General features: G+C 43.6%; 4 protein-coding genes across 4 annotated transcripts in view; 3 read left to right on the top strand and 1 right to left on the bottom strand.

Moving 5' to 3' along the window:
* cica (capicua transcriptional repressor a) overlaps positions 1–10,947 on the top strand; it is a 36,913-nt gene extending 25,966 nt beyond the window's left edge. Inside the window, 9 exon segments of the mRNA XM_083646579.1 lie at positions 636–793; positions 1,859–2,105; positions 3,866–4,136; positions 4,708–4,922; positions 5,862–5,992; positions 7,020–7,171; positions 7,477–7,611; positions 8,167–8,292; positions 8,832–10,947. Coding sequence (XP_083502705.1) covers positions 636–793; positions 1,859–2,105; positions 3,866–4,136; positions 4,708–4,922; positions 5,862–5,992; positions 7,020–7,171; positions 7,477–7,611; positions 8,167–8,292; positions 8,832–9,094 — 1,698 coding nt within the window. The 3' untranslated portion in view covers positions 9,095–10,947.
* Positions 10,948–13,334: 2,387 nt separating this feature from the next.
* Positions 13,335–28,696, top strand: kifc1 (kinesin family member C1). The gene is made up of 18 exons (XM_083646583.1): positions 13,335–13,394; positions 13,621–13,646; positions 14,025–14,114; positions 15,647–15,692; positions 15,912–15,971; positions 17,199–17,285; positions 17,967–18,165; positions 18,342–18,507; positions 19,516–19,683; positions 21,363–21,476; positions 21,997–22,083; positions 22,786–22,983; positions 23,543–23,707; positions 24,606–24,744; positions 25,103–25,242; positions 25,961–26,034; positions 27,478–27,553; positions 28,236–28,696. Exons 2-18 carry the CDS (start codon positions 13,635–13,637, stop codon positions 28,278–28,280), a joined length of 1,866 nt encoding a protein of 621 aa, XP_083502709.1. The 5' UTR covers positions 13,335–13,394; positions 13,621–13,634; the 3' UTR covers positions 28,281–28,696.
* A 4,703-nt stretch (positions 28,697–33,399) lies between these two features.
* On the top strand, positions 33,400–37,844 carry zbtb22b (zinc finger and BTB domain containing 22b; the record flags this gene model as incomplete). Its single annotated transcript, XM_083646041.1, has 5 exons — positions 33,400–33,603; positions 34,292–34,604; positions 35,500–35,966; positions 36,359–36,643; positions 36,792–37,844. The coding sequence occupies 5 exons, from the start codon at positions 33,400–33,402 to the stop codon at positions 37,836–37,838; spliced, it is 2,316 nt and encodes a 771-aa protein (XP_083502167.1). The 3' UTR covers positions 37,839–37,844.
* Positions 37,845–46,322: 8,478 nt separating this feature from the next.
* daxx (death-domain associated protein) lies at positions 46,323–70,030 on the bottom strand. Its single transcript, XM_083646580.1, has 12 exons — positions 69,752–70,030; positions 67,381–67,483; positions 64,414–64,650; positions 63,528–63,995; positions 59,616–59,747; positions 58,701–58,817; positions 57,490–57,721; positions 55,201–55,370; positions 54,603–54,768; positions 52,005–52,539; positions 49,047–49,185; positions 46,323–47,482 (listed from the first exon to the last, which is right to left on the bottom strand). The coding sequence occupies exons 3-12, from the start codon at positions 64,630–64,632 to the stop codon at positions 47,423–47,425; spliced, it is 2,238 nt and encodes a 745-aa protein (XP_083502706.1). The 5' UTR covers positions 64,633–64,650; positions 67,381–67,483; positions 69,752–70,030; the 3' UTR covers positions 46,323–47,422.
* Between the last annotated feature and the right edge of the window lie 2,059 nt (positions 70,031–72,089).

The raw sequence follows: 72,089 nt of genomic DNA, 5'->3' as shown, positions 1-72,089 counted from the left end.
CAGTCCGCCCCTGGTATAGCCCCATTTCACTGCAACCGTTTTGAGGTGGTAAAGCAGGTGTAACCAATAACATTAATGATGGTTCCGTTCCGTTTAGGTGTTCAAGCCCCAGGGGCCTCATTAATGTTACCGGTCATACCTGCATTACTTCTTGCTTTACCACCTCAAAATAGTTGCTGTGAAAATGGTCGATGGAACCAGCCTTGAGTGCGTGATGTCACAATTCAATCTACCTGTGCCAGTTCACAGTACTTTGACACTATTACACAAACACACACACACACACACACACGCACGCACACACACACACACACACACACACACACACACACGCACGCACGCACGCACGCACGCACGCACGCACGCACGCACGCACGCACACACACACACACACACACACACACACATACACACATCAAACCCTTCAGTTACTTCTGCTCTCACTCACAATGTCAAAGTACTGTATAAGCAATACAATGTATAGATTTTGAGATATGAATGTTTGTTTGGCACGTGTGCGTGTGTGTGTATTGTGTGTGTGCGTGTGTGTGTATTATGTGTGTGTATGTGTGGTGTGTGTGCGTGTGCGTGCGTGCGTGCGTGTGTTTGTGCGTGCGTGTGTGCGCTTTCCACAGATCATCCAGATCGCCCCCATGCCTGTCGTCCAGACCAGCGTCCACCCTAGCGTGGCAGCAGTGCATCCTGGGAGCCCCTTTCCTGTTTCCATGGCAACGGTGATGGCTCCCGGTGCCGCGCCGCCACAGCCGCTTCTGCTGACCTCACCTCCCACCAGGTCACTAATACAGGCCTGTCACCTCAAACACAGGAACACACTGTATCCCACCAGGTCACTAAGGCCATGTTCACACTACAGGCAAATCCCATTTGCTGCTAAAGTCATTAATCATCATTATCTTGATTGGTTTCCCAAATCTAATTTGGGAGAGTGTCCGCACTGCCACAAATCTGATTTGGGCAAGTGTTCAAGTCGGATCTGTGTGTCCAGACCTCCGTATGTGGTTTGGGACAAGTGACACAAATCAGACTTGGAGCGTCCAGACTCATAAAACCAACCTGGATCTGGATCAGATTTGGCCTCCTAGTCCGAACATGGCCTAATACAGGCCTGTCACCCCAAACACAGGAACACACTGTGTATACCCAGCTCATTCTAGAGTTGAATTTAGTGACTCAATTAAACTCTACAGCTGTCCCCGAATACCATTTTTGGGCTTCGAAGCTTCAGTGACAAGTACTCGAATAGATTTGAAGCTTCAACAGTGGCGCGGGGCACGTAGTGACAATGAGAGGCGAGGAGAAAAATAGGACTTCAAGGATTTTCCTTTTTATTGAAATGAAAATGGATTAAAAAATGTGCAATAAGCACATCAAATAAATTACAGCCATAGCCCATAAAAAGGAATTTGCTCACAGTAGGCCCTGGTGGCTGCATGGTCAAACAGTTGCAGTTTCAGTGCTGGTAAGTAATGTTAGATGAGAGCTGTGAGGCACAATGTCCTTGTCTGAGAGAGTAAGTCATAATAATTAATGTTGATGCATGATGAATAATGTTGGATTACTATTTCAAAATACATTTCAGAAGAAAAAGGAAGCATTTGAATACTGATTTGGAAATCGATCACCAATGGCATCGATTGAAGCTTCGAAGCATTTGGGTCAGCCCTATTAAACTCTACACAAAATGTTTCCAGCTGTACTGAAGGTCTCACTTTTTGGGGGGGACATATTACATTGTGTGACATTTGTACAGCTGGTAACTTCTGGGGTCGTTAACTGTTTTTTCAAATAATATTTTGCTATTTTCACCTTTGACCCTTGCAACTCTTTTCTCCTTCAGGATCACCTATGTTCAGTCCAGCCCGGGGGTTACCACAGCAACGGCCCAACAGGCGCCGCCCCCTCCGGGCCCTGCCTATCTCTCGTCGCCTCTGGCCACCCTGGGCTTCACGGCCATCACCCCGGCCGGCCAAACCCTGCTCCAGCCAATCATTGCCGCTGGTCAACCACCACTGCTGGCTCCAGCCCCGCCCCTGAGCTGTCAATCACAGACACCTACACAGGCCCCGGCAACCAACGGTCGTCAGGTAAAGGGTAGTCTCAACAACAGACCCATGAGAGGTCTTATGCTGATACACTATGTTACTGCATGCTGCAGATCTCTCTCTGGGTCTGGGACGCTTCTAGCTCCAAACTGTAGTCGGAATCCTGGCCAGTGATTGGTGGGTTCGGAATCCTGAGCCCACCAATCAGTAACGACTTTAGCGATCAGGGCGCCCACCCAACCTGACTCTGTTGACTTTTGAAAATGAACCACTCTCTCATTGGTGCTACGAACTGTCAGTCATTCAATTGTTCCCCCCTCAAAACAGCAGCGAGGGCTTTGAACTGGCACAGACTCATGTAGTATGCGGAGCGCAGCGATTCAATGTAATATTTGAGTCTGGGGAGAGACTAGGTAAACAGTAACCAAGGCCTGCACAACACATACAAAAAACTGCATTGTGTAGTATCAGGAATATGAAAGATGGGGGGGGGGGGGCGGGGTTATGATGATATATTAGTGCTAAATAGTGTAAAATTCAATTTCTAAAATGGATAGCTCCTTGATCATGATTGGCTGAGCCGCGTTCAAAACCGTTATCAATATACGAGGGATCAGCCAAGCAGCATTTTGGTAAACAAACCGCGTCACTGGGTGGCAACGGCAATGGAACCCTATGGAGCCCAATTGGCGCGAGGCTTGAGTGGCTGACTCTAGCTGGCTGACTCTGTTTACATTTTAAAAACTGCGACAGTTCACACAACTTTAACACGACATGCATATATTATACATCAAACTCTTGAGCTATTCCGCATTTCTGGGTGGCAAGTGACGTCACGCTGATTTTCTGATTTTCTGAAGCCTTGCCAGGCAGGTAGGCTATATATGTAGTAAGCGTTTTATAAAAGCAATAAGCCCCTTCAGGCTGGGATTTACAGTGATTTGACAACAGCTAAGGGTTTCACGTCGAGGCTACGATTCACAAACACCTCTTAAAAACAAGAAACCACGGCCTCTTGGGGCTTATTGCTTAATTACAATACGTTTTCACCAACAGCCCCCGACCCCAAACCCCAAGCCCTGTCCAGAGCAGACAGGCAGAGAGCTCTGTCTGCCTGTCTGCTCTGGACAGGCAGAGAGCTCTGTCTGCCTGTCCAGAGCAGACAGGCAGAGAGCTCTGTCCAGAGCAGACAGGCAGGAAGAAAAGGCTGTGAGCACATCACATCAAGAAATCTTCTAGTATTGTTGCCGGTGCAACAAAATGTTGTTTCTTGGAGAGGAATGCTTGTAAAGTCTCAATAATATGAAGGAAAGAAATTCTTGCTCAGTGAGGACGGCAACACCCAAAGGCAGACTGCAACATTGTGTCCAAACCTGGCACTTTTGACCCATAAAGAAATGTTTTGCTATTTTAAGAGAAGGAATGTTTCAGTCTGTCTTTGCGAGTTGCTGTCATTAATCATTACCGCATTCATATTGAGATATTAGCATCTGTTAACAAACCAGACCTTTACAGAGAAGATAGACTGCCTTTACTGGTCTCTACACTGTATTTTACATTGTGTGTCCACCGGGGTGGAAATCAGCTGGATTGCTTTATGGCACAAAACAGGCACCTTTTCCACTTTGAACGTAATACACAATTTTATTCTAGTTCCACTATTCTAACTGCGTAGTTTCAACTTGATGTTAGTTTGCTGTGTGACACAAAATTACTGAAAATTGACATGACTATTTGCGTCGTCCAAGTCATCCTCTAACCCGACGTCTGTCTGAGGTTTTCTCTGTTGTCTTTTACATCAGGTGCTAACTGCCATCTACCCTGCGCCAACCGTTGCCCTGGCAACAGGCGTGGCCTCCGTGACCACCGTGCCACCTGGCGCGGCGGAAAAGGGCGCGCCGAACCCCTCGTCTCCGCTGGCGATGGGGGCGCAGGGCTCGCCCCAGCCCAGCCTGGCTGTGGAGGTGAAGAGGGAAAGCCAGCTGGACCCTCAGAGCGAGGCTGGAGGACAGGCCACGCCCAGTGGGGACACCGACACCTCGCTGGCTTCCTCTAGAAGCCATGTCGCCACAGGTGATGTCATTTCCTGATAAGCAACAAACAGGCCTACAAAACCATCCTGATCACTTGAACTCACATTCTGTCTCGTTCTACCGATCAGTCTGGCCTCCAGCCCCGCCCCCAGGCATTTTCAGGAATTACAAAGTCCACGGGCCAATCAGGGACCTCCCTCGTAGTTGACAATGTAACCGGCCAATCAGGGACGGCAAAACAATAATGCTGTCTCCCAAAGCAATGGTAAACGTTAGCAGAGTAAACTGGAGTGCAGTTATTGCAGAAATAGACTCAATAACAACAATTAAACAAGAACAAGGTTTTTCTTGGCGGAAAAGACGTTTTCACCGTTCTTCCCGGGTGGATTTGGACTGGATTTGGCGACACTGATTGGCTGAAGGAGTTGTCTGTCAAGGCAAGTAGTCCCGCCCACTGAAATCGACGAGAGCGGCTGGAAGTCCAGACCGATACGTAGAGCGAAACAGGATGTGAGGTCAAGTTATCAGGATGGTTTTTAACCAGGCGAACACATAAGTTCATTAATAACCAACATGAACAGAGTCTGCAAGATCTTGTTCTGTGTCGGCAGTCAAAGAAGAGCCGGGCGGGTTTCACATCAAAGAGGAAGACCTGAGTGACGGATACAGCAGAGAGACGTGGGCGGAGATGGACAGAGGGCTGAAGAGGGAGAGCAGAGAGACGTGGGCGGAGATGGACAGAGGGCTGAAGAGAGAGAGCAGTGAGACGAAGAGATGCAGAGAGACCGACAGAGAGGAGCTCGGCACGAGTGACAGCAGCAGAGAGGTGAGACGGACTGATATCTACCTTCATTCATTCCTCTCATCTGTACTTTTGTAACTTATCATGATTATAAGGCCAAATGCAGATCCTTCATCAAGAGATTCAAAAGAGTTTCACGTCAGAGTTTTGGTCTCTGAGAAATTTGCACCAGCCTCCTGTTGGCATTTTGTTTTATTAAAAAAAAAAAAAAAAAATTAAATGGAGCATTTTATGCTTTTTCTTATTGAAAGACATACAGTGTGAGAGAGACATGACTGTATGGGAGGGAGAGAGGGGAGGGGAAGACATGCAGCAAACCACCACGGGCCATATGAGGACTCAGTCTCATATGGTACACGCCCTACTCAGTGAGCCACACCCCCTGTTGGCATTTTTTATTTATTTTTTATTTTTAACAAGGATTTTACATTTATTCATTCATGGAATATTTTACTTACTTTATTTTATTTAACACACCAAGAATCCCCATTGATAATCAATTTCTCTTTTTACAAGGGAGTAATAGGGAATACCATGTACAATATCTGGAATATCGTGGAAATTTGAGAGGTGTGTAAACCAGACAGAGAAAGTCACGGAATTTGATCACTTCTCTGGGGAATTCAGGAATTTTACAAATGCGTCACTTTACAAGAATATACCAGGATTTGTTTTCCAACTTCTGACAGTTTTTCTCAAGCCCAACAATAGGAGGAAATAGTTGTTTACTCCTTTAGAAAGTTTCTGAGCTGGGAGAAGGGGAGGGGAAAACAGGACAGAATCACATTCTTAGGTCATGGAAGCGTCCCAACTTTCGTTTTGGAAAGTCGAGGCAAAAGTCATGGAATTTTACATCAGGGCCACATTGGGAACTCTGTTTTATCAATCAATCTTTCTCTCAAACCCCATATCTGCCTGTTCTCTCTGTCTCTCTTTCCCGCTCTCTCTCTCTCCCCTCTCCAGGCTGGACCCCGTTCCCCTCCTCCCCCACCTTCTCTTCCTCCTCCCCCCGCCGAGAGAGACCCCGCCTCTTCCTCAAAGAAGAACAAGTTCCGCCCCCCGCCCCTCAAAAAGACACCCGACTCTATGGACAAGTAAGTGGGAACGATAACGGAGCCGTGGGCAGCAAGCGAGATTATATGAAATTAGTGAATTATGAATAACTGATCACTTAGTTAGAGTAAATGAGGGATTGAAATTGAATATAAGAGAGGCGCATGATTTCGGTCCATTCGACCTCTTTGAATGCGAGACGAACTTCACACAAGTCCAAAGTCATTCTTGGTGATCACAGGGAAGTTATGGCTGTAGTAAAACTCAATGCCAAGGCGTAATGAAGTAGCTGTGGCAGCTCTCGCTGACTCCGCGCCCTAATAAGACACTGTTTCCACTACTGCAGCACTTCTCAAGCCCAGAAAACCCATAGAGACACTGCATGAAATAGGCCACGCCCATCACAGGGGGAAAGCGCTCCATTCACTTCCGTACACCAGCGTCATTTTCCTTGAATTAAACATAGCTAAAAGCTGTTGTGTGGTGGGGCTGCGCAGACAACAAATGTTAAAAAAATCGCCAATTAAAGTTTTTTTGTACTCCCGAGCAAAACAAGGAAGCTATTGAGAATTGGTGAGAAGAAAAATGTGGATCTACCTGTCAAGGAAGTAAGTTGGAGTGTTCATCTTCCGTATATATGATCTTTGTGTGCAACACGCGACCATGCACGCGACATAGGAGAACACCAGGATTGGGGGGGGGCGGAGTTTTTGTTTCCCCCAGTTTTGGGCGTGGTTTCTGAATGATGATGCGCTCCGCAGTGTCTCTATAGGACAGTAGCTTGTCTCCTGTATCTGTGATGTGAATGAAGCAGCTGGGGGACGAGATGCACCCCACCGCATGCTTCATCTTGTTACACATAGCAGCATCGAGCTCCACCTTCACACCGTGGCCAAGCTTCCAAGTGCTTGGCATCACGGTGGAAACTCTTTCCGTTTTAATTGAGTGGAGTGAGAGGTCTCCTCGTTGTTTTTTCACTCTTTATTCAGACGGTAGGAAAGTAGCAGCAGGCCACACAGGTCTGTTAACGGCTGGATGTGTGACGGGGGGTGTCTCCTCCTCCTGCAGGGTTCTGTCGGGGGCGTACTTCGAGGAGCGCTTTGCCGAGCTTCCCGAGTTTAAACCGGAGGAGGTGCTTCCCTCGCCGACCCTGCAGAGTCTGGCCACCTCGCCCAGAGCCATCCTGGGAAGCTACCGCAAGAAGCGACGCAACTCCACCGGTGAGAGATAGAGGCGGAAATGTTTGTCCGTGCAATTATTTGAATTGATAGTAATGAACGTAGAGCTGGTGAACTCTGTTTGTGTCGCACGTTTCATATACAAGGATCTTATAACAAGCAACATACAACAAGGGAACCTGTTCTAATGGAGAGCGCAGAATCTAAATTATTTGGATATCTGGTTTGTAATTAAATGTCTTACTTGGCCGTCGTCTCTCCCACTCTTCCCATTGTGTTATTATTGTGCTTCTTTCCCCATGTCTCCCCCTTCTCCCTCCTCTTCCTCTCTTCGCTCCCCCCGGCAGAGCTGGAGCCGACAGCAGAGGAGCCCAGCTCCCCGAGGAGGAAGACTCGCCGTCTGTCCAGCTGCAGCTCAGAGCCCAACACCCCCAAGAGCGCCGCCAAGTGTGAGGGAGACATCTTCACCTTCGACAGAGCAGGTACTGAACTGCTCCGCTGCTGCAGCTGTCGGTCCGTGTGTGTGTGTGTGTGTGTGTGTGTGTGTGACATCCATCCTTACTCCCCAATTGTACTTGTAAATCAAACAAATTTACAATCAAAACCATCACTAGACACTCTCTACCATAAACGGACAATCACAAGAGCACAAAAAATAGTTTCTGACCCATCTCACCCAGCAAATCACCTGTTCCAACTGTTGCCCTCTGGACGGCGCTACAGATCCATTTCCACCAAAACAACCCGATTCAAAAACAGTTTTTTCCCCACTGCCATCAGGTTTCTGAACTCCACTCACCTCTGAAATCTCACTGTATACCTCTCCAGCAATGTATATGTTGAATGTTCTGTATTTATGTTGCCATATGTCTGTCTATGTACTGTAATGTCTTATGCTGACACAATATTCATGTGCTTAACAATTGCTGTACCGAAAGCAAATTCTGCCGACTTTGTTGTGCAGTCCTTAATAAATGAATCTGAATCTGAAATTCATTAACAATGCTGTGATGCCTCCCCTCTCCCCCCCTCCCCAGGTACGGAGGCAGAGGATGTTCTAGGAGAGCTGGACCGGGTTCCTTACTCTTCTCTGCGCAGAACCCTGGATCAGCGCCGGGCTCTGGTCATGCAGCTCTTTCACGAACACGGCTTCTTCCCCTCAGGTAAAAGCCCCGCCCCCACCAGAAAGCTGCCGCTCTCTCATTGGCCTCTTGGATGCTATCACTTGCTCTGATTGGTCATTGGTGGTTGGCCGAGTGTGTGAAATCTAGCACTCTGGACTTCACTGTCTTCTCATCTATGCCACATCACAAATGTATATCAAAGGATAATGTAGAGACCTATTACAGTCGCTGTTCTTCAACTACAAAAAAGTAATGTACATTATTACCAGTCAAAGGTTTGCACACAGACATTATTTCTTTATTTTACTTTTCTTTATTTTATTTTTCTATTTTCCACATTTTAGAATAAAGACATCAAAACTATGAAATAACACAAATTGAATTATGCAGTTAGCAAAACAAATCCAATACTGTATCTTTCTTTTCAGATTCTTTAAAGTAGCCGCTATATTTAAATAATATATTATGGTCAATCTCACCTTTTTAAAAAGTGACACCATGTACCATATATATAATAATGTCATCTAGATGAAATAACAACTCCTCCACCCCCCCTCACTCTCTACCCCCCTATCCAGCCCAGGCCACCGCAGCCTTCCAGGCACGCTACTCTGACACCTTCCCCACCAAGCTGTGCCTGCAGCTGAAGATCCGCGAAGTCCGCCAGAAGATCATGCAGACGGCGACGCCCGGAACCTTCGAGCTCGGGGGGGCGATCGAGGTCGGCCCCACCCCGCCCCACGGCTCCTCATCCAATCAGCAGGCCCGGGAGGACGGAGGGGCGGAGCTACAGGGAGAGAAAGGCCAGAGCCCCGAGGAGCCGAGAAGCGAAGGATCGTAGGCCTGAGAGGATGGAGAGGACCGGAAAAGTGAGGAGGAGAAGAAGAAAGGAGGAGAAGAAGAGAGCGAGGAGTGTGTCATCCCCACAGCACGTTCTTGTATGTGTTGAACCAGGACTACGGATGGCTTCAGATCTACTGGCGCCGTTCTCCACCAGACCTGGGCAAAAATACATTTGAATATGGTCCCAAATATTTGAACTAGTCGAGGTGCGCTTGATTTGTCTCATCAGACTTTTAAAAAGCCTCAAAGGTGGACAAATCACTTGCAAGACATGATGAGTCAAGTGCCCCTTGTGTGCAACTCCACCCCCCCCCCCCCCCCCAAGTATCCAGAATAATTTCAGCCAATAGTTTGCCCAGGTCTGCTCTCAGCACATTTGTACAGTAGTTTCTAGTTTGACACACAGACTCTGTGGTACACATTCTCTATCTCTCTGTCACGCACACACACACACACACACACACACACGCACACACGCATGCACGCACGCACACACACACACGTAGATACATACGTACATAATAATACATACACATACGCAGAAACATGCACACACATTCAAGAAAAACCCTGGTGCATACAGTATGTAATCTCCAGCATGCACGTGATCCCACACAGACACATTCTACACACACGACACGCACACACACACACACACACACACACACACACGTAGATACATACGTACATAATAATACATACACATACGCAGAAACATGCACACACATTCAAGAAAAACCCTGGTGCATATGTAATCTCCAGCATGCACGTGATCCCACACAGACACATTCTACACACACACACGACACGCACGCGCACACACACACGCACACACACACACACACATGCACAGATCCTTACCAAATCAGACTGTTACTCTTGGTTGGCAGTCCCCAAGAGCTGCCACCAAGGACCATGACACACAAAAGGCACTTTGTCACTTGTGCAGATGCAGTTAGCTGTTGCCAGCCAGCCCTCAGATGCCATGACTCCTCCCCCTCCACTCCTCAGCACAGTGGGCGGGACACAAATACAACCCCAATGACCTCCACTCATATTCCACAGCCCCGCGATGCTGCAAGACAGACAGCACACACATGCACACACGCACGCACGCACGCACACGCACACACACACACACACACACCCAACCCTGGTCTGACCAAGCCATTGGCCTGCACAGTTTTTAGCGATTGTAGTCAGAAGAAGAAGAAGACAAACTCAAAGCATGAATACTATTCGCTCCCGAAAAAGAAAAGGGAGGCGGGAGTTGGGACTCAGTGTGACCAATCTTTGCACCTTCAGTTATTGCCATTTTGACAGACTGAGTCCTCATTGGCTGGAGCTGATGATGAATGTCTGTATGTATGTTGGGGGTCCCCCCCCCCTCCTCTCCCGTGTGGACATAGACACCATAAAGAGATTATGTAAAGACTGCCGGCTGTGAGGTTTGGAAGAATCAACGTTACGCCCGACACTGACTGGCTCCTGACAGAGCAAAGAGAAAAATGCAGAAGAAGAAATTGGATGATGTTCATTGGCTGGAAGATTCATATTCCAACAATAGGAAGTAACATAACAATAGTAAATAAGGACAACAACAAGAACTTACCAACAGAGAGCAAATGTGGATTTTTTTTTTTTTAAACCAAACGTCTCTGAATCACCAGTGGATATAATGTTGCTTTCTCTTGTTGTCGTTGCCGTGGAAATAACCAGTTTTACCGTGGCCTGTTTTTCTCTCGTGGCGCTATGGTGTTTCTTTTCCAGCATAAAAACAAAACAAAACCAACAAAAAAAAAACTTAAAAAAGGGGGACAAAATCAGTCTATGCCCCCCTCCCTCCCCCAACCTCCCTTACTTATAATTGTACTTGGGGCCGTTCTCCCCCTCCCCTCCCCTACGATCTCTCACCAGACACAGTGGAGTGGGGAGGAGGAGGAGGAGGGAGGGGAGGGTCGTTTTGTAAAAACGTTGAAATCAGGTGTTTGCACAATTTGTGCGGCTCCTCTCGTCTGGGGACGCCGCAGGTCAAATCAGGAAAGTATTGTTTTTAGAGATTGTTTTAGTAGAATAATAATAATAATAATAATAATAACCTTGTTCCATGTTATCAACCACCTTTTCTCCTCCCCTCGTCCTCCCTCCTGCCACCCCCCCCCCTCCTCTCAAGTGTTGTTAGAAAGTGCCCTTAAGCACTGGTCCAGGGTCAAGCGCTATGTAGCTCAGGATGGTTCTGGTTAGGGTTAGTTCAGGGAAAGCAGATCCTAGACCAGCCCTGGAGGGCAGTCTCTGGAGCCCTCCCCTCTTCCCTCTCTTCTTGACACTTTATCCTTTCCCATCAAATGGTGCAATAGGACTTCTTCTCTTTTCTTTTTAAAGGGTGGGTTATTTTGCTTTGTTTTGTTTCGGGGGGAAGGCTGTGTGCCATAGATATTAAATCCAGTCAGTCAGTCAGTCAGAAGAATGAGCTGTTGTGATACTATCTATAACTATGGTAAAAACAAACAAAAAAACAGAAGAAGAATCATGCAATTATTGTTATTGTTGAAGAGATATAGAGCATAACTTACTAAAAGTCAAAGACAACATTTTCAAATAGCACTTTTTGGCTCTTTGCTTCTTCGGTGAAGAGTGGGGGTAGTTAATATTATTATGGGTATCTCTTTTATTTCTCTGTATACAGTTGGATGTGTGAAAAAAATATATATATTTCCATATGTGCATATAGTTCTGTGTCTGGGCGTGTGTGTGTGTGTGTGTGTTTGGGCACATGCAGGTAGTGTGTTGACATGACCAACCTCTCGTTATGTCACCACACAACAACATTATCCATATATTTTTCCTTTCTCATATTTTACATTCTATATTCTACTCTAGAGGCAGTATTTTTATAGTCACCATGACTATTTTGTCCGCCATCTTGACTGTTATCAAACCCAGTTGATTCAGGATATATATAACATATATATTCAGGATATATAATGCATATAAATATATATTTTAAAGAAATACACACAGGTAATAGAAGACTATCAATTCACATTGCTTCGGGGTTAGGTTCGTAATGTGTCCTTCTGCATGCATGTGTAATCATATGCGTTCGCGTTCGCGTGCGCGCGCACACACACACACACACACACACACACACACACAGACATATGCACATACACACACATGTATGCGTGTACACTGTATGATTGTGCTTAAAAATAAACTGTCCTTACTTTGGAGAAGGAGTTTTAAGATGAGCGAGGTGAGTGTTATCTCATAAACAGGCATGTTGACCATGTGCAATATTTCTAAACAACAAAAAACTAAATATTGAAAATATTAAAGACCTAACACAAATCTCTTTGGTCCTTGAATTTATTTCAGATTCCCCAATTTCTTCAGAGGCTTTTTGAAATGTTGACCGTATGACCAGAATGTAGGCTATACGTGTTTAGTGTGTTTGTAGAGTTTCTAGTCATTCTTATTGAGTTGATCACGGTCTAAAAGCTTAAACAACTTCATGATTATTTCTCCCTCTCACATGGCTCTGGATTTTTCAGATGAGGGACCCCTAAACTGACAAAGATTAGACCACGGACCCCCATTTGATAGGATTTTGTCCCCCATAAATTATGATAATAAGATTGATGCTTTTAGATGTTTTATTACAGAAAGTGTATAAAACCCATGACCAAAATAGTCATTGTGTTACCTATGAATGGAATTATAGCGAAAATAAATCACCCCTTTTTGGCTGGGGACCCCATGGAACCCCCTCAAGGACCCCTGGTGGTCCCCAGACCCCCATTTGAGAACCACTGTGTAAGACTGCTGTAACTAGCCTATACTTGACATGTCTGATCTGCACCCACCAGTGTGGGGCAGCAATGTGCTACCATGGCTAAAACCGCGCCTAGTCTGCCAGAAACCGATCCAAAAGAAGAAAAGACAGCACAGCACAGCACACGGATGGTGGGGTTAATCAGACTGAGTCATAGAATGGACAATATCTGTGAATTGACAGCACTATGGGTGGATATTGTACACTGTAAATAGATTGCACTATGAAGAGGATATCAAACTCCAGTAGGTGGCGGTAATGCACATACATATGTTTGCCAACCGCCATAAACCTCAAGGAAGAAGAAGAAGAAGAAGAAGAGGGTGGGGTTTGTGCTGGTCTGCTGGAATCAACCAGTTATAAAAGCGCCCACCAAAACACTTGCATTTCAAATTCGACCGGGCCGGAGACGAGACGGTGGAAAAAGCTAGCTACTAGTAGTGAAGTGACAATATCAACCAAGGTACGCGAAATCTTTAATCAACTTGCTGTTATGTTGTTGTAAATGTTAAAAGGGAAATTAAGAAACCCCTCCAATAACGTCATTTCAATTTATCTTCTCGTCTCGCGCACCCCTAGCTAAAGCGTTGCATTGTTTTGTTTGTCTACAACAGCTAGCTTGTGCTAACGCTAATACTAGCGTCAACACATTTACTGAATACATGTTTTCTGTCATTGTCTCATTTCAGCAAAAAGACAAAAAATGAGCAAAGAGGTGAGTCCTGACCCGCACACAATTACTAACGTTATTGACACAAGCCGAAAACTCACTCGTTTGTCATCGTTTAACGCTACGAAGCAACGGAACTAGCGTTAGCTAACGATAGCTTGCTCTTGAATGAATGATGTTAGCTCAGAACTAGCTAATATCATTCATTCACTAGCTAACTTCGTTAACGTAAAGCACATTACGATGCTCACCACACCAAAATGTTCTTCTACATTCTCTTCGGGAACATAGATTGCGGATTTGTTTCGCATCTGACATTTTAACTGTAGTAGCTAACGTTAACGTTACACCCGTATTCCCGATGGAGGTTTGCTTGGAAGAGACACGTTAATGTTTGAGTTGGGTTGTTTTGCTCATACACAGAACGCGACATCCCGCTTGCCAATCATGTCGAGCAAGAAGAGGGCCCTGACCAGCAGCTCTGAGAGCATTGCCGAGGCTCAGCCGGCACAGGTGTGTACTAAAAATAATTTATACCTTTTTACCTTACCTAAAAAGTTAACTTGGAGTGCTATCCTCTTCTCTTTTAATCTTGACATTCATTGTGGATTTAGCACCCAGTTATTTGTTGAGTTGAGCGCGTTTTTTGATTTATTTTTGATGGATGAATGAGGAGATAGTATTTACCTGTTTTCTGTGATGCTTTTTCTGTCTTTTTTTTTTTTTTTTTTTTTGATCTATTGATTGTTTGTATCCTCTTTTGTTTGGAGTGAAGATTGCACTGTAGGCAATTACGAATCAGTTATGTTAATGAGGTGACAATCACCACACCTGAGCCAGTGCTGCCATGATATAGTCACCTGTGTGATACCTGATTTGTTTGCTGCTGCACTGATGAAGGGTTAAGAGCCCGAAATGTTTGCAGGCAATAAAAAAAAGTTAACTTGGAGTGCTATCCTCTTCTCTTTTAACCTTTTTACCTTTAACATAAAAATGTGGTAAACTTCAGATGATCTGAAGTTTGCACCATCTGTTGTGTTGCACCAAGCTCCAATACAGATACAAACATGAGCTAATTGCCTAAATAATGTAACTGCATTGAACACTGTAATGTCATGTAGGGTTAGGTAGCTCATCAGGGAAGGACAAGGTGTGTCGGGAAAGTCAAGGAGAGTTTAGTGTTCTAACCCAATGACTCAAGCCTTTGTTGCCATGGTTTAAACGGTGATACTCAACTTGCGGCCCGGGGGCCAGATGCGGTGCAGAGTGGCCCCCCAACCATTTTCTAATTCACAATGAAAACTAAAGTTAAATAAAGTTTGACTGAGTTCCAGCTAATCGTGCATTCCTTTATAACTGGCGACTGGTAATCTTACAACTTCAAAGGTCATGAGCTGGGCGGTGACGTCATCAGAGCTGGTATTTCCCATTCAAAACTCGTAGGAGCCTCAGCAGCAGCCCCAACCTCAAAAATCCAAGATGGCTGTGCCGCGCAACAACAGTAGTAGTAATATTGTTTAGCACTTCTGTTTTGTTTCTGTCTCATTAAATCAGCTGTACACACAGCACTGCCTAACTTCTATCTGTGTGGACATGAGGCTGCAGTGTTTGTATGTGCAAAATGCTGCGAAATGCCATGTTGTCAATTGTTATTGCTAACAATGGCTAGCCTGGCTAGTGACTGGATCTGACCAATGAACAGTGAACTTCCCAGCTCAAGTTTTCTACAAATGGAACGCTAACAAAACGGATGTGATGTCATTTAGCCTCCACATCCCAGTTTATTTTGCGATAAAGGAACGCATGATAAATTGTCAAATATGGCCATCTGCCCGCCACCCAGGCACTTACTTACATACAATAACTTGAACCTAACTAAATATCCTGTGCACAAAATTGTGACTAAACTCCGACTGACACCCCAAAAATCTACAAACCGCTACTTGTTTATTAACTGGCCCCTGGCCTCCTGTCATTTTGCAAGTGGCCCCCGGGCAAATCAAGTTGAGTAACCCTGGTTTAAGATGATGATCTTGTTTCTGCAGAAAATGCGCAAGGAGGAGCCTTTCGGGCCAAAGGCACCTGTTGTTGGTACGTTCCCAATTCAAACTTTAATATCATTCAGAATCAATTTATTTGCCACAGTAAACATACAAATGTACATGCCATTCTCTTGCCGAAAGAAATTGAGGCACAACTTGGGGGATGAAGTCTTGCTATGTGAAATCAAACGCGTATTCAGCTGTTTTGATTTCCAGTGTAATCAATGTTCAAGATGCATAACGAAATCTCCCTTCACTCGTCTCACAGCCAGAGCTAAGCTGACCCAAGTTCCGAGGGCTGCCACAGTTGCAGCCGGTCCTTCCAGAGGTGAGATGAACTGACCATCAGTTTGAACGCCTGACAATATTACATTACGTCATTTAGCAGATGCTTTTGTCCAAAGCGACTTACAATATCACAATTTGTCAACAGTACAGAAAACAACTATGCAACACAATCAATGACTGCTATGATATTTTGATAGACTAGCACCATGTAGGAAGTAGTTTGAGAAGGAATAAGTAACATGTAGCATTAGTAGTGTAGGCTTCAGAAATGGCACGGCTCCACTACCGCTCGAGCTATCGGGCTGGTCTGTGCCAGAGGTCCCGAGTTCGTAGCGCTACAGTAGCCTGGGTAAACCCATCCCCCACGTGACCTGCTCTCAGACCTGTTCTCAGTCACTATGATAGTGACTGGGAACTGAGAGCAGGTCACGTGGTGGCTGGGTTTACCTAGGCTAGCGCTACAGTAGGTTTGAGAAGGATTTTTTTTTTTGTAAGATGTTAGTTCAAGAAGGGCCCAGGTGGAGCCTGAAAAGGTGAGTCTTTAGTCTCAGCGGAAAGATTGGCAGCGATTCGGCCGTTCTGACCGAAGGGGGGAGCTCAGCAGAGTCGCGATCGGGACGAGCGTCTTTTTGAGCCCACGCAGCGGGGGCGGAGCGAGGTGATCAGAACGGGCGGAGGGAACGATGCAAAGTTTGGAACTTTACCTTAGATTGCAGATACGAAGGGGCTGTCATGTGGACTGCCCTGTAGGCCTATATTATCAAATAGATTAGTAATCAGTACTCTGTGATCTAAATTGACATTTGGCTCACCTTCCTGCGGCTGGTAAACTAAAATAATAACCTGCCAACAATGAATTTAAAGACAAAAAAAATGATGTGCATTTTTCATGGAAATATGCTGTGCTGCCTATTACCAGTGTCATTTTGTCAATCAGGTATTATGTTAATGAACACAAGCTCACTCACTTATTCGTAGATCAAGTTTGTTATATTGCAGCAGGATTCAAATGATAAGAAAGCCTTTGAAGTATAGTTTTTAAGTTTTCAGGCAAAGACCAAAGACTTAATTTTGACTCAGACATTCATCTCAAGTTACTAGCCAGTAGCCAGTGTGGCAGGTGACCCTGACCTATCTGTAAAAAAAGAAATAAATGATCTGCATTTGGTGCTTGGCAGGTGGTAATTTCAGACCCTGGCTCAAGAATAGTGTTGATTCATAATTTGCCAGACACTTCTTAATCTTGATGTTTATATTTGTCCCTCAGCTGTCCTGAAACCGATTGCATCCACTGCACCAAAGGGAGGTGGTGGAGCGATCAGAAAGACTGCTACTGCTGCTGCCCCAAATGCAGGTGAGCAATCAGTTTCCACTCCGCTTCCCATATTCATCGGATTAACTTTAATCGGTGGTCGTTTTAAACAAAAAAAAAAATCTATAAACAATGACAGAAAAATGTGAAGGCTGTCTGTCATTTTAACACCAATAGATTATATGATGGATCTTTTTTTCCGACCCTGTCTGTCAAAATGACCAACCTCTGGCCCCAATTGAATTATATTTTTTCATAGCCTCTTGTCCGTCGTCAAGCTCAAGGCTGTGTTATGAGGTGAACCAGCGCCCTCTGTAGTGTTGTGACACTGCCTGCCACACAGGCACGCTCGGATGCAAAATGTGTTAATTCCAGCAACATTTTTCAAGTTTAGCTTTAGCGCTGTTCCTCAGGCAGCTTTGCCTGCAACACCTCGCATATAGCAGCATGTATTACATAAGCATATCATAGTTTTGTGCACTTATGTTTTTGCACTCATTCTTCTGGAATACATTTTCACCTTTTTGCATATAAGGTGTTCCCAATCTCGTTAATTCTAGGCTGTTTTAGGCTGTTTTTGGATGCCCATTCCCTATCATTTTTTGTCTAAATGAAGTACACAATCCTGAAACACATGCTGAAAGGCAGATTGCAGGAAGGTCTGAACTGCCGTACATCAAACTATGACTAATGTCAAATGGTTGATGGTGATGTCATCCACAGGTGGAGGTGGGGCTTCCCGGCGGGCTGGCTGGGACCTGAAGGGCAAGGTCAACGACATGGAGGTCAAGCTTCAGAGCTACCAGATGAAGCTCAAGTCATCCAACCAGGAGGTGGCGGGGCTGAGGGCGTCCATGACCCAAGGCCAAACCAAAAACTCAGAGTTGGAGATGGCGCTGGATCGGCTGAGGGTGCAAAACCGGTACCTTGGCTGACCGATCTCACAGTTTGATCATTCTGTTTGATACTGCAGTTGTGATGTGAATCGCGTTTAAGTAGGGTTTAGGGTTTGAAATATGCCTAATCTTTGTGCTTGAGGAAATAGTTACATGTGTTTGCTGGGAGTTCATGCTGTGTGCTATCATTTGTGATTTTTAGAGAGTACAGGGAGGAGCTGCAGGCGCTGTCGGGGGTGAGGGGTCGGCTGCAGGACCTGACGAGTGAACATATCGTCCTCAAGACGGAACTGTCCAGTCTCCAGGACACGCACAAAGTCACGGAGACGCTCCGAGAGAGCCTGGACAGAGAGCTCCAAACTCACAAGGTAAAGTCAGCAGTCGGACAGTAGCTAAATAATGGGGAATTTTCCCCATGGTCTGTATCGTCAGAATCGGAACAGCTGATCACCGTGGGGGAAATTGAGTAAATGTCATCTAACGTCATGTTACATGTCATGTGGTGGACACTTCCACTACCAGCAGCACCTAACCCTGATGGTAGTGATCCACCACAAGTGCTTTTGGTTGCAAGGGTTTGTGCGCCTTCCCACTAAGGGACGCTTGCGTGTTTCAATATTGCTTCCTTGCCGCACCTGATTGGACGAACACGCTGTCAGTCACTCGCTGGGCCTTCTGCCCACTGATTTCAAACTGGAAAAACATGGGAACTCGCTTTCTCTTATATCACAAGATATTGACAACCAAAATGGATTTTTGAAAACATTTGAGGTGAGAAATAAGCATACAGTTGCTGAATCTGTCTTAATTTTAGATTGATAAACCTTTGTGACTTTTTTATGGGGGGGCGGGCGGAGTGGCACAGCACAGTCCTTGAGAAATTTGGTTTGGTACATAGTGGTAGGCTACTTGGTCTGAAAAGTTTGGGAAGCTCTGCTGTAGATCAGCGTTGGTGCCATAATCTAGCCTTTAAGGTATACAGTATAGGACCATCATATCTCTTCTAGCAGGCAGGTGACGACGACCCCCAGTTTCTATTCTGTTGGATGTGCTATAACATAAACGGAGGGTCCTGTTGCAACACATTGATATACGTTTGCATGGCGTGGACAAATTTTGACTTGGTTTGATAGTGTTAAATGAGTAAGACACGATGTATATCTCTACGTGTAGGCCCATTCTCATTGCACGTGATCTGTTTTTGCTAAGAAAATTATAAGCTAACAATGGCTTATTATAGTCCTATTGTCCAGATGCTGCTTATTGTGTTGGCAACATTGGCCAAATTCAGTCAAGAAATTAAGTAGAAGTTTTAGAACACTCGATTGGGTAAAAGCATCTTTCTTCTTCTCTTTTGGTTGTCCTCTCGATTCCAGGCGACGCTCTCAGTGACGAGGTCTGCTCTGGAGCGCGTTGAGGCCGCTCTGAAGGCCTCGGAGGGTGACAACAAGGCCATGAAGGAGAGCCTGGAGGAGCATAAAGACCAGCTTCATGCCGGCGAGATGGAGCGTCGCCGGCTCCACAACACCATCCAGGAGCTCAAAGCAAGTTACCACATCTAGTTTGGGGTTTCATGACCTTAACAAACACACCTGAAATTAACCCATCTGCTTGATTTCAAAATTTATGGTTTTTATCTGTATAGTCCGCATTTATTTGAAGAGGTGCCCTTTTTTCTGTCAACCGAATCTTCCCCCATGTTTTATTTGCCACAAATTAAGATTATACCGTAAATTCCGGACTATAAGCCGCACCGGTGTATAAGCCGCACCTGCAAAGTTGACTATTTTTTTCTTATATAAGCCGCACCGGACTATAAGCCGCGGGTGTTTTAATGGTGTTTTTTTTTTTTTTTTTTGTGTTTTAATGTTTAATTACCATATGTAAGGGTTCATGCACAGAGGGGATTGTCGGGAAAGAGATGGCTGTTTGAGGAAGCTCCCATTTATTAACATTTCAACAAAATAACACAACACCACCTGTGTTGTTATTTACAGTGTGGTGAAAAGAGGGCAAGAGAGGAAATTAAAACAGAAGTGGATTTATAGTTAGAAAGAGTGCTAAAAAAGTTTTGAAAAAATCCATAGATAAGCCGCAGGGGCCAAAAAACGGGAAAAAAGGTGCGGCTTATAGTCTGGAATTTACGGTACTTAGATTAGATTAGATTTAGATCAGGGGTGTCAAAACATATTGACCCGGGGCCAGAACGGGCCCGGCGAAGGTCCATTCTGGCCCACAGGCAGGATGACTTTGCAAAGTGTAAAAATTGTACTGAGAAGTCATTCAATCCAATGTGATGCACTTGTGAAGGCTAGGAGTTACCAGATTTCAGGAGCAAGTTAAATAGTAAGTAGCCTATTCATGTTTTGTATATTCATCACTAAATGGTAAACTATTTTCATTACCTTACTATAGAGAATTACACAGTTGCTGTCAATTGATGCACAGTTGCGGAGAGTAGATTTGATCATTTGTTTGACGGTAGCTAAACTGAGAGAACCCTACGTGAAAATGTGTTCTTAAAAGGTACCTGGCTGTAATTATTTACACTGTTAAAAGAAAAATTTGAGATTGGTATTTATAGGTTATTATTAGGGGTGTCACGATACACTCAGTTCACGATAACGATACGATATTTTAACAATTTTTTTGCGATCGATTTCTAAGTTGAGGGGCATCCTCTATGCTAATTTGAGTAATTTCACCATTTTCATCCTTTTGTCTAACGTCCCTCGTCTGTTCAAACGAAGCAATGAAAAGGAGAGCGAGCATGCAATCAGATGCAGATCAGTGCCACCATGTTCAGCTTCTTTTTCTCGCGATATGAGATTTCATCTCAACGATACATATTGTCACGTTTTGATATCGCAATATATTGTGACATCCCTAGTTATTATTGATTTTGACTGGCCCACTTGAGACCAAATTGGGTGACATGTGACCCGTGAACTAAAATGAGTGACATTAGATTATACTTTATTGTACACAGTACACACTCTTGCAAAAAGTGCTTAAATTCACATTTAGTGACAGTACAGTAGTGCTAAAAGGTAATAAGACAGTTTCAAATACTAAAACCTACTATAAAAGAAACGGATCTAAATAAAACCCGGTATAAGAACGGGGTATAAACGCCCTAGTTTCAAATGATGTGATATGTTGCATTTCTCTCATCTCTGACTAATGATGTCTGTGTCCCATCACTCTGTTGTCTCCCCTATAGGGCAACATCATGGTCTTTTGTAGAGTGCGCCCCCTGGTGGCTGCAGGCAGCAGCGATCACCTCCAGCTCTCTGCCTGCGATAACAAAGCGCTGACCCTGGTCAAGACAGAGGAGGTGGGAACCTTGCCAGCATCTGTCCAACTGTCGAGTAATCAAGCTAATGGTTGACAAAGCTTGGGAAAAGCAGCCACCCTTGCTCGATTCCTATATGCCTATGGGATCATGATTGTTATTTGATCCCATTAGACACTCAACAATTGAGCCAAGATGGCCTGATAATGATATTGCTGTTTGACACACTTGAGAATACACCAAATACACAAATAAATGTCTGAAGGCATTTGTTTGTTTCTGACTCTGGGAAATTTGGTAAAAAAAAAAAAACTCAAATTCACCCAAACGACTGTAGTTCTCTTTAACCAAATCACACACATTTAGGCTATTCTATGAGATCTCCTTTTGATAACTACGGTAATGTCATATTTTTTCACTTCCATTTCACTGAGCCTCCCCTGAAGCTGCTTGGAGCCCCCCTGGGGAGGCTCACCTCCCACTATGAAAACCTCTTGTTTTAAAGAATTGCCTAACTCTCTATCATGACGTAAAAAAGCTTCTCTCTCTTTCTGCCTCTCAGTCTCACGTTGGCCGAAGTTCAGGCAAACAGACAAAGTACAACTTCAGTTTTGACCGGGTGTTCGGCCCTCAGGCATCCCAGGAGGAGGTATGCACACACACACACACACACTTTGTCTTTAAAACTGTCCAATAGGTGGGGAGTAATCCACACTTTGTCTTTAAAACTGTCCAATAGGTGGGGAGTAATCCACGTTTACCTGGCTCAGCGCTGGGTTCACTTCACATCACTTTGTCATTTCAGCAATGGGGTTTTCTTCAAAATTCCATTATGGAAAAAAAAATGGCATGGTAAAGTTGTCTTACCCGTGATTCTGTAGAAGACCATAGGGGGGGGAAAACCACACAGTAAATCTACCAAGGAGCAATACCTTCAGTGCTTATAGGCTTTATTTCTCTTTACTACACTTCTGTCCTGCACCCAGTATGAAAGTATTTTTTTGGATGCAGGTGATTGAAAATTAATGAACCTGTAACTCTGCTGTTGATGTATTAAATTATGTGCTGATAAGACCCTCCTGCCTCCAAATTAAATGCAAGTCTCTCTGGATAAGAGCAAATTGTAAATGGGAACCTGCACCATGCAAAGATATCTGATTGTTGGAAAGAGCCATTCCAATTGTTACTTTGAGTATTTTACCAGCCAATTTTATGTTTTTGTTTTTCGTAATGTAACGAGACCACTCAACGATGACTTGTTACCTGCCACAGGGGGCAGCAGCGTAGGCAAACTGTCTTTCAGCGTTAAAACTTCCAACGTGGTGTTTTCACTGCTGTGCTGTGTTCTCAGGTGTTCCAGGAGATCTCCCAGCTAGTGCAGTCGGCACTGGACGGCTACAACGTCTGCTGCTTCGCGTATGGCCAGACGGGAAGCGGCAAGACGTTCACCATGGAAGGAGGCGATGTGGATGAGGTCCGAGGGGTAATTCCCAGAGCGATGAAGCAGATCTTCCAGGCTGCAGAGACACTGGCAGAGCAGGGCTGGCAGGTTGGTTGGTATTAATGTGTACTATAGGGAAGCAGGTTGACAGAAGTGGGTGTTTGCAGATACTGGGCAAGTTTTTAATGTCTTTACATTATGAGTTAGGTTGTGGACCAGAGATGTCATTTGTGTATGAATGACATCACTGGTCCACAACTTCTCAAATCGACTATCAATAACTGTCAAACTAAATGAATGTCTGCAAAACTATTTACAGTTTTTGGATATGTGTGATATATGTGCAAAATAAATCAGAATAGTTTTTTGATGGCGTGTCGCTTCCTCTTTGCTTGCATTTCACACTGGGGGGGAACGGCTAAACAGTCTTGTGGACCTATGAAAGTCCCATATTTTTCATGTTCAGTGATCTCTGTTGCGTCTTGAAGGAAGAAGATGCCGCACACTGCTCTTGCTCATCATCACCATTTATTGATCATACAATGTTTCGGTCCCCCTGGACCTTTTGTCAAGTGTGTTTAAAACTTAGTCTATTAACTTTATGAAATTGGCACGTAAAAAATAAGCATTCTATTGCTGTCTGACCGTTGTCTCTATTTGACCTCAGTTCACCTTCACAGCCAGCTTTGTGGAAATCTACAATGAGACTCTGCGGGACCTCCTCTACACCGGCAAGGCCATCCAAAGGCCCGAGCACGAGATCCGCAAGTTGGCCAACAACGAGCTGACGGTCACCAACCTCACCTACAAGAAGGTCACCTATATCGATGAGGTACTGCAAATACCTTAGTGGTTTATTTAAGGTCCCACAGTTTTATCATGTATCAACCTATATCATGTTTTTTAAGTTCCACAATTGATGATTGGACAATTCGGCCATAGAGAAACATCAGATGTCATTTGATTTGACTTGGACCTCCATCTATAGTTGAAGTTGAGTGGTCCACAATGGTGATATGGTATGAGCAGATGATTGCAATGAAAGAACTGTTCTCCAAATCATCAAGATTAATGATCGTGATCCATTTTTAATAGGGATGCACGATATATCGGCAATCGTATCGGCCGATGTTGGTCATTTTTTAACATATCGGTCATATCGGTATCGGTCAGATGTTGCAATGTTAATATCGGTTATCATTATCAGCCAAATCCTTCACATTGATATGAAATAATGCAGTAAATCTATGATTTATGGGCTTTTCCAAAGGCTTTGCAAATAAAGAAATGCATAACTTTTTCGATTCAGTGTTAACATGTGTTTTTCAGTACGTACAAAATGTGATGATCATAAAAATGTGGTTTTATACAGATCATATCGATATCGGTTATCGGCCATAACAGCAATGTTAATATCGGTTATCGGCATCGGCCAAAATTTTCGTATCGGTGCATCCCTAATTTTTAACCACAGGCCCCGTGAGATAAATTGCCGGGAGTGCGCTGCCACCAAAACATTAGAGCCCTAACATTGGCAGCCCAGTAATAGTGCCTAAACATTGGTAAAGCCAGCCCTCCTTCAGACTTCGCTTTTTGCAAGTTAGTTGAATATTCATATTGAACAGCAAAATCCGATTTTGGACTGACAGAATTCTGAGTTGGTACAGCCATACAGCTGAAAGTTCAGCCCCTCTGTTTAAACTCCCTCCTGTTTCTCCTCCGTCTACCAGGTACTCGGCTTGATCGAGGTGGCCAATCGGAATCGTGCCACAGCTCAGACCAAACAAAATGACCGCTCCTCTCGCTCTCACTCGGTCTTCCAGCTTGAAATCGAGGGAGTGAACGCCGGAAAGGACGTGGTCTGCAAGTGTGAGTATGAACCCATGTGCATTCCCATGCTGAACAGTAAGACCTTAGGAGAAAAGTTCCAAATGGAATATGTAAGAATCAGGCAGCCACTGACTGGCTTTACTTGTGTATTTAGAAGGATTGCCTTCAATTTAGGTGCAGAATATTTCACTAGCTATCATTTTTCGATTTGAATGGAACAATTTTGAAGCTAAAAAGTTTGAGGAAAATGAAATGTTGTCCACAACTCCTGCAATTTAGTCATGTGATATGATCGCTTTGTGTTTTCAAGTTTATTTAAATGTTTTAATGCATACAACTTAATTTCTAATGGACGTTTTTGTTTTTCACATTTTGTTTTCTGCTTTTGTGTGCACAGCCACTCTGTGCCTGGTGGACCTGGCCGGTAGCGAGCGTATGGTGAAGAGTCAGGCCCAGGGCGACCGCTTAAAGGAGATGAATTCCATCAACAGCTCCCTCTCCCAACTGAGCATTGTCATCAGTGCCCTGGCCAACAAGGTATGTCAGCACCTCCTAGATGAAAACTACTAAATTGACTCCAGGGTGTCTGCAGGCTCTGGAAGTATTTCAAATGGCTCGGATTTGAATTTAAGGACTTAAAAGCCCTTGAGGACTGGGCCTTTTTTTAAATGTTGGTGCATTTTGTGCGTTGCCTTTCTGGTGAGAAAATGGCCCAGTGTACACACACACGCAGTACTGCTCTCACTCATTCAATTGCAGGCTTCTTTTATCTTCCATTAATTTCAGTGGTGAAATCAGTCTCCCGTTTCATTCTCACTGGTACGATCAGAATAGCCGTCCCTGTGTGACTGGCCATTTAGTCAGCCCTCGCTCACAGTTGGCATGCAGCCTCTCCTCCCCCACCCACCCCCAGATGGATTTCATAGTCCACTTCAGTGGCTGATTCAAACTCAGCCCCGCTGTGCTCCTCTACTCAGGTGAGCTCTATCAGTAGCCAAGGAATGGAGCTCTCCATGGTGCTGAGCCTCTGTTGACTCACTTGGGCCACTAATTAGCCATTTTAGCTTCATTTTTTCCTGATTTTTTTTTTTCTCCCCAATTGTACTTGGCCAATTCACCCTTTTTCTGCCCCGGTCGCTCCTCCTGAGTGTAATGAGTTGACAATTCATTTTGATATCAGGCTAGGTCGGGTCATGTTTGGACAAATTATTTGGGTTTTGATTAGATCTAAATGGTTCATGTGTTTGTGTTGCAGGAGACCCATATTCCATACAGGAACACCAAGCTCACCTACCTCCTGCAGACCTGCCTGGGCGGAAACAGCAAAACGTGAGTTCAGCATCGTCAAGTGACAACTTCAAAGTCTGAGACTGTGGGCCTCCCCCCAGACAAAGCTTGGAAAAGGTGCTCCCTCACTCCTGGATGCTTATTGGATGATGGTTTCAATCCCATAGACACTTAACAATTGAGCCCAGATAGCCTAATATTGATGTTTGACATACATCAGACTACACCAAATACATAACTGTCTGTCTGATGGCATGTATTTGTTTCTGACCCTGGGAAAGTGGGAAAAACAGTCAAATTCCCCAAAACTACAAATATCCGAACTATCTCTTAAACCAAATCACACACCATTAGGCTATTATAAGTGATCTCCTTTTGATAAGGTAATATTTTTTCACTTCATTCACCGAGCCTCCCCTGAAACTGCTTGGAGGCCCGCCTCCTACTTTTAAAACCTCTGCCATAACCAAATCAACAGACGCTCTTTGATATATTAATTTTTAGCTTCTTGAATATCTTAATTACGGTACCCACCCAGGCTGAGTAAGAACAAAATCTGTGCCTTAAGTAAATTAACTCATTTCTAAATGGTCATGGAAAACCTGGACAAGTCAAAATCTCATTTTCCAGGCCTGGAAACGTCATGGAATTAGTAAAATCCTTAAATTCCAGAAAGGTTGTGGATTTTTTTTGCGTGTTTGTAATGAAATTAATTGTTACAGTAACGTTCCTACAGTAACCTTCCACCTAATAACACAACAGTGAATTTAGTTTCTGTAGATGTAACCTAGCTCTGTCGATTTTAGTGCTTCTTGTATTTTACCATGTTAATATTTTTATGGAATATTTGTGTTCTTAATTAAATAACTTCCATGTAATGTAACGCAGTGACTCGAGCACTAAAATTAATTTTGGTCCAGTGTAGTAATAATTAGGGGTGGGCGGAAAAAATCGATACACCATAGTATCGCGATATTTTGCCTGTATCGATATTTGGACGCCAAGTATCGATATTTATATATATATATATATATATATATATTTTCTTTTTGCAGGCCACCGGGCATCTGCCCGCGGCGCCCGATGTTGCAGTCCGCGCCTGCAGTGGCGTATTGAGTCCAGAGAAGCTTAATAATGTAGCCTACATTTTGGGCAAAAACAAAAAAACACTGCATGTTTTACTTCGGTGAGGTCAAGGAAAAGGTAGGGAAAGGAGTTAAGACAATATATCGAAATAGCGCAATATTCAATATATCTCAATACTATCGTATCGTGACTCAAGTATCGTTTTAGTATCGTATCGTGGGCATCTGGTGATTCCCACCCCTAGTAATAATGTCTGGTATTGATTCGGATACCCTGCCTCGTATTGCATGGAAATTATATTATGGATCCTTGAAAAGTCATGGACAAGTTTTGAAATTTCATCCATGAAAATATGCTAATATTGTGGTGTTTATTTCTGTGCTGTCTTTCTCTTCCCAGTCTCATGTTTGTCAACATCGCCCCAGAGTCAGACAGCCTGGGAGAAACCCTAAATTCCCTGAGATTTGCATCAAAGGTCAGTAGCAGTACTTCATCTTTTTACCTAGATCATTTATTTGGCATTTCTTTGCTTATTCCTATGGACGGATAATTGGCCAAACATGGATCATGTGGCATCACATCGAGGTTAATCTCACATGGTCAGACCCAACAACTTAGGTCGTCACTTCAGCGACTGTGGGGTCTGAATCGCAATTCGTCCGCATTTCTGGGTTTTGCCACAAAGGTTGGGGCAAGCCTCTGATTGTCTGGGCTGTAACAGAACTCCAGCTGTCTGTGTGCAGTGGTGTATCATTCAGAGGGTATCCTGTATCCTGAAAAAACTGTCCAGGGTCCTGAAAAGTATTAACCAATTTAGGGGAAATTTAGACCCTTAAACTATTAAAGTCTTTATAATTTGATGAGGTATTAAATTTTGTAGTTATTGTGCTGATTGCGTTACATGGGCATATGACAGTCTCATATCGATCACAGACCCCTAAGTCGTATCGTGGCAGACTTTGTGATATTTGTGAAAGGGTGTAAAGCAGAAATGTACATTACAGAAATGTACATTACAACACTTGATCACAAAATAATGCTGGAATGCGTTGGAACGTCACTGATTGATGATATTATGGTGTTAAGAGGATCCAAGGTTGGTAATGCAAGTGTGTTAATGCTTTGCCATCCAATAGTTTGTGTTTATTCTTTTGCAGGTGAACGAGACGGTCATTGGCACGGCGCAGGCCAACCGGAAGTAGGCATTCCGGTGGTTTCAACCAGCATTTTTTATCATTCCAAAATCGGCAGTTTGCAGATGTTCATTTAGTTTGACAGTTAGTTTTTCAGTTTGCTTGTGGACAAGTCATGTAATTTGTTCACACATCACTAACTCAACTCAACACTCAACTCAATAACTGTTGAATTAGATGAAAAACTAGTTTTCTGATCTACTGATTTTGTTTGCTGGTTGAAAATTGACAGGATTTGAGTTTTGTTTTGCCTCCTTGACGGTCACCTTGTTCATGCATGCATGCCTTGTTTAAGGCCCTGCAGCTTTTTTATAACAGTTTTAATTTGCTTTTAAATCATTTGTATTTTATAAATGTTGTTGTTGTTTTTTTCCCAAATATCCTATGTCCATGTTTTAATAAAGGTCGGTTTTTTGGGAACGTGATCTGAATGATTATTTTCTTGGTGTTATGCACTCCATGTCGACACTGGCCCAACATACAGTATGTTGGGACTGTGGCTTCATGTCTCTTCTATCCAGAATCTGGAAGGAGGAAAATATGGTGAATGAGGCAGGAGACCTGTGGGGTGTCAAAAAAAACATATATATAATATCAGTACTTAACAATAAAACATTTTTTTTAATTTAAAGCAAAGCAGTACACTGGACCCTGATTGGTCAACAATACCAGCTCATCTAATCCAAGGAACTACAGCCAGAGTGGAGGCTTTCCAGTTAAAATGCTGAGCACAGGGCTATTTGGAGGGAACTGAATTTAAACCAATAACTTCTTAATGAAGAGAACCAATCGGGAACGCTATCAAATTGCCTGTAGTATTTTTTATGTAATTACTCCAGCAAAATTAATCTTGTCATGTACACCTTGATCATCTATGTAACTAGAATCTGTTGAGTTACCACCTGACCCAGTGAAAGAATGAGCTGAAGATCTTGAGAATAGCACAACAGATAAAGCAAATTACACCAACTGAAGACATCACGTTGCCAAAGACTCAACATATTCCCTGGACCATGCGACATTTGCCTTCTGATCATTTCCTGTTACATCTTATTTAAAGCCAAGGTAGAATAAATCCACTATACACCTACTTGTTGTGGTTGAACCATGTCGGAGACATTTAATATAGAGACATTCCACTGCAGAAATTGTACTTTTCCGGTCTCCAAAATGGGTGTGGTCATCAGCTTGTTATTAGCTGTATGTAGTGTCCTCCAGAGCAGTGCTGACCAAGTTTGGCCTGCCACGGATTTGTTTTTTTGTTTGTTTTTCTCCCTGATTTTTTTTAAATCCAGAATGCAACTCGGGCAAGTTATCAGATATCTGCACTGATTGCAAAGGGTGGACAAGCCTTTTCATATGGTGACTTTGTGAAACTGTCTGAATGTGGCTGCGGATACTGTGTTCACTCCTGAGATTGCATCCCTGCAAATTGTTTACAAAAGATGGACAATAAAGCTGATTTTCAAAGTACCTTGAGGATTTTTCAAGTTGTGAATTAAGTCAAATTTCTCTCTTGATTACAAAGGTGGAAAATACAACTGTTTTTAACTGGGTGTTTACTGATTAAATGTTTAAGTGCCCCACAAATGCAGATGTTTTTTAAAATATATATAACCAATTGCAAATTATTACAATTACCAAACAGATAAAAAGTAGATTATTATATTGAAATGTTATTTTAGATTTAGACTTAATTTTCTATAAAACACAATACATCTTAATGTAATTCCACAACGTTTATTTTTGGCCCTCGGCCCTCCACCCAGAGTTTTGGCCCTTCATGGGAAAGAATTTGGACACCCCTGCTCTAGAGAGAGAGTGGCATCAGTGGAGGACCAAAATGCGAGACTCATTAGCCAATGAACAGCCAGGAATGGGTCTCGCTACTTTTGCATGCTAAAATAAAGCTGATAATGTACAATTTGATTAAAGGGATGAAAAACCCTTTCAGAGTACAACACAAACTGTCTATTTTGCTGCAACTCGACAGTGCTGCTTAATCCAGGAGCTTACTTCCTGGAACTCTTGAGAGTAAAAAAAAATGGTCCATTGGAGTGAATGGAGATGGCTATATGGCTCTGGTTGTAAGTCATTAAAGTCAATGGTATGAAACTTCATTGGCTGACCAGTCTCCTAAGTGGGCGTGGTAGTGGTGATACCTCCGTGGCACGATACAGGAAGCGATTGGAAGTTGGGGTGTCTTGCTTTGATATCCAATCGTCTTTGACCATGTACACAGTAACCCCCCACACACACACATTACACACTCGTGTTTTCTGTCGGCCGAAGTCTGGCTCGTCTGTCTGGCTCGTTAAAGGCGACGCGCCGCTGTCTGTGCTGGTGGAGCAAGATGGGGAGCACAGTTTCCAAAAATGCTCCGGCTCCGACTGAAGGGCCGGCAGGTTAGCCTGGCAGGACACGCCGCTCAGACTGCAGGGCCGGCGGGCTAGCCTGGCAGGACACGCCGCCTTCAGCTGGAACACGGGACTCTGCGGGGTGTTTGAGGAGTGAGGCCAGCGTCCATTAAAACGGTGAGTTTCATCTCGACAGCTGCTCATTCTGGCTGTCCAGCCGTTTGAGCTAGCTTAGCTTAGCTAGCAAGCTAACGTCACATCTAACGGTATGGTTCGATGTTTTGGTGACTGGAAGCAGTACACTCGCTCCCCATTGTCAACGCATTCCAAAGCAAGGTGAAGATGTTTTAAACCGAAAACACCATGGATCCGTTAGCTGTGTACCTTGTCAACTAAAATGCTTGCTTATACACTGCAGTAATAACATAGCAACAACATGGTGTTCCCAGTCTGTAACGGCATACATGTGTATGTTTTCTGTTGATTAATGTTCACATCTTCCCCGTTGACAATTAGTCTCCATGTTTTTTCCCTTCCCCTTATTATATATCAGAATACAACAAATTAAATGGTGTCATGCTGACAAGTAGCTGGTACACAAACATGGTGCAGAACATGCAGTAGCAAGTACCGTAAGTACATAACACTACAAATATAGTTTCAGCATTGTATCACTGTGCATTAAAATAGAGTGCAGCAGTAATACATAATAATCATAATAGTATGTTACCCAAAAACATGAAATGCATGAAACAACTAAATGATCAATACTGTGAAGCATGAATAGTTCCTGCAGCTTGACAGGTCTAAGATTGTGCAGTAACATAGCAAGACTCTACAACAGAGCATATAAAATTCATGGTAACTTTCCACCTTGGACTCACCACTGTACTGCACTCTCACACTCCTCTGCTACAACTTTTCAGAACTACACAAAAAGTCTAGCCATTAAGTTTTAGTTTATGCTCAGAAACAACTCTTCTCCAACACTTACAGCTTTACTCCCAAGACACAACACAAGACAAGAACGCATCACCGGATCAATCTCACATGCACTCATACCAGTACCGGCATACAAAAATAATTATGGACTAAGATCATTCTTCCACACACACACCAAAATTTGGAACGAGATCCCATTTCACACCAGAGAAATAACCTCCATCTCACATTTCAAAAAATCTGATACTAGAAAACACCTGTAATCACTGATCCAACTCACCCCTAGGTTTTAATTTTTTGCTGTTGCTGTTTTGTATTGATGAATGAATGAATGTCTGTAAATGTAATTGTTTTTGTTAGGTCTGTAAAATTGTATGTAGTGAAATTGAACATGTTCTTGTATATTAATTATTTTTTGTTCAATGTACTGCAGAACAGGAACCTGCTGAAAACCACTTTGTAACTGAGTCAGGCCAGTTAAATGTACATGTGAAATGTCATTTTTATCCCTTCCTGTATAAATAAAGTGAACTGAACTGAACTGAAGTTCAATAGACTGAGCAAACCACACTAGATCATGAAGAGGGTGGACTCAACAGTAGCAGGAGTTAGATTAGAATGTGTGGGTGTTGGGGTTGAGCCCTATGGCAAAGCTGGCTGAGGAGATCAGGTGTCTTCCTGCTCTTAATGTCCTCATGTCCTCACTCGTACCATCTTCCAGAGGAAAGTTAAAGGTTGCCGATGTGCTTGTAACGTTACTCAAGACGGTACCCAACTAAATCCCAATCATCATCTTTGTTTCTTTTCACTGCATTAGGCCATGTTCAGACTAGGAGGCCAAATCTGATTTGTGTACTTTAGTGACCTATTAATGACTTTATCCAGATTGGTTTTATGAGTCTGGACGCTCCAAGTCTGATTTGTGTCACTTGTCCCAAACCACATATGGAGGTAGTTTCCAATCTGCTTTCGACTGATGTGACTTCAGTGCGGACCCGCAGATCCACCAAATCACATTTGAAGGTCACTCGCAACTCGTCATCAAATGCTTCTGCGTAGGAAAACCACGTCACCAACGTATGTATTTACTGACGCCCACGTCGTTACCATAACAACCCATGCAGATAGGCTGTTTAGGTCTGGACACACAGATCTGACTTGAGAATCAGATTTGTGGCAGTGCGGACACTGAACCTCCCAAATCAGATTTGGGAAACCAATCAAGATAATGATGATTAATGACTTTATCAGCAAATCGGATTTGCCTGTAATGTGAACATGGCCTTAGTCTCTTTGAGAGAGTAGTAGTGTGGCCAGCCAAAAAATGTTGGTCAATTTGCCCCATATGTTTCGCTGTTCTCCGTTCCTCTGAGATACACTCCGAATCAGCGTCACACAACATTCCATCAGGGAATAAGACCCTTTTCACGGGGGCCATTTTGTGTCGAATAGGCAGAATAAACACAGGTGCAAGCAAAACACTAATGAGGGTTTCCAAATTCCAATCATGGAAGTTTGAAACCCTCATTAGTGTTTTGCTTGCAATCTGTGTTTACCATACCTTTTCGACACAAAATGAACCCCGCGAGAAGGGTCTATCGGGGGGGGGGGTTGAGCGTTTAAAACACTCTCCTACCTGTCTCCGACGTCCGATCGCAGATCCAAAGATGTAATAATCTCCCTACGGAAGCCAGTAGTTTAGGCGGGGGTGTTAAAATGATACTGCTGTGTGAAACAACCGTTTAACAATTTATTTATTTATTCATTTATTTATTCATTTATTCATTTATTCATTCATTCCACTCAAATGATCCTCTGCTGCTGCCCAGATGCAGTCTCTGGCCATGGATGCGGAGTGCAGCGGGTCAGTGGTGCAGGTGTGTTTCCCCAGCGCTCAGGCCTCCGTGCTGGACAGCCTGAACAGGCAGCGAGAGGACGGCCGGCTCTGTGACCTCTCCATCCAGGTGCAGGGACACGTGTTCAAGGCCCACCGCTGCGTCCTGGCTGCCTCCTCACCCTACTTCCATGACCAGGTGTGTGTGTGTGTGTGTGTGTGTGTGTGTGTGTGTGTGTGTGTGTGTGTGTGTGTGTGTGTGTGTGTGTGTGTGTGTGTGTGTGTGTGTGTGTGTGTGTGTGTGTGTGTGTGTGTGTGTGTGTGTGTGTGTGTGTGTGTGTGTGTGTGTGTGTGTGTGTGTGTGTGTGTGTGTGTGTGTGTGTCAGTGTCACACTGCAGCTAAAAGTGTCAGAAATCTGATGTTTTGCTCTCACATGTGACCCAGATGTGACATTTTCTAATCCGTGTGAACTGTGAACAGCAAAAAGCTGAATGGAGTTGCATTTCTTTTTCAATTCTGATTTCTGATCCTGACCACATGGATATTGGCTACAAAAGTGGATCCAGAGGCGAAGCTACAATTGCTACATGCAACTTGTATTTGAAGGCTCATGTTTGCCAGCCTTTTGATGACAATGAGTAAATCTTACTTTCACCAGAATCAATTGAGTCATAATTTTGGTGCACACAGCAGTTTGGCTGAGCCAGCATTGGCATGGAGGAGAGTGAGACACAACAAATTAATTTAGGGTTTAGGATTAATAGGGTTGTGCAATGTCAACCAAAATAGCCATCGCGATGGTTCCACAGTGAAACATTGCGATGCTATATAAAAAAACGATATGGAAACACACAGCCTTATTTGTTGTGTTCTGGGTTTCTCCTAGGTGCTACTGAAGAACATGTCCACGGTCTCCATCCCGGCGGTGATGGACCCTCTGGCGTTTGAGAGCGTGCTCAGCTGTGCCTACACGGGCCAGCTCCGCATGCTGCGCGACGACATTGTCAACTACCTGACGGTGGGCAGCGTGCTGCAGATGTGGCACATCGTGGACAAATGCACCGAGCTGCTGAAGGAGGGCCGGGCGGCGGCGGCGGGGGCGGGGAGCGTGGGCGGAGCCCAGGGCGGAGGCGGAGTCAGCGGGGGCAGGGGCTCGGCCAACCCCGGGTGTAGCAGCAGCAACGGTGACGGCGGCGCAGGTAGGAATCACAGAGTAGCTCACGATACGATAGTACAGTAGCACGATAACGTTGCCCACGATAGCGATGGTATCATGAGACAGCAATTCCGCAATACTCAATACATTGCAAGACAATGAATCTACGATACATGCGTCACAATATCTGTGTAACCGAAGAAGAAAAAATACCCCTAAAAAAGGCACAAAGCAGTTTATGTATGCATTATGCATTGTGGTGACAGTTTCGCAGGATTTGACAACGGAGATGAAACAATGTACAACAAAGTGCATAGAGTCTTAGCTTAGTGTCTCTTTCACACACACACACACACACACACACACACACAGACTGCAACTTGTCCACGTGCCATCACTCCAATGTAAAATAGCCATAAACTGTACGAAAAGTCTGGACTGCCAGAAAGCGCGCTGCACTGCGGCTGCCCACTGCTTCTAGTTCTAAGAAGGTTCCTAGTAGAGGATGGGTCAAATGTAGAGGAAGAATTTCCCCATGATGAGAATAAATAAAGGATAATTTAACTTAACTTATGAAGTCAGAACAATCTGTGCAAATAGTTTACAGAAAACTATATTGCAATCCTGTGTGTGTGTGTGTATGTGTGTGTGTGTGTGTGGGTGGGTGTGTGTGTGTATAGATAGATAGATAGATAGATAGATAGATAGATAGATAGATAGATAGATCGATCGATCGATCGATATAGGAATCCACCAATTTACCCATTTCAGTGTATAATGAACTTGTTTTATGCAAACCTGAACACATTTCAGTGGTTACCAATACCAACATGTTTTCTGTGAATTAAAATATTATTTGGCGCCAGTGTATCGATAACGTCTAGCAAGTAGCACGATATAATTCCAGTATGGATATTATGTCCTACCTCTAGGTGCAGCTGGTGGTGCCGGTTCCTTAGGCGCTGGCGGTAGGGGTATGGCTCAAGCCCAGGTCGTAACGTCCCACGAGCCCCAACGAGGCTCCCAGCCCCCCAGCCGGCCGTCACTGAGCGAGAGCCAGTCACCCAGCAGCACCAACTACTTCAGCCCCAGGGACGCCAGCGGCTTTGGGGGAGGCGGCGCGGCCACCGCCGGGGCCTCGGCCGACGCCAACAACACCCCGGGCTACTGCACGCCGTCCGGAGCAGAGGAGGCCTTCCTCATCGAGGAGGAGGAGGAGGAAGGGGAGGAGGAGGAGGAGGAGGAGGAGGTGGAGGAGGTGTTGTACCATCACAGGAAGAGGGCGAGAGGAGGAGGAGGAGGAGGAGGAGGAGGAGGAGGAGGCAGCGCGAAGAGGAAGAAGACCAGCTCAGTGTCAGAGCAGGAAGTCGGGGTCAGCGACAGCTTTGGCGTGTCTTCCTATCAGGTCAGTTTGCTGGGGCAGGATCCACACATACAGTATTAGACACACACACCACTAATGCCAGAAAACCATTTCATATTCCATAACTCATCTCTTCAGGAATTTTGAAAATCAACCTCATTTTCACATTGTTGATTCACTTGATTGTCTATATTGTTGACCCGAGCCGCACAAAAGCCTCACTGGCTGGCTCCTTGCCCGCGGCAAGGCATCGGCGTCTAGCCTGGGTAAACCCAGCCTCCACGTGACCTGCTCTCAGACCTGCTCTCAGTCACTACACCTTGTGACTAGTGAGCAGGTCACGTGGGGGCTGGGTTTACCCAGGCTAATCGGCGTCACCTTCGCATCGAAGCATAAATTCCACTTTACTGTGTGTGAAACATGTCACTGTGCAGGACGGGGAGGACTCCACCCTGCTACTGCAGAAGCGCCCCACCTACAGCCAGCCCAGCATCATGCCCCGCAAGCAATGGGTGGTGGTGAAGACGGAGCGCTCCGAGGACGACGACCTCATCGTGGTGTCCGGGGAGGAGGGTGGCGAAGAAGACGAGGAGGAGGACGAGGAGGACAGAGAGATGGAGATGGCTCGAGAGAGGGAGAGAGCCGACTTCAACATCTCCAACGTGAGGAGCTTGTCCGGCCCGCTGGGAGGCAGAGCTGAGCCCAACATGGACACACAGGTCAGCTGGAACTATTCAGCTTCTCTCTTTAGATTCATGCTATTGCTTTTGATCGGTTTTCTTTTTTGTTTGTTGCACAAATAATTGTACTTGTGAATCGACCGTTTTGGATCTCAAAACGAGACACTCTGTTCCTCTCTGTGCCCAGATGGACTACTGCCAGTCTTCAGAAGACTACCTCAAGTTTGAAAGCAGTCTAATGGAGCAGACTTTAGCGCAGCACCTTCACGACAGCGCCGCGGGTCAGGGCCCGAGCGCCAACCGGGCCGTGTCGGCGCTGCTGGGCCAGGTCCAGTCGGCAGCCTCGGCCCGGGCCCAGCTCTTCCCCTTGGACATGCAGGGCAACCAGATCCTCCTCTACAGCCAAGCCTCCGGACTCTCCCTGGACTCCGCCCCTCCGTCCCTGGGGATGACCGGCAGCGGCATGGTGGGAGGGGCCTCGTTTAAAGGAGCCAGCCTGGAGCACGGCGCCGTGCACCTGTCGGCGCCGGGGGGCTCGGGCGTCGACGGGATGGACGGCGGCGGCGGCGGGGGCGTCGGCGGCGCCGGGGGTTCTGGGAAAGTGTTCATGTGCCACTGCGGCAAGACCTTCACCCACAAGAGCATGAGGGACCGCCACATCAACATGCACCTGGACCTGAGGCCCTTCCACTGCCCGGTGTGCTCCAAGAAGTTCAAGATGAAGCACCACCTGACGGAGCACATGAAGACGCACACGGGCCTGAAGCCCTACGACTGCCTGGGCTGCGGCAAGAAGTTCATGTGGCGCGACAGCTTCATGAGGCACCGCTCACACTGCGAGAGGCGCGGCGCCGAGGGCGGGAGGCGAGGAGAAGGAGACGACGGGCAGGATCTGATCTCCTCCCCTCACCTCCTGCTGGGAGGCGAGGGAGGGGGAGGTCAGGCCGGGGTTCTCGGGGGGAGAGGCGGGATGTCTGTTTTGTCTCCGCATCATTCCAGTGTGGTGCTGTCCCCGCAGCACCCCGGCATGTCGGCCGCAGCCAGCAGCAGCAGCAGCAACAGTAGCAACAGCTCCGGGCTGAGCAGCACCATGGCTGCTGCCGGGGCGCTCCTAGGGGTCGTCTCTCAGAACCCGGGTCAAGGGTCAGGGATGTTCGGCGGTCTGGGGATGGGTCGGAGTGTGTGTGATGAAGATGTGTGTGAAGTCAGTGCCAATGACAATAGCGTGACTTGAAACCAAAACGAGGCCTTGTGTTCCACCGGGCACCTCTTTCTTTCTTTACCCAGCAGCGCTAACGATATCGATGCCGGGAGGAAGTTGTGCTCCTGGCGCCTGCCGTTGTTATGCGACTATTGAAAATCGGTGTTTTGCTAAATGTTGACGTAGTTTGAAACTGCCAGTGCTCAGCAGCACTCTGAGCAGGAAAACAATTTAAAGCTCACAGCGCTGGAAAGCATGTCCTCGATGAAATAGGTAGAGCCGTACGGCTAGTTAGACTTCTTTATGAATTCAAATGATGACGTTTCGATCCGAGGTGGATCTTCGTCTGGTGGTCCAACCTTTTTAAACACTTTTCTTACATTCCTTATATAGACATCACCTGATGAATGATGTCACACACAGGTGACGCTCACAAAATGGTTACAATTAGACAGATAAATTACAGATAATATCCAAAGAGCAGATAGTCAGAGTCCATATAAACAATACAAAAAATAAAAATACAATTGGAAAAAGTTAATCTTAGAAGAAATGCATTATTTTAGAGGGGGGATATTTTGGAAAAAGCTATTTACATCTAGGATATCAGAATCATACTAAAGGACCCATCATGGTATATATGGGCTTGGCCTACATGGTTCAATAAATCTCTATGGCGATTGCAATAAAGTACCCAAGAGGAAGGTTGTACAGAGTGGTTTTACTCATAAATGCACAACTAATAAGTCAAGTACAATTTAAAAGCAATTAAATGCAGGGAGCCAGAAATCACAAAGCAATCAACAAAAATCACAAAAAATGTCTTGATTTCATTTTCTTGGGTTGATCTGAAGCAGGAAAATGAAATCTGACATTTTTTGGGATTCTTGTTGATTGGACTATCTGATGGATGGATGGATAGATAGATAGATTTAGATAGATAGATAGATAGATAGATAGATAGATAGATAGATAGATAGATAGATAGATACCTGAGGAGTGTCGCCTGTGTCTACCCTGTGAGTGACATCATTCATCAGGTGATATGTCTATATAAGGAATGTAAGAACAGTTATTTTTTATGTTTGACCAGACGAAGATCCACCTCAGATGGAAAAGTCGTCATCCTAATTAATAAAGAAGTCTAGCTAGCCATACGGTGTACGGGCTCTACCTATTTCATCATGTCCTGCATCTAGCCCAGCACCCACAGTCGACGTGCGTATAGCTATTTTCTACTCAAGCATGTCCTTCCCATGGTAAAGCAGAAACAGAAGCCAGTAGGGTAAAGAGAGGTTCCCGGTGGACACGCAGCCTAAAGAAGCTATAGGTGTTTACAGAAACATTTGGCATTCCAATTGACTGTGGTGGTGTGACATTTCAAAAGAAGACGCGTCTCTGTGCTGATTGCTATCTGAAGTTACCTGTAGCTCCAGTACTGCAAGGACTTTGGACAACTTGCCTCCGAAAAGTGGCCTAATTGAAAGGGACCTTTATCTCAGCGAGTAAGCTATTCTGTTGAATTATCCAAGATATGACTGTTTCATTTTGTATTTGTTTGTTTTGTGGAAGAATGCTGTGCGTCCCCGAGAGGAAACCAAAAATCTAAAGACAGTGCTTCAGCGGCGGTTACCTTCTGTGGCAACGTTTATATGAGTAGAGTAGAAACGTGGCTGTTCTAAAGTGCTGTGACTTCCTGCAGTATTGTACAGTAATGTATCACTGTGTTATCACACGACAAAAAATGAAGAATGAAAATGAAGAATAGGAAAGAAAGCTTATTTTATGTTTGAAACTGCGCGACGCCAAGGTCTCGACGCCTCGAGGCTCACGAAAGTCACCGATCGCACACATGAGCGTGTAAGTTGACCCTGCGTCAGTGTTCCATGTAACCAACTAACTGTCATCACTGCCACGTTGTTTCAGACGATACGATGGTGCAGCTTTGCCTAAAAGCCCACGCTGGATTACAATAAAGCTACAATCAGTGATCCACTGAAGCCTGGCCGATGTACAGGGTGGGATATTTACCAGCCAGGTAAATTTTTCACTGCGCCTACTGATTTGTTTTTTCTTCGCTCCACCAATCTAAACTCCTAAAAGTTCATGTTTGTCTGGTGAATCGGTCGCCCCATAATGTTCCACTAGTTCACCGTATATACTAGCGTCACACACAATACGGCACACAGGCTGTGGAAAGACTGCTTTTAAACTGTTGTTTCACGCAGCAGTATCATTTTAACCACCCCGGTTAAATTACTGGCTTCCGTAGGGGGACTATCATATCTTCAGATCTGCAATCGGACGTCGGAGAGCGTTTTGAACAGCCGTTCCCCCCCCCTATTGACTTATAGAAGTCGGTGTGGCGCTAGTACCAGTGTATACGGAGAACTAGTACCAGTGTATACGGAGAACTAGTACCAGTGTATACGGAGAACTGGTTGTATACGGAGAACTTGCACCAGTGTATACGGAGAACTAGTACCAGTGTATACGGAGAACTTGTACCAGTGTATACGGAGAACTAGTACCAGTGTATACGGAGAACTAGTACCAGTGTATACGGAGAACTAGTACCAGTGTATACGGAGAACTTGTACCAGTGTATACGGAGAACTAGTACCAGTGTATACGGAGAACTAGTACCAGTGTATACGGAGAACTAGTACCAATGTATACGGAGAACTAGCAGAACCTATGGGGCTAGTGAATTGGTAAAAGTAGAAGGTGAATTTTGGAATCCACCTGGTCCCAGCCCCGCTCATACACTACCTGCAACTGATAAGCTCACTCATTCTATATTGGGTCTTTAAAAAACTAGTGGAAGTGGTTTTCCACACTATGAGCCAACATGGCCGACACGTTTTCGCTGCCGTTTCCTGCTTTCACGTTGCTCCTGTGCCATTCACAGAGCTCTTGTGCTTTTGACAAGTATATAGTTACTGTAAATATATAGAAGAATCGTATGACGATATGTCGTGAACTCAAATAGACCTGGACCCAATAGTAACTTTTATAGCGTTAAACGTTGGTCTGCAGTGAGTGCATTGAGGGAGGCAGTTAAATCAGTCACAGAACAAGTGTTTTGAATGGTATTCGGAGCCCGGTCTGACCGGGTTTCCCAAAGTCATCTGAAACCAAGTTCATCGTCAGTCAATTAACGTACATCATCATCATCATCAATTAACTTACGATAGGCCTTTTTCACAGTGGCCGTTTTGTGTCTAAAAGGCGGGAAGTAGCACAGGTGCACCAAAACCTGAATTAGGGTTTCCAACTTCCAGTCCATTTAGGTGTTCCAGACAGTGCTGGAGCCCTAATTACACCTGTGTTTACCCTGCTTTTTAGAGACAAAATAGCAGCTGTGAAAAATGCCTTTTAGAGACAAAATGGCAGCTGTGAAAAAGGCCCATTGAACAAACTGAAACCAAGTTCTTTGTTGCTCAATTAACTTAAAACTGAACAAAGCTGGACTTCATGCAAGGTGATTTGGAGAAACCTAGCCATGGTAGATATGGTCTTATGTATACCAGTGGTTCTCAACCTGTGGTACGCGGGCTCCCGCCCTCTCATACTTTCATATGGTGGTCATTTCTGAGGTGGTACTTGGTGTAAAAAGGTTGAGAACCAGCGATCTATGCTATACAGTGTATACATCTATGCTATACAGTGTATAGATCTATGCTATACAGTGTATACATCTATGATCTACAGTGTATAGATCTATGCTATACAGTGTATACATCTATGATCTACAGTGTATACATCTATGATCTACAGTGTATAGATCTATGCTATACAGTGTATAGCAGGAGCAGGAGTGATGTCCCTTTATGACTACAGCACCTTCAGTCATTCTGTATATTGGGTTTTGTTCATATATTGTCTTATGTTCCTTAACAGTGGTAGCTGTGTTCCTGGGACACTGCTGACTGCTGAATGCATATTTGGGGGGAAGACTGGACTAAAGAGAAACGTAGTGGCAGGTTCCTCACGGGAGCTCAGGACAGGAGGATATTTAGCTCATTGCAGGTTCATCTTTGCTGCGTTCGCGCACAACGCAAAGATGATCTGAATGCGTCTCGAGGAGGAAAATGGGAGGTCAGTTTGTTCACTTTGTAACCTCATACAGATGTAACCTCATGGGTTTTCTTATACAGTTTTTCATGGTACAAGTACTGTGCTGTACTCAAGTACCATGGACCCACTATGGTTATAATACAGTATTAGTAGGATCATGCACGATATTGGATTTTTCTTTTTTGCCCATATCCGATTTGCTGATATTTTCCAACTCTTTTGGCCGATACTGATTTACGGTATACACATGTTTTTTCCTACCTAATTTCAGAGAACATCAAGTCTCCTGTAGTGGAATCAACACGTTTCCATGCCTGCTCTTATCATGATGGACCACTGGCAGATGCATATATCAACACAATGCTTTTCAAAATCTACATATTCACTGGGCAAAATAAGAAAACTACTTCACCTTAGGTTAAGTAAAACATGCCATATTTGTTTTTATTTATTTACCGTATCTTATGTAATATTTTCTTTCAAACAACTATTTAGTTAAGAATTCAATCAAGCATTGATATGAGTATTTTGGCCATAATTAAAGCATAATTGTATCTGCGTTTTCTGAAAATCGCACAATAAAAAAAACATTTATGTTTCAAAAGTCATGCAAGTGATTCACGTTTGTGAAGATTATCCTGCTGAACACCAATTACCACTCCCATAAACTTTGTTAACCACAGAGCTTATTTATGCGTTTAAGTGAAATCCCCATTCTAAAACCCCATTCACTTTCCCCCCCCCGAAGCACCAACATGCTGCTCTATTAGTACTATGGTGTATCCTAACTGGACCTGTTGTGGTTATTATAATACAGTTAAAGTACTGTGCTTTATGGGTCTTTCTATAGTTAAGGCATAATATCAGTACATACTAGGATACTAGTACTTCTCCATCTGTACTGGGCCTACTGCAGTGCAGGTATGGCTAAGTACCAAAAGTGTGCGGTACTTGCACTGGACCTACTGTGGACCTGGTGCAGGTTACCTCTGTTTTTACATTGGAATACTGAGAGTCGGTTTGGTCTCGTTTGAGTGGGAGAGGAGCGTGTGTGTGTATGTGTCACCCTATCAGGTCTTACCTTTACACATCTACCATACCTCACCCCAATCAAACTGTGCACAAAACATGATTGACAAACAGATCACTTGTATAGTGCGGGGGAATCAACATTATACATGACCTCTTAATGCGTCTGCATGCCTTGAGATATGTTTTACATTTTCCAGTTCTAAAATGGATCTAAAGGAGAGCGAGGAGTTAGAGGAGGGTTTTACCTTCTGTGAAGGCTGAGTTTGGATGCTTGTTTGTTTGAGGCTAGTCTCGCTGGCCAGCCTCCGCACCCTACCTCATGGAAGGGAGAGGAGGCTGGCCAGCGAGACTAGTTTGAGGCAGGTTCAAAGTTGCTCCTCCTCGGGCTAAGAGAAAGAGCTGTTGGCATGTTGGTATGTTTATCAGTGATCTGTGAACTGTGACATCCAGGGTTGTGCAGCAGTGATGCCTGGAGGCTGCACTTCCTGTAACAGAGTTAATGTTTTATCATTTCTAAGCGTTGGGACCACACTTCTTATTATAGAGTCAATTGTCCTGAACTTTCCTCTAAATGTTTCACGTTTTAGCGCGTCTCATTAGGGTAGAACACATAGGAACGGTCCTTGTTAAGGGGGCACCTGGTTTTGACTGATATTGAAGGAATTTTCTATGGGAGAAGATGTCTCCATAAGTCCTTGTCACAGCAGCATTTGCTAATTTGACTCCTGTGAAAAAGGCAAGCAGCTGATAATTACATTACAGTACATCCATATTAGACCCAACTTCATGGCGCAGATTATATTGGACTAAATAAATCTTATTTCTTTATTTTATTTCCATCTAATTTACGACAGCATTCCTAGACATTTTCCATTTTAAAATTGAAAGACATTCCCCTCCCAGATTTTTTCCCCTTCCATTTAACTCTTCTTCACTGGATTTGTAGATTTGCAGTGTAATGGCAGAGTATTCCCAACAATATTGCAGCATGTGCAACAATGAATGACATTAGGTCGTCGGTGTGTCACGACGATGTCAAGACTGAACAACACTTTTCCAATTCCAACTTTTCTTTTTTTTCTTTTTCTTCTCACGTTTTGACAGGTGTCACTTTGTGAGCGCCGTGGTCCTGTACTTGTTTAATACTTTCCTCTGACATTTGTAGCAACCCTGTAATCATTTAATGTGTCAGTTCAGGCTTCAATCTGTTGGTATACATCAAGGTCTGTTCTATACAAGTAAAAATCTATATTAGAAATTTAGTCAAATAGTTCAAATGACTCATTTAATCAGCATTTCAAGTTGATTGAACTGGTTGACTGGTCAGTTGAGACGAACCTGGTCTGACCACTTGTTTGACTGGACTGTTGGGTGCGACTGATGGAGAAAATGGGCTGAAAAAAGACTGTTCAAAAACTAATTGTAACTAAAAAAAACAGACTGGAATTTTTTTTAATGTCATTCCAATGTGCGCGCATCATATCTTATTTCAGTGAGTGATAAAAGAAGGGATATTCCTTTATCAAGAGAAGGGAAAATCTGCTTAGAGAGCTGCTGCTGAAAACGAGACTATAAGGTATTTTTTTAAGTGAGTTTTATTTGAGGTGACACTTACACAGCTTCCTACTGTGTTTTCTGATTGTTGAATGGTGAATACCGATAACAGTTGTCAACATACATTTTTCCTTAATCCTGAGTGGTACTAATGTAATAAACTATGGGAAAGTACATTCATATTCACCTCTGCCCTGTTTCAAAATAATGGGTTAATAAATTATTTGGTGCAACTGACTGTAGTCTCTCTGTGTATAATCTTTGTTCAGGCCTTTTACACAACAGAATTTAAGCCTTGGATTTTGTTTTCCTACCTGCCAAGACCAAAAACTCAAAAGGCAGGAAGCCCAAGAAGCTAAAACAAAAAGACCACCTGAGGCTTCACCCTCACACACCACTAGGGGGAATTGTGAGAATAGAACACTGGACCTCCAGCAGTTCATATAATAACAGTATTTGTTGGCTTGAGGGAAGCTGTCTGATGGTTCTCACTACATCGTTATGAAAGCAAATAAAGACATCCAACTGCAGCCTTATAATTAGGGGTGGGGTGGAATCGATACAGCATAGTATTGCGATAATTTGTGTGGCAATATATCGTATCGCATGAATGCCAAGTATTGTGATATTTTATTCTATGAATTGTCAAGTGCATCCAACATTTATGACAGGTTTACTTTTTATGACAGTGTTGGTCAGTCTGTCTGCTTGACAATCCCATTTTGCGGCAATAAAAATGATTGAAGTGAGATGAACAGACTGGAAACTTTATCTCATTAGATAAAACAGATGTTGACAAAGTTTTTTCCTTTGGGAACATCATTTGCAATTGAAAAAAGTAATAAATCGCAATATAACCGCTCAAAATATTGCAATACTAGCATATCGCAATACTATCTGTATATCTATATGACTTAAGTATAGTGATAATCTATCGTGCAGGCATCTGGTGATTCCCACCCCTACTTATAATTAGGGCTGTCCCCGAATACCATTTTTGGGCTTCGAAGCTTCAGTGACAAGTATTCGAATAGATTTGAAGCTTCGACGGGGGCGCGGGGCACGAAGTGACAATGTGAGGCGAGGAGAAAAATAGGACTTAAAGGATTTTCCTTTTTATTGAAATGAAAATGGATTAAAAAGTGTGCAATAAGCACATCAAATAAATTACAGCCTGATAGAGAATAAAATTATCTTCTCCGCTCTATCACAGCCATAGCCCATAAAAAGGAATTTGCTCATATGTACAGTAGGCCCTGGTGGCTGCATGGTCAAACATATGTTAAAGAGCTGTGAGGCACAAAACTATCACTACATTTAAATGGCCTTGTCTGACAGAATAAGTAATAATAATTAATGTTAATGCATAATCAATAATGTTGGATTACTATTTCAAAATAAATGTCAGAAGAAAAACTAAGCATTCGAATACTGATCTGGAAATCGATTACCAATGGCATCGAGTGAAGCTTCGAAGTGTTTGGGTCAGCCCTACTTATAATATAGACATTGATTTGTTCATACATTTCATACTGTGAAATACAAGTCGGCATCACAGAGGCTGCATCATATCAAAGATGATCATTTATTTTATCAAAAATAATACAAAAGAAATCATCACAGTGAATGATGAACCATTCCTCTGCCTAAACGGGGCCCATTTGATCTGTAAGCGGTTGAGCCAACTTGCAGCCAACTGTACATAATCACATACTATGTCTGAAAGGGGTTAAGTGGACAATGTCAGTTTGTAGTGATTTCCAAAAATATGTTTTTTTTTTGTATGAGAAAAGTGTCAAAACTGCTGTAGTCCTCCCCCCCCCCCCCCCCCCCCCCCCACCAGCAGCAGAGTATAAACCACCACACAAGTCACTCGCTCAATAAATCCTTATCATCATCATAAATAGCAAAAAGAGCATGTAAAACAATATCATCTCAAAATGCTTTTTATACAGTGTAATCTCTCTGGGAAAGGAAATGTAAATATAAAAATGTAAACGAACTGGCAGAGATATACCAGTCAAGAGTCTGTGAAAAGTAACTCATTCCACCACAGGGACAAACACATCGTCCCACTGTTCACATTTCAGGCACTGGTTCGGTAGCGTGGCAGATGGGCAAAAGGGCTCCATGTGTTCACCGAAACCACACAATAAAAATAATCAAAGGAAGCCCCCCCCCCCCCCCCCCCAAACAAAAAAAGGAATACAGCGACGCAAGCGGGGGTGACATCACCCAAAAGCTCACCAGAGGCCGGCTTTTCCTCACCGACACACAAGGAAACAGAACAACCAAGGTCAACATCAGCGAACATCAGCCAACATGGTTCCTCTGCTCATAGAAAAAAGAAAAATACTCCCAGGACACCAGAAGACAAGCTAGGTGGTTTCCCAAAACCATCCATGTGTCAAGTCACTGTTGTCCTGCTGGAGCTTGCTTCCCTGACAATATTAAGTTGCCCTTATTCTACTTTTGAAAATATACATCTTGTCTTTGTTTGGTAATAGATAATAGAGGTTTCCCTGGACTTCGGTCGCTACATATGTATGGTTGCTGTATATATATTTTATGTAATATTATCATTTGTCTTCAATCATTCTCGAAATAGTGGGATTACATTTATATCAGCACTTTTCAACTTTCTTTAGAAAAAGGCTTTACAACAGATGTTTTTTTCTTCTTTGCCTTTTTTGTTGTCTGCTAATCCATAAACAGATGCTGCATTCCGATCAGCTAGTAGTTCCCAGTTAAGTGGACCGCACAGGGTGCTCAGCCATATTACTTACTGAATACCCTGTGCAGTCCACTGGGAACTACTAGCTGATCGGAATGCAGCCAAATCAATCAATCAATTAATCAATCAATTAATAAGCCAATGATGATGAGGTGCTTCTGAGAAATTAGTGCCAGAAGTTGAGATGTCTGCAGCTGAGGTGTGATAGAAGCTCGGGTCATTCTGAGTCTGACAAGACGATGATCTCGTCCGGGTCGCACTGGGTGGCCACGTTTACCTGCGCACACACACGCACACACACACACACACACACACACACACACACACACACACACACACACACACACACAATTAGTACTGTGTAATATAGGGCTGGGCGATATGGAAGAACATTTACATCACGATGATTAGAAGGAATTGTTTTGAAATCGTCATACATGATGTGCTTGGTTATGGAAAATCACTTAAAAATGATTTAACTCAACTGATGTTCATTGTATTCCTTTACTGGACTGAATAGTACTGAACCTCTGTAAATCTGTAAACTGACATTCTCAAATACCACGGAAATAATTTTGCAAGGGGCTTTTGTGACTAAAAATGATCACAAGTCACAATTATCAAAAACCTCAATAATAATGTAATTATGTAATAACACAGACAATAACTTATACATTTCCACGCCCTTGTGACAGATGAGCCAGAGGCAACCTGAGACAGATATGACCTGAGACAGAGGCGACCTGAGACAGATATGACCTGAGACAGATATGACCTGAGACAGATATGACCTGAGACAGAGGCAACCTGAGACAGATATGACCTGAGTCAGATATGACCTGAGACAGATATGACCTGAGACAGATATGACCTGAGACAGAGGCAACCTGAGACAGATATGACCTGAGACAGATATGACCTGAGACAGAGGCAACCTGAGACAGATATGACCTGAGTCAGATATGACCTGAGACAGAGGCAACCTGAGACAGATATGACCTGAGACAGATATGACCTGAGACAGAGGCAACCTGAGACAGATATGACCTGAGTCAGAGGCAACCTGAGACAGATACGACCTGAGACAGATATGACCTGAGTCAGAGGCAACCTGAGACAGATATGACCTGAGTCAGAGGCAACCTGAGACAGATATGACCTGAGTCAGAGGCAACCTGAGACAGATATGACCTGAGACAGATATGACCTGAGACAGATATGACCTGAGACAGAGGCAACCTGAGACAGATTTGACCCGAGTCAGAGGCAACCTGAGCAATAAATTAATGAGCAACCTGAAGAAGAAGACGAGATGCATTTTTCATTGCTTTGACATTATTCTAGCGGTGTGGAGCCACAGCAACTAAATTAATGTAAAGGAGACACTGAGCTGGAGATCATTTTCTGTCTAAACCACCAGGGGTCCCCACACTTAAGAATGCCCACTTTGAAATGTGAAAATCCTCTGGGGCCCACCCAAACCTTTAATCACAACTCTGACCAACACACGAGACTGAGATGAAGTATTCCCCTGTTTTAATTTCATTAACAGAGCATGTGCATTTGGGCATATGGAAAATTAATAATCCATCCAGTTCATATACAAGAATTGAAGCAAAAGCCAGATTACCAAAATCCCCCACCACCCCCTCATTATTAGTAGGCTATTTGCGTCCATAACACAGTTGTGCCCGTGCAGACGACTCTGCTTTTCCAAACTGGGAGCGCACTGACCCACAATCTACTTTAGGTGAATACACTGACGATCGCTCGCACAACCCGACATGAAATAATCCAAACTATCCCTTTAACTTCTTATTCTCCATCTCAAGTAAGCCCACCTTGTTCTTCTTGGGAGGCGGCGTCGACTGTGAGCTGGTGACCAGGTCCTGCGTGGGAGTATCTGCTCTGGTGGACTCAGCCTGCCGGCGAGGACTGTCGCTAACGACAGCCATGTCCGCCAGAGGGACGAATACCTCACTGGAGGGAGGGGAGAGAGAGAACGGGGGCGGGGGGGTGGGGGGGTGAAAAGGAGAGGAGGTTTCAGGAAGGAAGGACAGATTCTAAACCAAACATTTATTTTTAGCTGTGAGCAGCAGCTCTAGAAGTCACGCTGACGGTCGGTTGGTCCGTTAGCGGGCGGTTTTCACCCTAGGAGGCACGGAGGTCAAGTGTGTGTGTGCATGTGGAGGTGTGGCTAAAAGGGGGAATTGGCCTATGTGGTTGCAGCTATTGTGAATTTGCGCTTGTTAAGATGATTGTTCTGGGTTGTTGCCATTATTATAGTGTATATACAGTAAACAGATGGGACTGTTATTATAGTGTATATACAGTAAACAGATGGGACTGTTATTATAGTATATACACAGTAAACAGATGGGACTGTTATTATAGTATATATACAGTAAACAGATGGGACTGTTATTATAGTATATATATACAGTAAACAGATGGGACTGTTATTATAGTGTATATACAGTAAACAGATGGGACTGTTATTATAGTGTATATACAGTAAACAGATGGGACTGTTATTATAGTATATATACAGTAAACAGATGGGACTGGTATTATAGTATATATACAGTAAACAGATGGGACTGTTATTATAGTATATATACAGTAAACAGATGGGACTGTTATTATAGTGTATATACAGTAAACAGATGGGACTGTTATTATAGTGTATATACAGTAAACAAATGGGACTGTTATTATAATATATATACAGTAAACAAATGGGACTGTTATTATAGTATATATACAGTAAACAAATGGGACTGTTATTATAGTATATATATACAGTAAACAGATGAGACTGTTATTATAGTGTATATACAGTAAACAGATGGGACTGTTATTATAGTATATACACAGTAAACAGATGGGACTGTTATTATAGTGTATATACAGTAAACAGATGGGACTGTTATTATAGTGTATATACAGTAAACAGATGGGACTGTTATTATAGTGTATATACAGTAAACAGATGGGACTGTTATTATAGTGTATATACAGTAAACAGATGGGACTGTTATTATAGTATATATACAGTAAACAGATGGGACTGTTATTATAGTATATATACAGTAAACAGATGGGACTGTTATTATAGTGTATATACAGTAACCAGATGGGACTGTTATTATAGTGTATATACAGTAAACAGATGGGACTGTTATTATAGTGTATATACAGTAAACAGATGGGACTGTTATTATAGTGTATATACAGTAAACAAATGGGACTGTTATTATAATATATATACAGTAAACAAATGGGACTGTTATTATAGTATATATACAGTAAACAAATGGGACTGTTATTATAGTATATATATACAGTAAACAGATGGGACTGTTATTATAGTGTATATACAGTAAACAGATAGGACTGTTATTATAGTGTATATACAGTAAACAGATGGGACTGTTATTATAGTATATACACAGTAAACAGATGGGACTGTTATTATAGTGTATATACAGTAAACAAATGGGACTGTTATTATAATATATATACAGTAAACAAATGGGACTGTTATTATAGTATATATACAGTAAACAGATGGGACTGTTATTATAGTGTATATACAGTAAACAGATGGGACTGTTATTATAGTATATATACAGTAAACAGATGGGACTGTTATTATAGTGTATATACAGTAAACAGATGGGACTGTTATTATAGTATATATATACAGTAAACAGATGGGACTGTTATTATAGTATATATACAGTAAACAGATGGGACTGTTATTATAGTGTATATACAGTAAACAGATGGGACTGTTATTATAGTGTATATACAGTAAACAGATGGGACTGTTATTATAGTGTATATATACAGTAAACAGATGGGACTGTTATTATAGTGTGTATATATACAGTAAACAGATGGGACTGTTATTATAGTGTATATACAGTAAACAGATGGGACTGTTATTATAGTATATATACAGTAAACAGATGGGACTGTTATTATAGTATATATACAGTAAACAGATGGGACTGTTATTATAGTATATACACAGTAAACAGATGGGACTGTTATAGTATATATACAGTAAACAGATGGGACTGTTATTATAGTGTATATACAGTAAACAGATGGGACTGTTATTATAGTATATATACAGTAAACAGATGGGACTGTTATTATAGTGTATATACAGTAAACAGATGGGACTGTTATTATAGTATATATACAGTAAACAGATGGGACTGTTATTATAGTGTATATACAGTAAACAGATGGGACTGTTATTATAGTATATATACAGTAAACAGATGGGACTGTTATTATAGTGTATATACAGTAAACAGATGGGACTGTTATTATAGTGTATATACAGTAAACAGATGGGACTGTTATTATAGTGTATATACAGTAAACAGATGGGACTGTTGTTATAGTGTATATACAGTAAACAAATGGGACTGTTATTATAGTGTATATACAGTAAACAAATGGGACTGTTATTATAGTATATATACAGTAAACAGATGGGACTGTTATTATAGTGTATATACAGTAAACAGATGGGACTGTTATTATAGTGTATATACAGTAAACAAATGGGACTGTTATTATAGTGTATATACAGTAAACAAATGGGACTGTTATTATAGTATATATACAGTAAACAGATGGGACTGTTATTATAGTATATATATACACAGTAAACAGATGGGAAAGATCAGGAGAAAAACGCATCAGGGACCCTCGTGGGGGCCGTGCCTGCTGGTGTGACATCATTCTCGAGGATACGTCGAGCATCATTGGAGCGTTACCTGTCATCGATGACGGTGTGGGAGTTGGCCAACGTGATTTCCTCCCTCTTCCTCTTCCTCAACCTGCTCCGTGTAGTAACTATAGTTGGGGGACTGGGTGGCGGCGACTCGCCATTGGTGGTCTGCGTGTCACGTTTGCCCGCGTCCTCAAAGATCACCACTGGCGATGGGGGCAAAGAAACCTGATTGGCTGCCGCTGGGGAGAGGTCCCTGGTGTCCTGAGTGATCGTGCTGGTGCTCACCATGGCGGCCGGCACGTGATCGGAGGAATCCACAGCCTCCCCGCTTGCCGCGGCGTCACCGCCGGGCGAGCGAATTTCGCTCTCGGGCTGCGCGGGCTCCGATTGGCTGGGGCTGTCTCTAGGGCAGGCGTCGTCAGACACCGCGGAGACTCTGGGCTTGTCGTCGCTTCCTCCTTCCTCTCGGCTACCACTTCCTGACAACTCGGTGCCCTGCTCCTGCTTGGCGCTGCCGTCTTTTGCTTGCTCTGCCTCGTTGCTGTCCTCTTCCTCTTCCTCTTCCTCGTCATCATCATCTACAGAAAGGGAGAAGTCTTAAATCGTGTCCTAAAATATTTCTGCTTGTCTCTCTCGGTCTCCCTCTCTGTCATTGCCGCTTTCTCTTAGCACTCAATACACACACAAAACATGATAGTATGATGCTAAATAATCGTCCCGCAGTACAATCTGCAAACTGTGAAAAGTTTCCAGTCATGTCCATCATTTCTATTTTGAAATTCATACTCTCTAACCCACCTATAACCTAGGAGCAGACTGGCAGCTGCAGTACAGCGCCTGGGGACCAACTCCAATTATGGGCTCTGACAGAAGTACTAACCCCAACATACATGTCTTTGACAGAAGTACTAACCCTAACATACATGTCTTTGACAGAAGTACTAACCCCAACATACATGTCTTTGACAGAAGTACTAAACCTAACATACCGGTACATGTCTTTGACAGAAGTACTAAACCTAACATACCGGTACATGTCTTTGACAGGAGTACTAAACCTAACATACATGTCTTTGACAGAAGTACTAACCCTAACATACATGTCTTTGACACAGCAGTACTAACCCTAACAACATACATGTATTTGGCGGTGGGAGACGCGGGGAGACCTGGGACAGACCAGGGCTCGAACCCGGGACCTTCTTGCTGTGAGGCAACAGTGCTAACCACTGAGCCACTGTGCCGTCCCAACTTATCATTACCAGCATGTCCTCTAAAAGCTGCCCTACAACATTGATAGCAGCTAGGGCTGCACAATTAATCGAATATTCATCCGCATCAAGATTTATTCCCATAATCATGAAAACAAGAAAATCTAGATAAAACGTGTTGCATTCCATGTGGCAATGTTGCTCTGGTTTTGTCTTGTGTTGTAAATCCAGCGCACCCCTTTCCCTCACAGTGGTGCACTCCGCCCCTCCTCCAAAGCCCAAACACGCTGTGGTGGCTCTGATTGCAGTGTTCAGAACAGAGAGCTGGAGTTTGTTTATGTTGATACCTTCCTTGGTAGAAGATGACAGTTCAAAGAAATCTAGTGTTTTGTTGTTTTTGTTTGTTTTTAGTTCAATAAATGCACGATGTTCCCAAAGTCAAAGAGTAATCGTGTTCAATAATAATCCTGATCTCAATATTTATCAAAATCATTTTGACCATAATCGTGCAGCCCTAATAAGAGTACCGCAGGGATTACGTATTTTTGTAGGCGGAAGGCGGAAGTCCCGGACATGTTGGAGCTTCAGGGGAAAAGTGAATGGGGTTTTCGCATAAATGCATAAAATAAGGTCTGTGGTTAACAAAAGTTTATGGGAGTGGTCATTTGTGTTCAGCAGGATAATCTTCACAAACGTGAATCACTTTTATGACTTTTGGTTTTGAAGTGTTTTCTTAAAATCGTGTAAAAAAAACACATTTACGTTTCAAAAGTCATAAAAGTGATTCATGTTTGTGAAATAGCAGGTGTATCCTCTACAGCAGGGATACTCAACTTGCTTTGCCCGGGGGCCACTTTCGTGAAATGATAGAAGGCCAGGGGCCAGTTAATAAACAAACAATATACATTTTTCTGTAGCGGATTGTAGGTTTTTGGGGTGTCAGCCAGGGTAGGTCTGACAATGTTGTGCACACCGGATAGTTAGTTAGGTTAAGTTAGTTAGATTAAGTACATACATAAGTGCATGGGTAGCGAGCAGACGGCGGTATTTGACAATTTAGCAGCTAAATCATAGATTATTGAAAGATAATCCATATTCCAGACTGAAATGCTATAACAGAAGTGGAGTATTGGCCAGAATGACATGAACATTTGGACACTTATTCAGCGAGTATCTTGCATGTTGCGTTCAGGTGCACTGTAAAACGCATTGTTGATTTTTTTTTTTGCAATTCCATCGCGGGCCACACAGGCCGCAAGTTGAGTATCACTGCTCTACAGGCATCATACTAGTGATAACAAGGTGTATCCTCTACAGGCAACATACTAGTGATAACAAGGTGTATCCTCTACAGGCAACATACTAGCGTTCATCTTTTACAGGTGTGGCAGGAAACCCAACAATGGAACAACAGTGAAAGTCCTCCTAACCTGGTCCACCCTGCTGGGTGCTGGCCTGGATCTCCTCCTCTATGTCTGGATCTGATGATGCGTCGTCTTCATCGTCATCACCCTCCTCCTCTTCTTCCTCCTCCTCCTCCTCCACCACCCCATTCTCCTCTTTTGTTCCTTCTACCTCCTTCTCCGATTTGTGGCCCTTGTGAAAAGGGGATGAGCGAGAGAGAAAAAGAGAGACGGAAGGAGAAAATAAAGAAAGTCAATCAAATGGAATAAGAGAAGTCATTCCTTCAGGGTTCCCACACCTACTTCAACATCAAATTCAAGAACTTTTCAAGGCCCAATTCCCCAAATTCAAGGACCCAACAACACGGCCTAGTTTGAGAGACGGATCAAGATGAATTACTGTTACAACACTGAGAATTTGTATCATGAGACCTAGCAGCTTTACAGAAGCTCACAGAGAATTCAAAAGAGAGAGGCTTCACTGTGCTGTGTTAGTTGCAATTGCAAAATGACAGAAATCCACCGACTGCTTTTCAGTTAGGGCTCCACACCTTCCCCGCTTAAAATTACAGAGGAAATATCTCTAAATCAGAAGATGCTCCTCCTCCTCCTCCAGCTATCCTACCTCTTTCTTCTGCCTGCCTTTCTCCAGCCGTTTGGCCCTCTCGAGCTCCTCTGTGTCCTCTTGTTTGAAGGCATACTTGGTGATGACCTGCTCCAGGCTGGACAGGGCTACCGTCCTGTTGGACCGCAGCTTCTGGTCAAGTGATTTGTCTTTGCCAGCCGGGTCCTTGTCTTTGGGGCGGGAGGAGGAGGGGAACGTGACAGGGAGGAAAGGAGGAGGAGGGGAACGTGACAGGGAGAAAGGGAGGGAGGAAAGAAGAAATGATTGAGTCAATTATGAGCAACTGCTTGTTATCTTAACTCATTGAGTGCCAGCCACTTTTGGAAAACGGATGCTCCCAGTGCCAGAGTTTCAGAGCGTTTTCAGTGATTTCTCGAGGCCCACAGAATATTGTGTGATGTAAACACCGAACATGCCCAAAGAACGATGAGACTCTCTTCTATCATCAGCAAAAAAAAGTTTATTGATATCATTTTCCGTTCTTTAGTTATGAGCCGGAGAAGATAGGTTGATTTCACCAAAAAGAGACGTTTCAAATTAGAAGCTGAGATAATTAGCCTTTTGTGAAATGAAGCATTTCAAGCACATGACTGACTCTGAAGCTAATATTTTCTGATGTGACACCTCAAAAATAATTTCCTTCAATAAAACAGTGAAAACAAAGGAATTTTGTTTGGCAAAATAATATTTTTTAGCTGCAACCAGCAGCGCTGGCCCCTGCGTGCGCTGCTGGTTGCAGCTTCTGCCTGGTCTTGATTTACTGCTGGTGGGCATCAGATATTCTAGCTTGCCAATCTGTCCATCGAGCCTGCTGTCTGGGTCTGTCTGGGTCGGTGTTGTATGCTGCCCTGCGTGCCCCCCCCCCCCCTCAACTGCAAACCCCTCCTCCATGGGTGTGTCTCTGGTGGCTCTCTGCTGAGCTTGCTCTGCACTGAAAACTCCACAACTAATCATACGGATGGGCTATCGCAGCGGACACGGAGGGGCTCAATTGTGGCAGCAGATTGGCTGCTGCAGGCACAGCTAACGTTATGCTTCATGCAAATCGATGCATACCGATGCGATTTCCGTTTCCCCATGACTTCTTCTCTCTTTTTTCCTCGCCTTTCTCTAATCTGGAGAGCACTGTCGCCACCTAATGGGTCCGTAAAATAGCTTTTACACATTCAACATCCACCATACTTTCACAGGAGATGGATCTGGCTTTGATCCACGTCTCACCGTCAAAAAACGCAATTGACGACTTTAGTCGTCATTGGCACTCTACGTTAGTATTTGAATTGACGACTATAGTCGTCATTGGCACTCAATGAGTTAAGGTCAACATCTGTCTCAAGAAACCATATAACCTGCAATTTGGGGTAATTGCCTGTAGTTGGCAGCAGGGCTGGGTAAAACAAAATCTGAAACCCTCACCTGGGCTGTAGGGGTCGTGAGGTGGTAAAAAAGTGAAACCCTCACCTGGGCTGTAGGGGTCAGTGAGGTGGTAAAAAAGTGAAACCCTCACCTGGGCTGTAGGGGTCAGTGAGATGGTAAAATAGCGAAACCCTCACCTGGGCTGTAGGGGTCAGTGAGGTGGTAAAAAAGTGAAACCCTCACCTGGGCTGTAGGGGTCGGTGAGGTGGTAAACTAGTGAAACCCTCACCTGGCCTGTAGGGGTCAGTGAGGTGGTAAAAAAGTGAAACCCTCACCTGGGCTGTAGGGGTCGGTGAGGTGGTAAACTAGTGAAACCCTCACCTGGCCTGTAGGGGTCGGTGAGGTGGTAAAAAAGTGAAACCCTCACCTGGCCTGTAGGGGTCGGTGAGGTGGTAAAATAGTGAAACCCTCACCTGGCCTGTAGGGGTCGGTGAGGTGGTAAAATAGTGAAACCCTCACCTGGCCTGTAGGGGTCGGTGAGGTGGTAAAATAGTGAAACCCTCACCTGGCCTGTAGGGGTCGGTGAGGTGGTAAAATAGTGAAACCCTCACCTGGCCTGTAGGGGTCAGTGAGGTGGTAAAATAGTGAAACCCTCACCTGGCCTGTAGGGGTCGGTGAGGTGGTAAAATAGTGAAACCCTCACCTGGCCTGTAGGGGTCGGTGAGGTGGTAAAATAGTGAAACCCTCACCTGGCCTGTAGGGGTCAGTGAGGTGGTAAAAAAGTGAAACCCTCACCTTTATTGTAGGGGTCGGTGAGGTGGTAAAATAGTGAAACCCTCACCTGGCCTGTAGGGGTCGGTGAGGTGGTAAAATAGTGAAACCCTCACCTGGCCTGTAGGGGCCGGTGAGGTGGTAAAAAAGTGAAACCCTCACCTTTATTGTAGGGGTCGGTGAGGTGCGAGCCGAAGTTGTACACCATGTCAAGGTGGCGTCTCTCCTGCAGCTGGCTTCCCGTCTCTCTGAAGGCCTCCTGGGCGATCTGGTTGAGCTGCTTCCTGCTCAGGCACAGCTTGTGGCGTTCGTTGGCTCGCACCACCTGCTGGAGGATGTCTGGGTAATCCGGAGGATTCGTCTGGGCCTCGGGACTGTTGATGAAACGCTCGATCTGACAGGAGGCAGGGAGGGACACAGGGAAATCAGGACATCAAAGCCATCTTCATAAAACTGCCACCAATACAAACGGGTCGACAACGGCTTCCCCCACTACACTAGTTTATCGCTGTAACCGTACTCTTAACTAAAGGTCCGTATCTCACCCACACACTTATGGCTGTCTTTGTTTTTACCGCTGCCCTCTTGTTCTCATGTAACTTTGGTTCTGTATCTTTTGTGTCTTGATTCCAGGAAAGTGCCAGACAAAAAAGCCATTACTATTACTATAGCTAATACTACCACCAGCACCACCATCACCCATAACAACAGTCATATTTCTCCCCCTACTCACGATCGATGGTCAAGTTCTATACAATATTAAACTAGAGAAACTTAGATTCTCTCTACTCGACATCTCTCCAGACACGGAAGAGTGGGGAACCCTTCCCCCCGTCCCTTTTTCCTAACCTCGCTTCTCTCTATTTGTCTGACCCCCCCCCCATGGGTTTATGCAAGATCTGTAAAGGTTGAGCTGTTTATTTCATAATGAGTGTATTCTTCATATTATTATTATATTATTCATGATATGTTGCTTGAAATACTCTGAAAGTCGACAACAAGTCTTGGAAGGGTATAAAGAAAGGAAAATACTGGTACACACACTGTTCTATACCTATACCGCTGTACTACATATATTTTTGTTGTACCAATAAAAAGTTGGGGGGGGGGGGGGAGAAGAAACACTAATATTTCTACAGGCTTTACGCAAGCTGAATTTGTTCAGTCTTACAAAACGCTTCTAAAATAAAAAATGTAAATACTTTTTGTAATACCTCTTATTCTTAGTTTCGCTTTGTTCTTATTTATGATGGATGAATTACTCAAACTGGTTGGAAAGTGCAGGGGTTGTTTTTAGAGCTTCGGAAGAGAAATACAAAGTGAGACAAAGAAACCCGTAAAGACGTTGTCTGGACCCAGAGCCGGCAGATCACCTTCTTGTTGATCGCTGGATGGCGCGTGCTTTTGTAGACAATCCTCTGTTCGATCACTCTGCCTGTTGAGGTGCTGCAGCCCTTCAGGTCACACAGCTTCTCGAAGATCTTAATCATCTGGAGGAAGAGGAAGAGGAAGAGGAGTGAGAGAGAGTGGGGTTAGGGTTAGGGTTCCATTCATAGCCAGGTTTACAATTCCATGATGTTCCACTTTCCTGAAAGATGTCACTCCAAACTGCTGACTTTGTTTGTCATGATTCTCTCCGGAATTTCTCTGACTGAGCTGCTGACTGTATGAGACATGTGGATGTGACATGTGTGACATGTGTATGTGACTGTATGTGACAGCTAAGCGTGAGGAATTTTAAATGTTATCATCATCGTCAGAAGGGAACTGGAGGGAATAGCGTGATCCTCCTACGCACGCACTACGTCCTGAAACTCCTCGCTGTCAGGTGAAAAGAAGCGGCTGGCGACGGCACGTGTGTCGAAGGAAGCATGTGCTAGTCTACAACTCTCCCCAACAGGGTCCAAAATTAAGTTTTCTTTGTCCACCGGACACCGGGCCAAATGGCTAGTGAGTGAATGTTCCAATTTGACCAGCCACCCAATAGATTACCATCGTTTATTTGGCTGGTGAGTGAACAAAATCTACCAGCCACTTGTACATTTGACCAGCAATTGGCAGTTGGGGAAATCAATGATATAGTATTCTGATTCAGTTTAGAAAAGCAGATGGCAGGGATCAACTTTTCAAGGGGAAAAAATGAATTCATCGCATAATCAAATGTGCTTTAATTCACCCGTGACGGTATTAACAAAAAATAGATATAGGATCAAAACTCGTAGTATGAGAAAGAGCCAGAAACCCAGCCACATACACGACCACAGCAGCGGCCACACTATACCGCAGACCTTGCGTTTGAGCCTGTGCTCCTGGATGTATCCCGAGTCCTCGGCTTCCAGGTCGTCCAGACTCATCTCCTTCTCCTGCAGGCGGTGGATCTCATCGTTGTAAACCTTCAGCAGGTTCTCCAGGTACGCTATCTGAGAGACAGGAACAGACAGGCAAAGGCATGTCACTGCTTTATATCTGATATATGCATTTATGCACTGCAAAGAAACATGGTATTCCAGACACACAGGCTTGGGGAGTTGGCAAACAGACAGAGGAAGTTAATTAGATTGCAGTCGACAAGGATAGAGGGTATTATTTATGCAGGGATGCTGAAGTTAAATTCAATACATTTTAAGACTTTTTCCAAGACCTCAACGCCACTGTCGTCACATCGGCGATAGAGGTGTAAATCACAAGTTTCATCACGATACAATATTATATAGATTCTTTGGACAACCATACGATATTTTCCGATATCACAAAGTCTGCCACGATACGATATCGATTCAATTCAGGGGTCTGCGATCGATATGGTACGATATCATATATATATGATATATATATATATATATATATATATATATATATATATATATATATTAGGGCTGTCACTTTTCATTCGAAATTCGAATGCAACTTCGAATGTGGGGGGAGGGGTTCGTTTTCGAAATGTAATTTGAATGTTCGAATTTTTATTTTATTTTTTATGATTAATTTTTTTTTTTTTTTTTATGAACCAAAATTAACCAACTGCTGCTTGCTGGTAATGTTAATCCCATGTCAGAAAAAGTCTCCAGATTTGTCGCGTTAGTCTCTTCTGAGAAAGATTGTCTCCAGGGTCTGAAAAGTTGTCTCGAGTTGGATGCAGCCAAGTTTGTGAGGCAGTGTTGTGACTGTGAGCGTCCAAGCTAACACGTCGGGCTGATGCCCGGTGGCCTGCAGTGGGTTGCACCAGCTGTGCGTAAGTTGAAACGTAAGCTAGTTTGAACGTAAAGTCTCACTAAGTCCGAGTTTACGCACTACTAAAAATATTTGGGTTGCACCAAGTGAAATAGTTACAACGTAGGCATAAGTTAGAACTTAAAATTTACACCTACGTCTTACTAGGTGTAAAGTCCTCCGTAAAATAGCAGTCGGCACGGATTGCAACTTGGCACCGTGGCGCATCGTTGTTTTGCGTCCGCAACGCGCTCTCCGTGATAAATTACACCCTTTGATATTTATGACTCACGCTTTTGTTTCCCACAAGCTGCAGCACTGCATACAAATTAAAATAACCGCAACAATTTAGTGAGGCAGGATGGTGGTATAGCCTACAATACTGATGAAGAGCTCACAGATAAACGTTAACAGTAATATGAACCTAAACGAACGTTACTCAATAACGTTCTCATTTGATTAGTGTTGATGAAATATGAAAGCACTAATTTGCGGTGGGCAACATGTCCTGTTTTCACTCCACTTAAACAACCGTAAATAAACACCGTTTCCACCGTGCTTTTCACTGATTGGTCACAGATACTGTACACGTCATTGTCTGCGACACTATTTTGGTTAGTATGGACTTTAGGGTCTACTAGTTAAGATGTACCTTACGTCTCCGTGGTGCAACCAAACAAAGACACAACTTTAGTGTCAAACTAACTAGTTTGAACGTAGCAGTTAGTGTGGACTTTACACCCTAACTTAAGACAGAACTTACGTTCAGCTGGTGCAACAGGCTGCTGGACTGAAAAAAAAAAAAAAAAAAAAAAAAAATTTAATTAACCAAAAAACTTCGAATATATTCGAACGAATTTCGGGCAATTAAAGTTCGTTCGAATTTTATTTTGGGGAAAAAGTGACAGCCCTAATATATATACCGTAAATTCCGGACTATAAGACGAACCGGTCTATAAGCCGCACCTTCAAAGGTGACTATTTTTTTCTTCTATAAGCCGCACCGGACTATAAGCCGCGGGTGTTTTGATGTTTAATTACCATATGTAAGGCTTCGTGCACAGAGGGGATTGTCGGGAAATAGATGGCTGTTTGGGGAAGCTCCCATTTATTAACATTTCAACAAAACAAAAGTCAGGTCACTAATCCCCAGACAAAATCACACATTGTGGTATTTTTTGTTTTTTTTACAGTGCACACAGTGTCCGCGGTGTGGTGAAAAGAGGGCAAGAGAGGAAATTAAAACAGAAGTGGATTTATAGTTAGAAAGAGTGCTAAAGAAGAGAGAATTCCGTTTTTTATTTTTTTATTTTAGTTACTCACAGTACTATTGACCAGTCCAACTCAAAAGATATTCGGCAGTTTCACTTTGAGCTCTTGTTCCGCCGCTGTCCATCAATGGTTATGACGAGTCTCGCTGGGTACAGTACGCCAAAGCGATATCCATTGACTCGATGATGCTGTTGTATGTTGCGCGTTTCTGTTGCACCAACGCGGACGGTGAGGGGCTTCTTCCCCGCAGCCTGGAGGATGAGTTGACGGTCGGGCCAGCGGAGTAGGCAGATGAAGATGGCCCTCGGTGGCAGGCCGGGGTCTGGACGTGGCCGAGGCGCCCGGTGTGCGGGAGAAAGGAGGAGGAGGAGAAACCGCCACCTCCACAGCCAGCCACCTCACACACCCCAACTGTTTAATAGTGCCCGGCTCGCATGCCTCTCGGTCGGCTGGCCGGACAATATGCACCCCGCTGCAGCAGGCAGCAGCAGCTTCGGGAGGTTTTCTCACTGTGTTCGGGACTTCGGCTCTAACTCGGCCAGATGGCTGGACACGAGTGAAACTCTTCACGGTTGCATTATTTTCTTTAGTGAGTGAGTGGATGGACTTCTGCACGTTTTCAAACTTGTTTTCAAGCTGCTCAAAACCTCTGAGCGATGTCGGACTTAATCGATAGTGTTTCACGGAGTAAAAGTTTAGCCCAAGCGGTGTATCTCCAGCCTCCAGCAGGTGAGTCATTTCCTCATTCATGGCGTGATTGCTTCGTCTTTTTCTTTCTGCTTACCTGTGTTGTGTTATGTTATGTTATGTTATGTTGTTAAAAGAGGGCAAGAGAGGAAATTAAAACAGAAGTGGATTTATAGTTAGAAAGAGTGCTAAAAAAGAGAGATTTTTTTTTTTTTGGGGAAAAAATCCATAGATAAGACGCACCGTTATATAAGCCGCAGGGGGCAAAAAAGGCCAAAAAACGGGAAAAAAGCCGCGGCTTATAGTCCGGAATTTACGGTATATATATATATATAATAATCATTTAACACCATCAGTACAATAGCTACAAAATGTAATACCTCTCAAATGGCAATTAAGACTTTTTAATACTTTTTAATGGTCTTAATTTTCCCTAAATTGATTGATCAGCTTTTAATACTTTTCAAGACCCCGCGGATACCGTGAGAAAGGAACTTTTTTGATGATGAGCCCACCCAGGCACTGAGGACATGGGGATGGGGACACACCCTCAGCGCCCGCAGCGTCCCAGGCGGGAATCGAACCCAGGACCTTCTTGCTGTGAGGCGACAGCTCTACCACTGTGCCCCACACACCTTTGGGTGAAAAAAAGCCTCCATGAATCTTTCCATTCAAAGGACTGAAACATCTGCTGTTGTTCTTTATTCACTTCTAACGATTCTTTATTTATATATATTTTGTATAGCACTCATGTCTGAATAAAAGAGAATTTTCAGTTAAAATGTGGTCTGGTTCATGGAAGCTTCCTTGCCCAAGAAGGTTACTTTACTCCTGATCCCCAGCGTGCGGAGTGTGCAGTCAGAAGGAAGAGACTTTTCAGACACAGACTGGAGTGTAACAGTGAGCGTGCAGTCAGTCTCATATAGTGAGTGATAAGACTTAATGCTCTCATGAATGCACTTCCATCTTCACGGACATTTCAGTCCTCATGTCACAGAACACAGTACCGTAGCTGTTTTTCAGTAACCCACCTGTTTCCTAGAGGCCCTCTGCGTCTTTTTCTCCTTCTCCTCCTGCTCTGCCGTAGCCTTCTCCTCCTTGTCGTCCTGCAGCCCAGAGGTGGAGGGTTGCTCGTCGTCCGGCGCAGTCTGCCCCTCCTCGCCCGCCCCGTCTTCCTCCACATCCGCCTTGACTTCGAACTTGCCCTTCCATTTGAGCGACAACGGGGAAGAGGCCGAGGACGAGGTCCCGGGCTCCACCTTGGTGAGGGCTTGCCTCCTCTTGGCGCTGTGCTGCTTCAGCACGGTGCACAGCTCCTGGATGTAGACGAAGGCTTTGGCGTGGTTGGCCTGTGCCTGGGCGCGCGTCAAGCAGCGGCCCAAGCTGTTCCTGAACTCCACCGAGCACAGGAAGTCGGGGCAGGCCTTGCTGTGCTTGGTCTGGAGGAATTTCAAGACCTCGGGGCAGTCCTGGGTGACAGCCGAGCAGTACTCCACAAACTGGTGAGGAGGAGGAGAAGAAGAAGACACGGAAAGAGGGAGGGAGGGAGGAAGAGGGGAGAAAGAGCAAGGATGGGAGAATCAGGGAGAACAGATCGTTAGAACATAATGATAGATACAGTAAACAGATCGTTAGAACATAATGATAGATACAGTAAACAGAGAAATGATTAGTGTCTAATGTAACAGTCATTTTAGCAGGTAAACAATCATCATTTGGAAGTCCTATTTATCTAGTAAAATCGTGACATAGGCAGCCTGGTGATTACTGGATCTTACTAGCCACTGCGGCTACTACAGAGAAAAATAAATGTGTTTTGTGGCCTGTGTGCCAGCTGACCTCAGCTAGCCACTGTGGCTACTACAGAGAAAACAATGTGGCCTGTGTGTGTGTGTGTGTGTGTGTGTGTCAGCTCACCTCGGAGAACAGCTTCTGGTTCTCTGCCTGGAGCACATGGCGGTCCTTCTTGGCCGAGGCAAAGGGCGAGCGGGTGATGTGGGTGGGGGCAGGCTGCTGGCGTTTGGCCGGGGGGCGAGAGGAAGACGCGGCGTTGGAGCAGGAGGGCTGCGGACTCTCCTCTTCGTCGTCATCAAGGACTATGATGCTCTCCGCCATCGAGGCGGGGGCAACTGCCATCCAAAGCGCCGGCGCGTTCTGCTTTCCAAAAGTGGAGGAGGAGAGAGAAAAATGTCCGTCAGAGACACAGACGGCCAAACCTGGCGAGGCACCTGGATTCACGAGATCACAAAACGCACGAGAAATCCATCTTGTCGAGCTCCAAGCTATTGGTTTAACTTAGCTATGGGCGGGATTTAGGTGCAACGACAGCGAGAAGCGAGCCTCTGATAGACGGTGATAGACAGATCATCTGCCGGGTACTTTTTGAAAGCACTTGTCTAAAAAACAGTTTCCAATGATGAGCTCCCAGACGGTTCTGTGTAACAAACCATGTGGCAGCGTCAGGTTAACAGACTGCAACAGGATTTCACAATAGCACTGGATGGATAGCTGAACCCCTTAAAGACCATGGTGCCGGTTGGAGACCCCATTGCATTAATATGTGGGACTAGTATGTAGAGATGCACCGATTGCCATTTTCTTGGCCGATTCCGATTTCCGATTTTTGAATAGTCTGACTTGCCGATACCGATTTTGGCCGATTCCGATTTTCTTTCTAAGAACAATAATTGACGGGTTATTTTTTCATTATTTTTTTTTACTTTGGTTTAATTTCTAATCATTTGCATGAGGTAGGACGATCTCACTCAAAAACATCTTAAAATAAAAGTGTTCCAGGTTACTGGACAGAGCTTTTCTTTTTTGTGTAAATACAATGAATATAAAACAACCAGTATATCCCACAGCTATCATGCATTTACTTTTCCAAAAGAAAAAAGGTGCAACAGAACAGGAAAGTAGCCAGTGGCTAAATCTGTTACAAAGCATCTCTTCCCCTATGGTGTTTAATGTTTTTTTTGTATATGTCCCTGCCAAATAAACGAATAGAATAAAATAAATAAACGTCAAAATGTTATCCATGGACAAGGAGTTTATAGCCTATAGGTCTGGAGCCCAGACCTTCGAAGCCATGCCCACTCTACAGTTGTGGATTTGGCTGTTCTTGAGTAGATGAGGAAATGAGTTTGAGTTGAGTTTACACACAGAGTCCGTTTCTTTTAATCCACCATCCGAAAAAAATATATCATCACGCACAGTAAACCTTGCACACTGGTCCGATGCGTTTTATTATGTTAGTTGTTCTATTCGCAATACGAAGCAAATAGTCCTCCTCTCCTGTATCCACGTTACAACGTGACTGACAGATAGCAGCAGCAGCTGATCTGCAGCAGGCAGCGGTGATATGGACTGGTCGGGGAATGTAACCAGGACACAGGGCTCGATTATAGCCTACCTTCACTTCGCCAAGCCGGCTGTATTGCGCTGTGGCCGGGGAGAGAGAGGGGCCAGTGAGGTGAAGCGAGCCGCTCAGACTGGAGTGGACTCCAGCCGAGCGAGACTCTGCAATGTACCCTGCATGTGTGACAAACTGTACAATTTCCACAATGAGGACGACATGCTGGCGCGTGTGTTTCCTTTTGGCTGCTTGGGGTGCGCGCACGTCACGTGAATGCATACATCGTGCATCGCAGGTAATTGACCAAACAAAAAAAGGGGAAAGCCGACCGGCGCACAGAATCGGCTATGTGGACTGACTGGAGCCGGTCAGCGGTCGAGGCCGATCACGTGAAAATCGGCCATTTCCGGTCACGCGCAGATCGATCGGTGCATCCCTACTAGTATGTAGTCCCAGAGGTTTTTGGGGGTATTTATTTTCATAGGAATCTTGAGTCCAAAATGTAAATTCATTACAAAAAATTGTCTGCACAACGCTCTTTACGGTCATTTTGAGATTAAAGGGCGCACAAGGCTCAAACTCAGGACCTTTTTTATCAATCCAAGCAATTTAAGTCTGATAATTTTTTCTTAAATACAAGCACTTTCAAGTACTTTCCATGGCAACCGTGACCTTTATGCATGAACTACAAAAAATAATTAAGTGCTCCCAGGTCCAGGATTTTGTAAATGCCCCCATGTTTTTGACAGTGGGGGCAAAAGTTATCCCCAAAATATATATCTATTTTAAATTTCCTACACTGTTTCGATCATTTATGTACCGTACTTCTTATCTCGCTGATGTATGTTCAAGTGCTAATTTTTCTGATACGTTTGTTTTTAAGGAGTTATTTGATGATATAAAAAGGGGTGATTGACAGCTGTAACAGCCACTCTCAAACATTCGTCAGACGGCGTCATGGCTGAGAGCGCTCAGCCCGACTCTAGTTGCCAATAAAGTCACACAAGCAACACGGCAGCTCGCTGAAACAAAATATTTTGGCCTCGTTTTTTTGCATACCGGTAGGAAGCGGGGACGCATTGTCCATATTTATATACGGTCAATGGTTCCTACACATTTTTAATTAATGACATACATTTCCAGACCTTGGATTTGTTTTGAAGATTTTGTGTGGTGTTCATGATTTACGCAGATACTTGCCCCTGCTAACTAGGTCATATCACTGTATAGTTGAAGATTGTTCTTCAGAGCAACAAAGATCAGAATTGGCAGGTTCCTAGAAGACTTCCTACACGGTTTCAATTGTATGTTCTTGACTGGATTTGATTTGGGTGGGTATTTGATATATAATGCAAAGCATGCTGACAGCGGCTGGGTAATAATAAGAGAGCATCCCTCTATTCTGAACAAAAAACTGTGGACTCAAAGTGCGTCTACAATAACATAAAAGCTATCAACATGTGTGTATCTTTCCCCTTTCAAATTTCACAAACTATTCAAGAGCAGGAAATGATCAAATTATACTTTACCAGGCCTGCGTAGGAAGTAGGAACCTTGCACTGTGGTAGTGGATTTGCTCAGCTCAGTCTAGTCATCAGGCTCCGAGTCCCGACTGCAATGCACTTTCCTTTGCTGGGAATGCAAAGGAGAGAAAAGGATTTAACAACAAATTAATTTATTTTATTTGTTTAACACAAGGACTAGTGTAAAATATTACGTGACTTTTGTTTTTGAGCCATGACTACATTTACATGCACACAATATTCCACTATTATTTGGAAAATGACAATATTCTGAATTTGATAAGGGTCATGTAAACAGCATATTCCAGTTGCATTTTTCGAATTTGGCCTTTTTCCGAATTTTGCATTTTCTGATTAAGACATGTGGGTTATTCCAGTATTATTCGGGTTTTAGGAGGATTCATTGATCATGTATACAGCGCATTTGGAATTTGCAATATAATCATATAATCCATCATCTCTGGCATGCAAAAAGAAAATTCCTTCTGATCGGGAGGAGATGAGAAAGACGGAAGTCTTCAAAAATAAAAATGTTGTTTTTCCATTGGAGTGAATAGAGATGACAACTCTTAAAGTGACTCTGGCCTAACAACGTAGCCTACTTTTAATATGAAAAACTTAGATATCAGGTTTTTGGATATGCGCAAATATCGCAATGCCAAACTTTTCAGCAGCGAGCTCCTGAAATGGACCAGATGATGCTGGTAAGAATACAGTCAGGGCTCCTCTGTTTGTTCTCAATAGAAAAAACTGAGCTGATTCTACCTGCTTCTACCTCTCTCCCCCCTCCCTGATTTATATGATTTGATACCTGATTTAGTCGGAATATTGTATTTTTCCAAATGTGGGCAAAAACCGGAATATTAGTGTGCATGTAAACATAGTCAGTGATTCATCCATCCCACTTTTATTTGATTTCTGATTCAGTGGATGAGTTGCAAAGTGATTTCTTTTTCTCACTTATTCAAAGGATGAAATTATTATATAGAGCTATAATATAGCTATAGTACTACACACTAACTCAAAGCCAGTCTAATACATATTATGTATGTTGTTATTTATGTATGTAGTTATGTATGTAGTTATTTACACTAACTCAAAGCCAGTCCAATACATATTATGTATTAGACTGGCTTTGAGTTAGTGTGTAGTCTTGTTGCTTTTGCTCCTACTATAGTGGGGCTCAAAAAATGCACTTTCAATGTAAAATTGGCTTCCGGAAAGAAGCGCCAAAATTTGCACAAATACTCCTTGTGGATTGTTATTTTGAAGATTTTTCCAAGATGGCCACCATTTCCAGCCCCAAAAACACTATTTTGGGGCAACTTTGTGTAGAATTGTCCAATACGAATAGAATGATCTTGTTATCAAACGATACATTTATGACCACAGAGAAGCCAGATTTGTTCCATGTAAATTTCAAAATGGCTGCGATTTCAAAGATGGCTGCCATTTCAGCTATTTTTACCATAGGATTTCACTGTCCAGGGCGATTTTGATGATTCTGGTGTCAAATGACAGGTTTTTAACTATGGAAATTTCAAAATTATACATCAGAAATCATTTGTATATCTCCCTTTGCCATTTACTCTGCATTATATTTTGAAAGTAATGTGGAAATATACATAAACAACAGTATTTGAAATGGCAGCCATCTTTAAAATAGCAGCCATTTTGAAATTTTCATGGAATAAATCTGGCTTCTCTGTGGTCATAAATGTATGGTTTGATAACAAGATCATTCATATTGGTCAATTCTACCCAAAGTTGCCCCCAAAATAGTGTTTTCAGGCTGGAAATGGCGGCCATCTTGGGGGGGGGGGGGATCTAAATTTCTGCGTGGCTAATGACTTATCAAAATAACAGTCCACAAGGAGTATTTGTGCCAATTTTGGCGTTTCTTTCCGGAAGCGACCTAAAGGTGCTGTTTTGAGCCCCACTACTAGTGGTTGTGTGTATGGAATGAGTCATATTCTGAGTATGAATGATACAGATGTGTATATGTCTACATTTGTATTTGTAAATAACGTGTATGTGTGTAGCTACTGTTACAATACAGTGGCTAATGTGGCTCTATAAACAAATAAACAAACACTCCAACGAAACAGGAAGCTGGGATGATAGCAGCGGTCATTGGGATGATAGCAGCGGTTCAAGTCGCCCAGCATTTATCCATGTTTAATTAGCGTCACAACTGTAACCTAACGTTATTTTGGCCACATGAGATGAGCATTAAAGCATTAAACAGCAATAAAGCGCGAGTTCAAACAACATATTAGTCGAGACAAGACCACAGCTAGCTACCTGCTAACGGTGTATAGTAGGGTGGGGAGCAGACATAGTGTTAGATATAGCTAACACACGCACACATACGAACCTGTTATTTTGAACCGTTTGACTTGGGAGACAAAAGATGATCATCAGCCAGACTGTCTAATCGACGTTCAAATTCAGCGTTAACGTTAGCTAGCCTAGCACTAGCTAACCTTAGTTAGCAGTGTGACTTTGCCAATCAAATAACGCGCTGACAAAATAACGAACCCGAAATAAAACCGAGATACTGACGTATTGTGTTGTTGGACTCGATTATATGCATGGATCGGAGATTATTTTGTTCATTTCGTCTGTAAAGTAACGGACTTTCTGGCTACCAAAACAATACACGTCAACTTAACTACGCGGTCGACCCAGCAAATTCACGCGCTCAGGTTTTACCAGCGTCAAAGCCTCTGATTGGTTGACAACAGGACGTTGTCCAATAATGCCTTTGGCCATTGGTTAGTGGTTAGGGAAGCAGTGAGGAAACCGCGCTCAAAGACCGTACATTGATAAGAAATGACATACATTGGTCTCTCCATTGCAACGTCAGCGCGCAGCAGCAGAGCTACGCCTCCGCCATTCTGGCCCCTCTCAATGAGTGAAACCTGTCTGTCAGTGTCTATGGTTAAAAAAACGAAGTAAAACGTGCCGCCTCCCGTACATACAATCAACGGTACAAAAGTAGGCTACCTCTGCCAGACTAGTGAAATATTGCATACTATTTGACTATTTAGCCTACTTACTTATTCAATCACAGCAGAAACATGTCAAACATATTTTAAACATTCTGGATTTCATTTAATTTGTAACAAATAGGCTACAGCACTTTGAAATCATGGGTTCAGATCAATGACTGTAGGTTCAGATTTACAAATTCAAGATTTATTTTTAAAGAAAACATAGGCTACATTGATGAAAGTTCAGCTCACATACATTTGCTATAGGCTACTTTTTTTTTTACTACAACATAGTAAAATATCCAGAGTAGACCAAATGAAAAAAATGTCAATGTAGAATTTGCAACCATGTAAATCTACTCATAACAAACATTCAAGTCAATATAAATGAATGTCAAAACGTAGCTGATAGAATAGGCCTGGAGAGACTGAACCCTGATGGAAAAGTTTAGTGATCCTTTAGAAGTAATCCTTTAATCCAGGGGGTTTCAAAGTCTGAGACTGTGGGCCTCCCCTCAGACACTGACACTTGGACAAAACTCATGAATATGTCATTTGATCCCATTGCCACTCAACAATTGAGCCAAGATAGTCTGATATTCCTGTTTGATACTTCAGAGACACGTACCAAATACCTATTGTTTCTGACTGGGAAAGTGGGAAAACAGTAAGCCCCCCCAAACTACTGTATCTCTGAACTATCTCTTTAACCAAATCACAGATATTTAGGCTATTATATGGGACCTCCTTTTGATAACTTATGTAATAACTAATTTAATATTTTTTCACTGCCATTCACTGCCATCTAACTGTTTGTTAGAGCATGTATTCAGTAGCCTATTCTGTAGTTACTACAGAATACTGAAAACTGAAACTAAAAGTAATCCTCTCAACACTTTTCACTGCTGACATCACAATCACTCACCCACTAACACACATGCTGCCTGCCTGGCATGGCATATACTAGGTTTCACCTAGTTGATACACATACAAGATGCAGCTGACTGCCGGTCTAAATCTGGCTCTGTCTGAAGCTGACTGACTGACTGACTCACAACCCTGAGGGCAAATGACATCATCAGTGGCCGGCAGCCAGCTGCCTGCCTGGCAGAGATGGGCGAAAATACATCATAAAGTATTTTGATACAAATTACAAATACTTGCTCAAAAAATGTATCACAATACAAATACAAAATACTGGTCTGAAAAATGTATTTGAGATACAAATACGTATTTTGTATTTTGAAAATACATAAAAATACATTTTATAAAAACTGATAAAGAGCTGCAACAATTAGTCAATCCATCAATTCATTGCCAAATATTACATTAATTGCCTATTTTGATCATCTATTCATCATTTTGAGCCATTTCTGTAAGGAAAATGTCCTAATTCTCTGATTCCAGGTTCTCAAATGTGAAATGCTCTGGTTTCCTAGATGGTAAATCGTCTCTTTAGCCCTCTGTGACAGTATTCTCCTTTGTGTACCCTCTAACACACTACAGTTCTTTCAGTTTTAGCTGTTTTTCAGCACAGCTAATTTCTCCCTCACTTGCAGCTGTTAATCACCTTCTGTGAGGGCTTTTGACTTACAGGCAGCATTTCTACATGTTAACCTCAAGTTTGGGAATTTTGACCATGTTAGCCCTAGATATCTGACATCATAACAGTATCCCTGGAGATGATGTGCCATGGCTGCAGTTATGGAAATCGCCGGC

Source organism: Poromitra crassiceps (assembly GCF_964638095.1).
Source record: "Poromitra crassiceps genome assembly, chromosome: 11".
NCBI classification, from domain to species: domain Eukaryota; kingdom Metazoa; phylum Chordata; class Actinopteri; order Beryciformes; family Melamphaidae; genus Poromitra; species Poromitra crassiceps.
This window is presented reverse-complemented; position numbering and strand designations above follow the sequence as displayed.

What these genes read in the sequence shown, in the direction of transcription:
- kifc1 (XM_083646583.1), top strand. An exon ending in GCCAAAGGCACCTGTTGTTG is followed by an intron (nt 15,693 to 15,911) that starts GTACGTTCCCAA and finishes CTCGTCTCACAG; the next exon opens with CCAGAGCTAAGCTGACCCAA. An exon ending in CTGGGCGGAAACAGCAAAAC is followed by an intron (nt 26,035 to 27,477) that starts GTGAGTTCAGCA and finishes TTCTCTTCCCAG; the next exon opens with TCTCATGTTTGTCAACATCG.
- daxx (XM_083646580.1), bottom strand. Translation starts at nt 64,632, where the DNA reads ATGGCAGTTGCCCCCGCCTCGATGGCGGAGAGCATCATAGTCCTTGAT. An exon ending in AGAGGGCCTCTAGGAAACAG is followed by an intron (nt 59,748 to 63,527) that starts GTGGGTTACTGA and finishes CCTGTCTCTCAG; the next exon opens with ATAGCGTACCTGGAGAACCT. An exon ending in CACCGACCCCTACAATAAAG is followed by an intron (nt 55,371 to 57,489) that starts GTGAGGGTTTCA and finishes CCCGCCCCAAAG; the next exon opens with ACAAGGACCCGGCTGGCAAA.